The sequence below is a fragment of the Urocitellus parryii genome, chromosome 5 (assembly GCF_045843805.1).
Source record: "Urocitellus parryii isolate mUroPar1 chromosome 5, mUroPar1.hap1, whole genome shotgun sequence".
Taxonomy (NCBI): domain Eukaryota; kingdom Metazoa; phylum Chordata; class Mammalia; order Rodentia; family Sciuridae; genus Urocitellus; species Urocitellus parryii.
The window spans coordinates 9,521,523-9,592,106 of NC_135535.1; the positions used below are offsets into that span (position 1 = coordinate 9,521,523).

Genomic DNA, 70,584 nt, shown 5'->3' on the forward strand with positions numbered 1-70,584 from the left:
TTGAGAAAACGGACTCTTTCCCACTAAGACTGGGAACAAGGTAAGGATATCCCCCTTCATCCTCTTTCCCAACATCGTGTTGGAAGTCATAACTTATGCAATAAGACAAGAAAAGAAAGGATTGGGAAGGAAGAAATAAAAGTGTTTCATTTGCAGATAAACAATTGCTGTCTTAGTCCATTTAGGCTGCTATAGCAAATATCCTACATTGGGTAATCTATAAACAAGAGCAGTTTATTTCTCACAGTTCTGGAGGATAGGAAGTCCAAGATCAAGAGGCTGGAACTTCAGTGTCTGGTAAGTGCCCGTTTCTCATGGATGGCACTCCCTGTTTATTCCCACCTAGCGGAGGGATGATCAAGCTCCCCGAAATTTCTTTTATAAAGATGGAGCTCTGAGGACCTGATCACCTTCCATCTCCACTATGTACTATTGCACAGGGGGGTTAGTTTTCAACATAAGAATTTAGAGAGGTCACAAACATCCAGAACATGATGTTCACCAACAGACATTCTGACAGAATTGACCCAGGCATGAAAGGACTTCTGGAACTAGCAAATGATTATAACAAAGTTGCAGGATACAAGGTTAATAAACAAAGACCAATAGTTTTCCCACATATCCACAGTGAAAAAATGGAATTTGATATTTAAAACATGATGCCATTTACATTAACACTTAAAAGAATGAAATACTCTGGTATAAACATCACAAAATATATACCAGATCTCCATGAGGAAAACTACAAAACTCTGATGAAAGAACTCAAAGAGCTAATAAGCAGAGAGGTAGTCCATGTTCATGGATAAGAATGTTGCCAATGTTGTCAAGAGGTCTCTGCTTCCCAAATTAATCTACGGAGTCAAGAAATCCCAGCAAGTTATTTTGTGGGTATCAGCAAACTTTTTTGAAGATTATATGGAGAGTCTAAAGACACAGACTAGCAACACACTATTGAAGAACAAGAAAGTTGGAGGGCTGACAGTGCCGACTTTAATGCCCACTATAAAGCTGCAGTAATCTAGACAGTGTGGTATTGGTGGAATCATAGACAAAAAGGTCAAAAGAGAGAACAGAGAGCCCAGAAATAGATTCACACAGTCAACTGATCTATGAAAACTGGGCAAAGAATACAATGTAACAAAGATAATCTTTTCAACAAATAGTGCAGAAACAAAAGGACATTCATTAAAAAAAAAAAAAAAAACCTAGATACAACCTTACATCTTTCACAAAAATTGACTCAAATGGATCATAGACTTAAATGTAAAAGGGAAAACCATCAAAATCTAAAAGAGGGCTGGGGTTGTGGCTCAGAGGTAAAGCCCTCTCCTAGCATGTGTGAGGCACTGGGTTCGATCCTCAGCACCATATAAAGTAAAATAAAGACATTGTGTCCACCTATAACTAAAAGATTTTTTAAAAACCTTAGAAGATAAAATAGGAGAAAACCCAGATGACTTTGAGTAAGGCAATGACTTTTTAGATAGAACACCAAGGTCATGATCCCCGAAAGAAATGGTTGATAAGCTGGACTTCATTAAAATTAAAAACTCCTGGGGCTGGGGATGTGGCTCAAGCGGTAGCGCGCTCGCCTGGAATGCGTGTGGCCCGGTTCGATCCTCAGCACCACATACCAACAAAGATGTTGTGTCCGCTGAGAACTAAAAAATAAATATTAAAAAAAAAAGATGTGTGCCTATCTTGTTAAAAAAAAAAATTAAAAACTCCTATCTGGATGCAGTGGTGCATGCCTGTGATCCCAGAGACTTGGGAGACTGAGGCCAGAGAATTCCAAGTTTGAGGCCAGCCTCTGCAAAGTAGTGAGACCCTGTCTCAAAATAAAAAAATAAAAAGGTGTGTGGATACAGCTCAGTAGTTGCATGTCTCTGGGTTCAATCCCCAGTTCCAAGAACAGAATCAAATTCAAACTCCTTCTCTGCAAAAGACTTTGTCAAAGGGATAAAAAGACAAGCATTGGAGTGGAGGAAAATATTGGCCAAAGGCACATCTGATAAAGAAATTTTATCCAAAAGTAAATAAAGAACTCTTAAAACTTAATAATAATAACAAAACAAAAAAATGAACCAAAGATTTTTTAAAAATATTTTTTAGCTATGGATGAACACACTATCTATATTTTATTTATTTATTTTATGTGGTGCTGAGAATTGAATCCAATGCCTCACACATACTAGGCAAGTGCTCTACCACTGAGCCCCAGCCCCACCTCCAGAACTAATGATCTAAACAGATGCATCACCAAAAAAGATACCTGATGGTGAGGAAGCATGTGAAAACATGTTCCACACCATACATCATTAGGTAAAATTAAATTAAATTTAAGTTAAAATGAAATACCACTACACACCCATTAGAATGCCCAAAATTTGGAATACTGACAATACCTAATGCTGGTTGGGACAGCAGAAGCTGTAGTCAATTGCTGGTAGGAATTAACACTCTGGAAGACAGTTGAGCAGTTTCATACAAAATTTAAAATATTCTTTCTATTTACAATCTAGCAATTGCACTCTATGGTTATTTACCCAAAGGAGTTGAAAACGTGCCCACACATAAACCCCACACAATTGCATATAGCAGCCTTAGTCATAATTGTCAACACTTGGAAGAAGCAGTGCTCCATGGTATACACTTGACTACTCAGGAGGCTAAGGCAGGAGGATTGTAAGTTTGAGGCCAGACTCAACGAAACCCTGTCTTAAAATGAAAAACAAAAAGGCATGGGAATGTGGTAGAGCATCTTTGAGTTCAGTCTCCAGCAGGGAAAAAAACCAAACTGGGAAACAATTAAGTAGATGAATGGATAATTAAACCTAAATTAAGTTTAGATACATCCTAAAATGAAATATTATTCAGCACTAAAAAGAAATGAGCTCTCATATCATAAAAAAAGTAAAGGAGGAAACTAAAATGCATATTACTAAGAGAAAGAAGATGATCTGAAAAGGCTTCATACTGCATGATCTCAACTGTAGGATATTTTGGAAAAGGCAAAACTAGGGAGACAGTGGTTGCCAGGGGTTGGGAGGGATTGAACACAGAGGATTTTAGGACAAGGACAAACAATGGTGACTATGTTTCACTATACATGTGGCCCTTCACGGAGACTGCGGACTCTGGGTACCGAAGGTGCAGTAATTAGGTTCATCAGTGACAACAAATGTACCAGGGCTGTGAGATTCGGGCCGTGGGGGAGGATGCGTGTGGGGGGTGGGGACTCGCTGTACTTTCCTTTCAATCTTTCTGTGAGCCTAAAACGACTCTTAAAAAAAAAAAAAAAAAATGAGGCAAATGAGTTGACAAGTTCCCGAAAAGGGCCAATGAAACCATTTGGAAAATAGTTACAGGAAAATACAAAACTGTCTCAAATCTGAAATTCAAGAATTAAACCTGTGATCTATGAAGCCCGTTTGGAAGAGATGCAAAATTTCTCCATTTTCACCGCTTTGGAGTTGTCGCATCGGTTCATGCGGTGAAGGGGGAAATGCGGCAGGAGTCACCGTATCTGACTTCTAGAATCAACTTCTACAAAATAAAACCACAGACTGATGTCGCGTGGGCAAAGATGTGAATAATGTGGGGGGGGGGGAGAATGTCAACCAAAAAGTACTCGCGGAGGAGGGGCGCAGCTAAAATCGACACGTGACCTCCACTTTTTTTTTTTTTTTAAGGATTTCAAAGTATCTGGAAAATATGCGAATCGATATGCACGGCGAATCCTCGGGCCCACGGCCACCTGGGCCCCCTCCGGCGGGGCGCGCGCGGAGCTGCTTCCTCTCCTGGCCGGGGTCGGGCGCTGCGCGGCCGGGGAGAGAACCGGGCCCCGTTTTCCGGGCCCCGCGGACGTGCAGGTTTCTGTCCCCGGAGAGCTCTGCGTCTTGTACGTGGAGTCGCTCCATCTCCCGCCCTCGGTCGCCGAATCTTCCCGGTCCAGTGAGTTCGGTGATGGTGGAGATGCAGCAGATGCGCCCGCGCGTTCGGTCCCGGTTCTGCCGCCCTCGGCCCCGGGGCCCCCTAAGTTCCCTGGGCTCCGGCCGCTTCGTAAGCCCCCTCCCCCAGCACTCAGACCCCCCCTCGGCGCCTCGCTCCTCCCTCCGCTGGGCAATCGCGGGCCTGGGCGCTGGTGGCACGTCCCTCGGCTCCATCACGGGATTCGGCGCCGAGCCTGGCTCCTGCTGCAGCTGCAGCTCTGGCGGCGGCCCGAGGGGGGCGCCCCTGCCAGCGCGACCTCCGCCCGCACCCCTCCCCACACCCGCCTCCAGGTACAGCGACTGACGCCACGCGCCACTGTTGCGTGACTTGGAGCAGCGCCGTGCACCACAAATCTCCGAATAGTAAATAGATCTTTGTATTTTAATGACCACTGTGGACCTTAGACTCAATGCTAATCTTTAGTTTTGAAAGAATGCAATTAAGAGTTTTTTTTGCTTGTGAAACGTCCCTACCAATACTGAAAATATTCCCAATTTGGGGTGTGCTGTTGGCAAAGGGAAAACGAAAGACTGGCAGTTAGCTTAACAAGAGCTTGAAGATACAGCCGATGATGGCTATGAGAGAGGGTCTTGGGGAGTGGAGAGCAGCCTCCAATGTGGGATGCTGCTTGGGACCAGGGGGTGCAGGCTTTCAGGAAGGGAACCTGGCAGACGGGTCAGTGCCCCTTTATGAGTTGCGTGCCCATCCGTTTGGATCAGAGGAGGTTAGTGATGGGGCAGGAACCAACGAATCCCAAGACCTCAGTGGCTTTACCCATTATGCCCCATCAACCTTTATAGAAAACATCTATAAAAACCTATTAAAATTTATAGGACACCTATAAAGCTGCTCAATTTGGGTAGGTGTCATATATATAGGCAGATGGGACACAATGGTTAAATCAATGCAGCCCGTGTGTGTGTGTGTGTGTGTGTGTGTGGTGTGCCGGGGATTGAACCCTGGGCCTTGTGCATGCAAGGCAAGCACTTTACCAACTGAGTTACATCTCCAACTGAGTTATGTAGCCTTTTTCTTGATTGTAAACATCCATGGGGGTGGCAAAAAGATTCTCTCTTCCCTTCACTGAGGGCCGCAGCCTGGCCTCACACTTGGAGCATGACTTAGCAACAGCAGGGAGAAGACAGGTACTCTGGCTCTGGAAGCTTCTACAAGGAAGTGAGGTCACCTTTCCTCAATTTCATTGGCCAAAGCAAATCACATGTTCACATCTCATCTCAAGGATGTAAGAAAAATGTGACTCTGCCATGTGTCCAAAGAGGAAGAATAGGAATGATGTCAAGTGGCCCTGAGGGACAGCACATCATCCTGTCACCATGCTGGACTTTATGAAGGTCTGAGCTAAGTTAAAGGTAAAGGTAAAGAGGGGAGGGAAGAGGTCTGCGACCTTGCCACTATTTCTAGGTCTCTTTTCTATCTCCACTTAAGCAGAACACAGCCTGTTAGGAGTTTGTGTCAGGGTCACAGCACTGCATGACCAGTTGCCAAGTGTCCTCATCTACCAGTCACTTCCTGGTCAATGAAAAAGCAAAAAGCTTCTAGAGAGACTTCAGAACTGGGGGAATGAGACTTAAGGCAAAGTGTTCAGGGTCTTGAGATATTTTGAGATCCCTGAGATGTTTTTCCAAAGACTTGCTGCTGTATACTTCTACCCCTCCTTCCCCCAACAGACACCCCTAGAACTACACTGGGAAACCTTAGAACACTGGAAGTAAAAATAAAATCTTAGAACCTACCAGTTAGAAGAGTTACAATGCCCAGAAAAGAACAGAAATCAGATTGACACTCCCAAGTTAGTGCTTATGTTTTATGTTTTTTTTTTTGTGTGTGTGTGTGTGTGTTGATCACTATTATATTGCATTAGAGATCTAATTCACAAAAATGGATCAATGACTCCAAAGATGTTCTTCAAAATGTAAAATAATGAGAATGGTAGCATAAATCCTCGGAAGAGCAATGTAAACATAATGAATAAATAGTTCTCCAGTGGGACTATGGAAGCAAAGCTGCATTTTCTTTTTTTTAAATTTTTATTGTTGGCTGTTCAAAACATTACAAAGCTCTTGACATATCATATTTCACACTTTGATTCAAGCGGGTTATGAACTCCCATTTTTACCCCGTATACAGATTGCAGAATCACATCGGTTACACATCCACTGTTTTACATATTGCCATACTAGTGTCTGTTGTCTTCTGCTGCCTTTCCTATCCTCTACTATCCCCCCCTCCCTTCCCAAAGCTGCATTTTCTAAGACATACAAATCCCTATATATTGACTTTACATGTAACAGCCATAAATTCAAATGGTGAGTGGAAGTACAAAGAGGAATACTGGAAAGTTTCATTATTTGAACAGCAATGCATTTGTCCCTAGTCTTTAATATGTTACTGTCAAAATTAAAACTTTGATAAATAGTAATCTGAGGCCATAAAAATGTTCTATTCTTTGTAAAGAAAAAAAAAAAAGCAACCAATCCAGTTTTTCCAGAACAAGCACAAAATAATGCTTTCTAATGTAACACTGAATATTCCTGTTACTAAAGGTGCGGAGGTGGCTAAAGCTACAGAACCATGAGGGTCAGTTACTGTCCCCCTTCACAAATGCACATAAAAGTGCTTCTTATCGTTGCCAAGATGCTCCTAGACCAGCTGTAAAGATAAAGATAAAGCCTATGCTTGGGAAGAGAGCCAAGAGGATATTGACAAAGCTCTTTTATCAGATAGCACTGTTGGACATTGCACAATATTAAGGGCACACAGTGTAGAAAAGCAATTATTAGTGCGTACACATGCGAGCTAATACTTTGCTTTTGAGCCAAAATTGCTCTTGTGCAGAGCATAAAGCAGCCCTTGGCACATTTGGGGTCCAAACATGAAGGAAAAATGCTGCCTGGCTTGTCATCTTGTTTTTCCTGCCAAAGTATGATAAGAGGCTTTTCACTTATAGATTATTTGCTTTGTGAGTCATGGGCCAGAAATGGCGCCTTGGGATCCGCGCCAGGTTGAAGCAGCGATGGCTGCGAGAGGAAGGGCCCCGCTCTGCGAATGCAAGCGGGGGTTCCTCCTGGGGCTTTAATCACCGCAGAGTTCATGGTCAACAAAATGCACCTGGACCTTGATTTGGGGCTAAAGGAAGTAATAATCTGAAAACTGGACGTGGGCTCACCGCAGCCCGGGTCCACGCACACCTTTACAGCACGCGGTGAGAAAAACCGGGGACGCGCGGCTCGGTGCGTGGACCACCGAGCCCAGCTCCCTCTGGACTGAACGATAAATGGAACTAATTAGGGCATTTGTGATGTCAGGGCTCTGGCTCCGGCTCGCTGCAGGTGCCTTGGCTCGGTCCTCCTCCTCGCGTTGGCTTCTTTTCAGACCAGCTTCTCCGGGGGCGGAAGAAAACGGCCCCCGCCGCGCCGAGCCGGATCGCACGCCCCTCCCGGCCGCCCAGACCAAGGAGAGGCGCGTCCCAGAATTCCCCGAAGTCCGAGCTTCACGCCGATTGGATCCGCACAGTCACGTGTCCGATTCTGAACGAATCACGGTGCGGCTAAGTGTGATGGCCCCGCCCCTGCCTTAGGGCGCGAGGGAGGGCTGAAGGAAGGTCTTCTCGCTGACTCAAAACGGTTATTCATGTTTTAAATGACGTTTCCAGCTACAAGGGAGGCTGAGGCAGGAGGATCGTATTTTCGTGGCCACCCTGGGCAATTTTAATCACCGGAGAGTTCATGGAAAAAAAGAAGAAAATGATGTTTCATCGTTCAAGGTAAACTTATTTGCTGGAACTCTACAGTTTAAAAAACCATACATTGATGATTTGTGGCCGTGCCGGACATCCTTGAAGTGGTCTGTGGTGCGAACCTATTGAGAAACTGTGCCTTAAGAGGATGGGTTCAGATCCCATGCCTGACCTCTACCCTTTGCATATCCATGTTCTCCTAAGAAGCAAACATTTAAACAATTATTACAAAATAACACCCCCTAATAAAACTCTCCTTGGTCCGTTCCCCTCGTGGAGAATGGTGTCGGCGCTTGGCTGACGGTCCAATGCAGTCTTTCCTGGGGTCGGCCGTCCCATCATCCTGACCCGGCTGACCGCACCAGTCAGATGCTATGGGACTGCAAGGCGGTCAGCACCAGCCCCACGTGGTGTAGGAGGGATGATGAAGTAAACGGACATGTCTACAAATCCTCTGGGAGACACAGTCTAAATGCACTCTGCGAAGACGGGTCATAAGGACACATGGAGGAGGCCAACCATGGAGCGGAGCAGCACCCAGGCAGATCAAGTGGGATTAGGGGAGGCACCGGCCGACTAGGAAACAGCCTCCACCTAGGGAAATGTGAGGAGAGAGCTGGCCTGCATGGACCCAGAGCTGGCTGCACCTCTGGATCCCGTTGGAAGTCTGGGTGGCCGCCAAGATGATTCATCCAGGAGCCGGAGAAAACCACCTTCCTATGGCCTCCAAGCACAGCACGCGAGCCGTTTCTTGTTCCCCTGCCAGATCTATGGCATCATTATTGGCTCTCCCAATGACTTCTCCTGTTGTCGCAAGTCATTTATTACTTTTGCCGGTCCGAAACTTGACCATGAGGGAGGCACTGAAACAAGGAGGAACGCTGAGTCCTGATGGGGTTTCAACCCCCCACTCCCCCAAGCCCTAGACTGAGCCCCTGGCTCCACACCCTGATCAGCACAAAGTCCATGTCTAACCTTTAAACATGACCTCCAGATGCTAACCAAGGTCTGTCGGCATGGCAAGCTGCTTCACCTTTAAGGAGTCTGCTTCTCTCTCTTCTTGCACATAGAGGAAGTGTCCAGTGGGATACAGTAGATGATGAGGAAAACACCACCTTTGGGATCAGCATGACTGGGTTTGAGCTTCAGGCTCACCTTGCCTCTCCCTAGGGGGCCTGGCGCTGTAAGCCCGGTTCTTGCTTGGGAAAGGTGCGACAAATCTCCCATGGGGATGATGTTAAAGAACCTAAGAACAAATGACTGACACATTGTTGGAACTCGCTCATTAGCCTTCCCAGTCAGGAATGAAGTTACACCCAACATCCCATCAGTTCGACCAACATCATCGAACGCCTACCATATACGCTGACAGTGATAAGGAATCCAACATGGACCCTGAAGTTCAAGAATGGGCAGTTCTGGGGGCTGAGGCTGTAGCTCAGTGGTAAAGCGCTTGCCTCGCATGTGTGAGGCACTGGGTTCAATCCCCACACCACATAAAAATGAATAAAGATACTGCGTGTTCATCTACAACTAAATAAATATTTTTAAAAAAGTGCAGTCCTGGGTCTTCATGCCCCTCACTTTTTTTTGGTACCAGGGATTGAACTCAGGGACACTCAACCACTGAGCCCCATCCCCAGTCCTATTTTGTATTTTATTTAGAGACGGGGTCTCACTGAATTGCTTAGTGCCTCACTGTTGCTGAGGCTGGCTTTGAACTCATGATCCTCTTGCCTCAGCCTCCTGAGACGCTAGGATTACAGGTATATGCCACCACACCCAGCCTTGATCCCTTTCTATAAACTTGTAGAAATGGTGTGGTGGGGGTGATGTGATTCCCAACTTCTCAGAGGTCTTGGCAACTGTAAAATTTGGTAAATGGCGGCCAAAATAAAAGTCCCATTTTCTCTCCCTGGAAGTGCCTCAGCAGCAGTATTCTCTGAAGAACTCTGCTTCCTGGTCTCCTAGGCACTCCTCACACCCTTGCTTACTTGATCTCGAGTCCTTGGGAGGGGCAGGATGGAGTCCCCCTCAGTGGGAAGTGTAATGACAGTGCCCCGAAACCAGCAGCGGCAGTTCAGGACCACGAACAGCACCAGGAAGGTCCCTTGTGGTTCCAGGTGGTGGGTCCTGTTAGCCCAGGGTCTTGTTGCCCCTGTACCAGAGCCAATCTGAGGGCAGAGACCCCTGCCTCGCGCAGGCTGGGCTCCAGCTGCCGGAGTGGCTGGATCTTCACCGGAGCTGGAGCTGTGGACTGTTACAACTCCAGCCCCCAACCTGGACTGGAGACGAGTCTGAGAACCCAAGTACCCAGGCACACATTCCCTTCTGCCCCACAAGTGGAGAAAGGGAGCGCCAGCTGCGGTTCTGGAGACAGCAGACACAAAGGGGTTGGGGTGTGAAGAGCTGCCGAAGCAGTTCCTAAACCCAGCCGTACAGTACAGTCAGTGACGTTCAGGCACAGGCGTGGACAGGAGGGGTGCCCTAACAGGGGAAGCCCAGAGCCCTTCTCTGCCGGACTGTCCTCAACACCAGGGACAGTTGGTCCTCCCTCCTCCAGACCCTGCTTTTATAGTGATCACAGCCATTCTCCGTGCCAAAGCAAAACTCTTCAACTTTCCCATCCCAGATTCCTACTCAAGAACATGATCTCTAAGGAGAGAACTTTCCAGACAGCAGGAAGTGAAAGGAGGAGGTCTTCCAGCACCGGATGTGGTGGGTGCTCTGGATCTGCCACCCATGTGTGTTGCTTTCCCTCCCATCAATCAAGGGAGAGACAACGGACTGCTCCTCCCACCATGGCGCCCAGAAACCTCATTGCAGAATTTTTACTTCTCATCCCCACTATGCTGAGCTCAGCAGGTTTGGAGGTGGAGTTTCCAAAACAAGAGGGCGCAGCTTCAGCCTTTTTAGCCCCCTTGAGTCTAAGGCATGAAGACCCCAAGGGCTGACAGCAGCCCCAAATCTGATCCGATGGGGGACTGGTCTTGATTACAAGGAGAAATTGAGTCACTACCACTCGGCAGAGGCTGTATGTCTGGCATAGCTAGAAGGGGCCATGTATGAACCACAGAGTGGGCTCTCCCAAGACACAGAGTCTGAGCCCTGATCTTGGGCTTCCCAGCCTCCAGAACAGAAAGAAAGAAATTTCTGCAGTTTTTAAGCTATCCAGTTTATGGTATTTTGTCATAGCAGCTCAAAGAAACTGAAAAAATAATAAAGTAGAAATTAAAGAAAGAAAAAAATGAACATATCGTAGAGAAGATCTTTGTAGATATCTTTAAAGATATTAAGGACTTGGTAAACTTCCCCCTGAGATTGCTCAAGAGACAGAGGGTGGTACAAATATGGAATGACACCAAGAATGAAAAAGCAGTGGCTCAGCGGTAGAGCACTCGCCTAGCACATGCAAGGGCCTGGGTTCGATCCTCAGCACCACATAAAAATAAATAAAATAAACTACAGCTGAAAAAGCAGAGTGACACACTGCAGGTGTTGCAGGTATCAATAAGATAACGAGGCACTATGACACATTTACATCAATATGGGTTTTTTTTTGTACTAGGGATTGAACCCAGGGGCACTTAACCACTGAGCTACACTCACAGCCCTTTTTTATATTTTATTTAGAGACAAGAGTCTTGCTGATTTGTTTAGGACCTTAATAAATTGCTGAGGCTGGCTTTGAACCCACAATCCTCCTGCCTCAGCCTCCCAAGCCCTGGAATTATGGGTCACTTGCCAATTTTAAAAGGGTACTAAGCCCATTTGTGAGGACTCAACCTCTATGACCTACTCACTTTCTGAAGGCTCCACCTGGTAACACCATCACCATCTGAATTTGGACAGGGACACAAACATTCAGACCGTAGCGATTACTTGCCCTCTCTTTCTTTGAGTTTGTTTTGCTATAGTTTTTTTTTTTAATTTTTTTTTTTTTAACAGGGAAGTGAACCCAAGGGTACTTAACCGCTGAGCCACAACCTCAGCCCTATTTTTTTTTTTTTTTTTTTTTTTAGGAGAGAGAGTTTAGTTTTAGTTTTCTTTTAGTTTTTGGCGGTCACAATGTCTTTGTTTGTATGTGGTGCTGAGGGTCGAACCCGGGCTGCACACGTGCCAGGCGAGCGCGCTACCGCTTGAGCCACATCCCCAGCCCCTGTTTTGCTATAGTTGTTGTTGTTCTTCGTCTTTGTCTTCATCTTCTCCCTCTCCCTCTCTCTGTTCACTTCTTGAGATGGTTGGTTCATTATTTTTAGTCTTACTTTCCACTTTTGCTGAGGCTGGCTTTGAACTCGAGATCCTCCTGCCTCAGCCTCCCAAGCTGCTGGGATTACAGGCATTCACCACCATGCCTGGCTTGTTTTTCAATATTTTATCTTTATTTATAATATTTTACTCATTTTAAAGAACTAACTTTCAGTTTTGTTGATCTTTCTCAATTGTCTGTTTTCTATTTCTATAACTCCATTCTTCTCTTGATGATTTTCTTCATTCTACATGTCTTGGGTTTGATTTGCTCTTCTTCTATATAATTAAAATGGAAGCTTAGAGCATTGGTAGTCAACCTTTTCCCTTTTCTAATAACAACATTTTTAAGCCAAAGAATTTTCTCTAAGTATTGCTTTAACTGCATCCCACAAATGTTGACAAAACTAAAAGGAAAATTTAAAAAAATGTACACTTAGAATTGGAGATTTGAGGGGCTGGGGCTGTGGCTTGCCTAGCACCTGCAGGGCGCTGGGTTCGATCCTCAGCACCAGAAAAATAAGTAAATAAAATAAAGGTATCGTGTCCAACTACAACTAAAACAAAAATAAAAAGAGAGAAGAATTCGAACAATTTACTTTCAGTAATTGTTATAACCGTAAGACAAAAAAAAATCTGTAAGAACATAGTAGATTTGAACAACAAAAATATGAATTAACTCAATTTGATTGACATTTATATAATATTACACCTAAGGGGCTGAGCTTGTAGTCAGTGGTAGAGTGCTTGCTCAGCACGTGTGAGGCCCTGGGTTCGATCCTCAGCACCACATAAAAATAAATAAAATAAAGGTATTGTGTCCAACTACACCTAAAAAATAAATATTAAAAAAATTTTAAGGGGCTGGGGATGTGGCTCAGTGGTAGCGCGCTCACCTAGCATGCGTGAGGCACTGGGTTCGATTCTCAGCACCACATAAAAATAAAATGAAGATATTGTGTCCACCGAAAACTAAAAAGTAAATATTTTTTAAAATTTTAAAAAAGAATATTACACCTAAAAACTCTAAGTATACTTTTTTCAAGGTCACATGAAACATTGCCAAGGTAAACACGTATTGGAGCGTAAGGCACGTCAATAAATTTAAAATAATTAAGATCAGATGGCGTGTGTCCTCTTATTCAAATGGCATTAAACTAGAAATCAATGAGAAAAGGACACCTGGAAAATATCTAAATTTGGAAATTAAACAACACACTTCTATACTTCTCAGGTCAAAGCAGTCACACACAAAAAAAATTAGAAAATATTTTGAACTGAGTGTTCCCCAGAGCCCAGCTTCATGGATCCCTGATCAGTGGAAGACCCGCCCACGTTCCCATGTTAGAGGAGGCGGTGGCTCTGGGGCGGGGCTGTGGCAGCTCTGGCCGCAGGTGAAGGACTCCCTCTCTGGGATCTCTTCATCTGGCTTCCTTGACCCCATTGCGCTTTGCTAGGCCTGTTTTTTAATATGTGTTTTTTATTCTGTTCAGGGTTTCTTTGGCTGTTTTTTTAATACTAGAATAAAAGTCTTTCTTATTTTTGCTCTCCTACATCTTAACCTGATAGCCTCTGAGTTGCTGAGGCTGGCTTTGAATTTGCCATCCTCCTGCCTCAGCCTCCCTAGCCGCTGGGATTACAGGCGTGGGCCATGGCGCGCGGGCTCAGCTCTTTTTCTTCAGTTCTGAAAAATGTACTGCTCTTAACTCCTCCAGTGCTTCTTCTCCTTGGCACCCTCTGGTCTTTTTAGATGCAGAAAGCCCTTTCTGTTGCCTCCACATCTCTTAAATTTTCTTCCACATTATGGACACCTTTGTTTTTCTGTGCTTTATTGTGGGGAAACTTCTTCAGATGCTACTCTCAATTCACCAATTCTCTCTTTAGTTATTTCTAATCTACTGCTTAATCCATTCTGTTCCACTGGTATGTTTTTATCTTTTAAAGTCTCATTTGCTATTTTGTTCAAACCCACCTGCTTGTTGCTGCTAGTCTCTTGATGCACATCCATGGTTTTGGTGTTGATGTCTTTTATTTCCTCAAGCCCTTTACAACACAGTTTCATCTAGAACCCTAAACTGAGATCACCCATCAGTTCCCTTACCTACAGTCCCTGGGGTCCACACGTTCTTGTTCTTGCCGTTCTCTCCAGCTCTTACTCAGGCTAGCTTGGCTTCTTGTGTGCTTGGAAATGTCTGATGGTAAGTTCTCTGCTTGGCCTTAATTCAGAAATCCTGTAGACCAACCTCAGCTTTCACTCTGGGCCACACTATTGTTCTTTATGTCTCACCTGTGCCCATGACAGTCTCCAGACAGCAACAAAGACAAGGGACATGTTTAAATGCAACTTAGAAACAGGTCACCCACAAGAGAATAGGGATGGCTGGTTCTCAGCAGCAGACCAGAAGCTATAAGACACCTGCAAAATGATAAAAAGAGAAAAATACATCAACCTGGACTTTAATACCCAGTGACACTATCTTTCAAGATGGAGGCAAAATGAGGACACTTCCACACAAAAATTAATTCTCATTATAGAACTTCTTCAAAATGCTTATTATAATATCTGTGATCAGCTGGGTGCTGTGGCGCACACCTGTAATCCCAGAGGCTCAGGAGGCTGAGGCAGGAGGATCGTGAATTCAAAGCCAGCCTCAGCAACTTAGCAAGGCACTTAGCAACTCAGCAAGAACTTATCTCTAAATAAAAATTTAAAAAGGAAAAAAGTGGGGGTGCTGGCGATGTGGCTCAGTGGTTAAGCACCCCTGAGTTCAATCTGCAGTACCAAAAAAAAAATCTGTGATCACTTTAAAATATTTCATCATGGAAATATGTCTGTCATGGACTATGGGGGTGGTTGGGATCATATTAGAAGGCAGATCCAAAGGCAGGAACCACCTGGGCTGTCCATACCTAGACCACACTGCAGGCTTGCTAATTGGTAAATTGAATGTCAAAAAATGAAATTAACATTAATTGGCATGATGACTCTTAGTAAAAGGCTCTAATGGTTACATCAAAGGCGTGTCAATTTACTTGAGCAACACTCCCTACCCTCGTATAAACAGGGTAGAGAAATCTAGCAAGTCCTGTAGGCTGCACACTTAGCGATATGGCCGGATGCCCAAGCCCTGAAAGGTCTCCTGTCTAAACCATGGATTGGACAGTTGCTATTTGCCTAATGCCAGTCTCAGGAGCACTCGCCTGGTCTGGGGTGGTGTCACATCCATCTTCTCCAACCCTCTCTATAAGATGATGGCTGGAGCACCTAACAGGACAAAGACCTGGGCTCCACTGCATACAGAACCGTCTGGTACCTACTTGCCCACAACTGTTTGGTTCTTTGTGGGGGAGGTGTCAGGGATAGAACTCAGCTTAACCACTGAGTCACATCCCCAGCCCTTTATTTTTTTATTTAGAGACAGGGATTTGCTAAGTTGCATAGGGCCTCACTAAGTTGCTGAGGCCGACCTTGAACTCAAGATCCTCCTGCCTCAGCCTCCCCAGCCGCTGGGATTACAGGCGAGCACCCCCTTGCCGGCAACAGTTTGCCTCTTAAGTGTCTAGTCACGTGGCAAAAGTTGTGAGTGAAGGAAACAAGTAGCACATCTTTACCCATTTTGAACTTTTAACTGTTACCTGCTGAGCTAAGAGCTGGCTTGGCCTGTTGAGGGGGAGAGACCAAGTGAGATAACAGAACTAGCAGAGAATGAAAATAGTTCACTTGAAATGATCTTGCAAAGAGCAGGCTGAAGCAGGCTACTCCAGGCCCACCCTGCAGCCTGGGGGACAGAGGCTGGAAGGACGTTCATCTCAGAGATACAGGGGAGGGGAGGGGGGTGCGGTACGTGCCCTGCCGGGCCAGGCCATTAGAACAGTGGAGAAGGAAGCTACTATGATGCCGCAGTCCGGCTGGGCCAAATAACCAGGAGGTGACAAGCAACTTGAAGGTTGAAGCGGGAACTGCTTTATTGCGGGGAACTCATCGGGAACTGAGCAGGGGCTCAAGGTAGCGGGAGCCGCTTTATTGTGGACCAGCAGAGGTCTATATACCTAACTGGTTACACACAGCTTGACGCAATTAGCATCATCCAGATACAGCAGTCAGCCAATAAGGAACCCCCACCATCTTAATGGCTCAGTGGCATTGCCTCACAAACCACTCCTCCTGGCAAACTGCCAGGCGCCATCTTGACTTGATTTGTGATCCCCAACATCTTCCCCCCTTTTTTTTTAAACAACAAGTATGTGGTTTAGGGACCATGCTTGTTTTAGGTTGTCCGATACTACAAATGGTCCTTACCCGTCATTGGATGGTCTGACCTCAAATCGTCAGCCTCCTGGCTTAGGTTGGTACCATTGTAATTGGATCTTACCTGTCTTTGACTACCAGCCCAATATATTTAGCCACAGTGGTTTACCATAAACAACCTGCCACAAGCAGAAGGAGGAGGATACAAAATGCCATGATACCAAGCCATTGACGGCTCTAAGTAAGAAGCCCTTGGAAAAATTGTAACACCAATGACACCGTCAGCAAAGATACCTTGGTACTATTAAGAGTTACAATTTGTTGTCTCAATAGATTAGTTAAATTTTGGAAGTTTACATTCCATGTGCCATTAAGCATGGCTCCTGATTGTCTGGAAAAATCTGCTGCTCGAGAAATATTATCGTAATGCATAGAAGTGATACACAGTCCAGGTAAGTTCTGTAAGCAGCTTAAAGCAGAGGAATCCATTAATATGTCTATTTCTTCTTGAAGTAAATCAAGTCTTTGGTTGAGCATCAGAATTCCATTTCTAGGATAATCATCAATAATGTTTTGCATTTGTAAAGCTTGTGCTACTTGCCTAGTTACATTATTCATTGATGCAGCAGTTTGTACAGTTTGTTGTGATAGCTATCGCAGAAGCTGTAGTAGCAGCAGCAGAAACAGCAACAGCTGTGATGATGGTAGCTGTAATTCCAAAGTCTTGTTTGGTTTTCAGTAATACTGGAAATTCTTCTATTTTTGTCTTCACTGGCACTGGGATGAAGGTAGGAATTCTAGCAATGATGGCTAAAGAAAAATGTGTAGCATTCCAGCAGGCACTAAGAAAACAATCTTCTGAATAATTTAGTACATTATCCTGAATAGAATTATTAGATATAATGAAAAGGAAAGGTGAAAGTAAACAAACAGGAGTAGGTTAAAACATTCTGTTAGGCTTTTATGTCGAACATCTTACTCGGTTGCAGTAAGCCAAATTACTTTGCTAAATTCCTAATCATATGCTATTTCTTAACACAGTGCCTGGTGTAACTTCTACCAATTAATTGAAGTAAGCTTAACAGGTTCTGTTTTTTACATTTGAAATAGGCCTCAATGGTGCTCATTATTCATTAGCCTCCAGGTGTGGGAGAACCATTGTCGCAGATGTAAGGATAGCTAAACTGGAGTTCTGGATATCAGCAGTTACGGATTTGAGATATTGCTAACCCTGCATTTATAAAGCTCAGAAGGCTTGAGAATGGCGGGTTGTTTCAGCTATTATGGATTTGAGATAAAATAGCATTCTGAATATTTGTATCCACATTAATATCGAGGATTCCATGGCAGCACCTGCAGCAAATAGGGAAAAACTGATGACTCATTAGTTATTGGCATTGGAAAGGCCAAACTTCAGGGATGCCAGGCATGTCCTCCACAGCCAGCCACAGCGTCCTATCTATTTCTAGGGTCGAGCAGCTTACCTTGTCACTTACCCCCGGAGTTCCCTGGACGGGCCACCATTTGCCGCAGTCTGGCTGGGCCAAATAACCTGGAGGTGACAAGCAACTTGAAGGTTGAAGCGGGAACTGCTTTATTGCTGGGGAACTCATCGGGAACTGATCGGGGGCTCAAGGTAGCGGGAGCCGCTTTATTGTGGACCAGCAGAGGTCTATATAGCTAACTGATTGCACATAACTTGACTCAATTAGCATCATCCAGATACAGCAGTCAGCCAATATGGAACCCCCACCATCTTAATGGCTCGGTGGCGTTGCTTCACAAACCACTCCTCCTGGCAAATTGCCAGGCGCCATTTGACTTGATTTGCGGTCCCCAACACTACGACAAACTTACAGATAAACTTTAAAGACAAAAGTAGTTTTGTGAGCTGAGTTTGTAAATGGGATTAAATGTGAAGCAAATCCCTAGTAAGAGTTTGTTAATATTTGTTCCACTTAGAATGACAGTGTAGGGCTGGGGATGTGGCTCAAGTGGTAGCGCGCTCGCCTGGCATGCGTGCAGCCCGGGGCTCGATCCTCAGCACCACATACAAACAAAGATGTTGTGTCTGCCGAGAACTAAAAAATAAATATTAAAAAAATTTAAAAAAAGAATGACAGTGTACACTGAACCTGACATTTAAGAAATAATTAGCATGGTGCACGCCTGTAATCCTAGCCACTTGGGAAGCTGAGGCAGGATAGAAAGTTCAAGGCCAGCACTCAGCAAGGCCCTTAGCCACTCAGTGAGGCTCTATCTTTAAATAAAATGTAAAAAAAAAAAAAAGGTCTGGGGATGCTGCTCAGTGGTTAAGCACTCTGGGTTCAATCCCCTGTAACAGAGAGAGAGAGAGAGAGAGAGAGAGAGAGAGAGAGAGAGAATATTAGCATTTAATAAATATGATACAAAAAAAATAAAAAGAAACCAAGTCTTCCAGTCAGAAATAGACGCATTTTTTTTTAAGTGGAACATCTGAAAAATCAAAAAATAAATCAAAATGAGTATTTCTCTCCTTAAACTCAGAATATTATAGCCAAAATTAGAGAAAAGCTTACCAAATTTCCAATAAAGAATCCTAGTCTATCAAGAGACATGAATATACACTAAAGTTTAACTTGGATTTGTACACTGAAAACTATTAAATATTGCTAAAAGAAATTGAAGAAAAACTGAAGAAATGGAAAATCCATGTTCATGGGTTGGAATATTTAATATTATTAAGTGGCAATATGACTCACGGTGACCTATGGACTCAATGCTATCCTTATCAAAATTCCAAGGCTCTTCTCTGCAAATGCAGAGAAACTTATTATGAAATTCTAAGAAGCCCCACTTAGCTAAAACATAACCAAAGAGCAAATTTGAAGGACTCACATTTCCTGACTTTGAAACTTATTACAAGCGGGCACGGTGGCACATGCCTGAAATCCCAATTGCTCAGAAGCCTGAAGCAGGAGAATTGTGGGTTCAAAGCCATCCTCAGCAAAAGCGAGGTGCTGAGCAACTCAGTGAGACCCTGTTTCTAAATAAAATACAAACTAGGGCTGGGGACATGGTTCAATGACTGAGTGCCCCTTTTCAATCCCCGGTACCAAAACAACAACAAACTTATTACAAAGCTAATAATCAAAATAATTGGTAGTGGCTTAACTATAGGTATAGACCAACAAAATAGACTTGAGAGTAATACCCATCTATGTACAGTCAATTAATATAGAATTGAGAGTAATAAACCCATATATGTAGAGTCAATTAATTTTTCAAAAAAGATGTCATGACCAGTCAACGGAGGAAATATTAGACTCTTTAACAAATGGTGCTGGACCAACTGGATATCCACATGCAAAGAAATGAAATCAACTTCCCAACACCATGTACAAAAATTAACTGAATATTGATCAACAACCTAGATAGAAGTTACAACCATAAAATTTTTAGAAGAAAACAGGAGTAAATCTTGGACCTTGAATTGGGCAAGGGATTTCTATTTACAAAAACAACAAGAAAGTAACAGAATTAAGTCAGGTGTAGTGGCCCTCGCCTATGATCCCAACAGTTTGGGAGGCTGAGGCAGGAGGATCACAAGTTCAAAGCCAACCTCAATGACTTAGAGACTCTGTCTCAAAATGAAAAAAGGACTGAAGATGTAGCTCAGTGGCAAAGTGCCCGGGTTCAAAACCCAGTGCCCCGCTACACACACCAAGGTTAATCTTACGTAATGCAAATTTCACATCAGTAAAAAGAAAGAGGTTTGACAAGGTTTGATATAAAAACTAAACTTAAGTTTGAAAGTAAATGGAGATACACAGACACACACTGGGAAAATCAGAAGGAGCTACAAATAAAAGCAGACAAAGGCGCTGACAGGGTCCTTTCAACCCTCTGCTCCATCTAGTCCTTCACTCAACAACTATTTCCTGAGGGCCTACTGTGCGCCAGGCCCCACTCTCCGCAGTTTCTCCATAGGAGACAGTAATCACTTTATCTGTAAATAATGACAGTTTTGTTTCTTCTGGTCTGAGAGTACACTGATTATTTTTCCTGGCCCTACTAGACTTTAATGTTGAAATGAGAGGATGGAAGCAGCCATCCTGGCCTTGTCTCTGATGGAAACATTTCAGGGTTTCCTAAGGTTTTCACTCTAGGTCCTGAATGAGGTTAAGATTTTCCTTTTTTTTTTTTTTTTTGGTACTGAGCATTGAACTCAAGGATGCTTCACCACATCCCCAGCACTTTTTTATTTTTTTATTTTGAGACAAGGTCTCACTAACAGCCTCCCTAAGTTACTGAGGCTGGCTTTGAACTTGTGGTCCTCCTGCCTCAGCCTCTGGAGCTGCTGGGATTACAGGCAGCTTAAGAGGTTTTCTTTATATCTTAGTTTGCTTAGCTTTCTTTTTCTTTTTGGAAACAGGATCTTGTTATGCTGCCAAGGCTGGTCTTGAACTTAAACAATCCTCCTGCCTAGGCCTCCCAAGCAGCTGGGATGACAGGTGCACACCACTGCACCTGGCTTGGAAACTTGAAACTTTGACTCTTGTCCAATACTGTTTCTGTATCTATTGAGATGATCATATGATTTTCTCTTCTTATCTATTAATGTAGTTGATAACATTACTCGATTTTCTAATGTATTTTAAAATCTCCTATACAACTGGGTCATACGGTGTTATCTTTTCTATTGTTGGATTCTATTTACTGACAGCTTGCTTATGGAAAAGATAACACCACATTTTCCTTCCTTGAGCAGTTTTTGGTTTAGATATCAAGATTTCCCAGCTTCATAAAAACAATGAAGGAGCACTGATATTTTTTTCTACTCTCTGGAAAAATTTGTGTTCAATTGAGTGAATCATCCCTAAATGTTTGGTAAAACTCTCCTGATTAAGGGGGGAAAAAATCTTATCCAGGATTTTCTTGCATATGATTTTTTTTTTTTTTTGGTATCATGGATTGAATCCAGGGGCTCTTGATCACTGAGCCACATCCCAGACCTTTTTATTTTCTTATTTAGAGACAGCATCTCACTAAGTTTCTTAGGGCCCTGCTAAGTTGCTGAGGCTGGCCTTGAACTTGGGATCCTCCTGCCTCAGCCTCCCGAGTTGCTAAGATAACAGGTGTGCACCACCACACCCTGTGGATATAAAGATTTTTGATCACCAATTTAATTTTTTAAATGGCTAAAACATCGTTCACATTTTAAAATTTCTTCTGGGGCCAAATTTCATTATTTTTAAATGTAAAATTTGTGTGTTTGATTTAAATTTTTAAAGTTATCAGAATAAAATTGGTCATAATACCCTATTATATTTTTGTCATATTCATTGTCCAAGGGCATGTTGCCTCTTGATTCCTGTGGTAGCCTCTGGCTTCCTTCTGTTCCTTCAATAATCTTGCCAGAGGTTTGCCAGTATTATTAGATATATATATTTTTTTAAAGCAGAATTTGGCTTGCTATGCTACTTTCTATTTCACTTATTTTTGCTCTTTAACATTTCCTTTCTCCTACATCTCAAGAGTTTATCCAGCTGTTTTTTTACATTTACTCATTTTTATGTGGTGCTGAGGATCAAACCTAGTACCTCACACGTGCTAGGCAAGTGCTCTGCCACTGAGCCCCAGCCCAGCCCTGTCCTGCTGACTTCTTGTATTAAATGTTGTATTTATTTTCAATCCTTTTCTCCCGTGAAAGTGGCTGATATGTTCTGACAGGTGGAGTTTTCATCCTGATTTACTTCTAAACACATCTTAAAGCCCATCTCACTTTCTTTTTTGGCTCATTAACGAAAGAGTTTTTAATTTTTTCTATACTTTTTTGTTATTGATTTCATCCCTGGTGGTCATAAAATGTGTTTTGTTCAAGTCAACCTTTTGACTTGACAGAAGATAGCTTTTTGAAGCAGGCATGGCTACATGCTGGTAATCCCAGCTACTTGAGAGGCTGAGGCAGGAGGATTGCAAGTTTGAGGTCAGCCTCAGCCACTTAGCAAGACCCTGACTCAAAATAAAAAAGACTAGGAATGTAGCTTAGTGGTAGAGTACCCCTGGGTTTCACCTCCAATGTACCACACAGGCGCGTGCACGCGCGCGCACACACACACACACACACACATACAAACACATTGCTTTTTTGGGGGGGAGTATCAGGAATTGAACTCAGGGACCACTGGACCACTGAGCCACATCCCCAGCCCTATTTTGTATTTGACCAGACAGGGTCTCACTGACTTGCTTAGTGCCTCGCCATTGAGGAGGCTGGCTTTGAACTCGTGATCCTCCTGTCTCAGCCCCAGAGCCATTGGGATATCAGGCATGCGCCACCGCGCCCAGCTCAGATTAGCTTTTTTTTATTATTTATTTTTTAGTTTTCGGCGGACACAACATCTTTATTTCATTTTTATGTGGTGTTGAGGATCGAACCCAGTGCCCCGCGCATGCCAGGCGAGCGCGCTACTGCTTGAGCCACATCCCCAGCCCTTAGATTACTTTTTCATGAGAAAAATAGTCAATTTTTTTTAACATCTATTTTTTAGTTGTGGTGGACACAATACCCTTATTTTATTTTTATGTGGTGCTGAGGATCGAACCCAGTGGCTCCTGCATGCCAGGAGAGAGCTCTACCGCTGTAACGCTCCAGGTGTACGTGAAAAGAATGTCACGTCTGCGATTCTCGGCAAAATGTTGCAGAAATCCCCATGAAGTGCAGGTTGTGATTGCGTAATTCCCATCTCCTCTGCCCTCGCTGTTTGCTTTGGGCTGTTTTCTCCTTTGGTGTGACAGGTGCCGACTATTAGACACAGGAGAGGCAGGTGACAACAGGACCTGCTAAAACTCACGGTAGAGAACCAGTCCGTAAGCCAGGAGGCAGAACGGGCTCCAGGACAGTAGCTTAGTCCCTTAAATCCACGCTATGAAATAGGGAGAGCTGTCAATGAAAAGCAGATGGGGGTCCTGCATCCTGACTCGGAGAAACCACACATAAAGGACAGTTTAGGGAAAACTGATTTGGGGCTCTCGAGAGCATAGGATCCCCCTTGCCTGGGTCCAGGGGGGCATCCTGGTGCCTTCCCTTTCCCAACAGCCCATGCTTTGGTCCTGCCAGAGGAAGGTGACATCACCGTCAACCTAGCCCGGTGCTAATAAAAGCTCCACTTCCTCCAATAACAAATGTCAATTCCACCACCCAAGAAGTGTCTGGCGCATGGAGACCTTGAAAATCCTATTGCAAGTGACTTAACCGTGGACTTGAAAAACAGCCTATGGGGCTGGTCTTGCTGGAAAGACATTGCCGAAGTCTGTGGTGCTAAAGTGGCCTCCCCCTGTGCCCAACGCTGCCTTCATGGCCCCACAGGGGTTCTTGACCTCTGAGCCGTGTCTCCAGCCCTATTTTGTGTTTTATTGAAAGACAGGGTCTCACCGAGTTGCTTAGCGCCTTGCTTTTGCAGAGACTGGCTTTGAACTCTCCATCCTCCTGCCTCAGCCTCCCGAGCTGCTGGGATGACAGGTGCAGGTTGTGATTGCGTAATTCCCATTTCCTCTGCCCTTACCCCGTGCCCGGGTGAGTGCCTGGTTTTGGTCTACTTTTCCTACTATCATGAGGCAGCACCTCAGATCAGAGCCTGCATCTCATTCCTCTGGGCCTCCCCAGGAGAGAGCCTGGCTTGGTGGGTAAACCTAAGAAGTCACAGAACACCAAGCCCCACCTCTGTGTTGACACAGCCTCCGTGGGTTCTGTTTGCAGAATTCTGGGCCGAGGCCCATGACCTCCCCGACCCTTTTCAGAAGGGAATACTCAAGCCTGTCTCGGGAGAAAGATGCGCCCACGCCTGGCCCAGACCCACAGGAGGGAAGCAGACGCGGAGGTTGCTTTCTCTCTTTTTCTCTTTGGCAGGGAATCAGCCTCGGGTCTCGTGCCTGCCAACCAAGTGCTGCACCACAGAACATCCCAGCTCTCAGGTGCAGAAATTCTTGTGGCCAAATTATCTGCAATGTGCAAAGAGGGCAATTTCAGGATTTAGAAAGTTCCGTAGCCGAGGAGAGGCCCCGGCCAGTCACCCCAGCAGCAGCCAGCGAGGGTGGCTTCCTCTCAGGCGTGAGGCCACACTGTGCTGTGTGAGGACCCAGCAGAACGAGACGCTGTCCAGAGGAGCCGGAAGCCCCTGGGTTTGTAAAGAGCCATGACAGGGCAGCAGTGTCCCCTCCCCCTGAAGTTTGTGATGTTTTTTGACCTCTGACCACTAGATGGATTCCAAGGAGAGAACTGAGACAGGCACTTCAAGATTGTCATCCTAGCCCAGGTGTGACGTCGAAGCATGGTGGCCTAGCAGCTTAGGACTGTATAAGTGAACAACGGCGCATCAGCCAGTGGGTCCCCCGCAGCCACTAACGGGGTGACTTATTGACGTGGAGATGGGGGATGGGCAGATAGGTCAAGATAGAGGCATAGTTGATGGGGTACTGGAACCCCAGCTCTGCTGTCTAGGCTTCCCCGTCCACCACGTGTTCTCCCTTATACACTGTGGTACCACAGCCTGAGCAGCAGGGCCAAGGCCATGGGCTGGGACCTCGGAAACTGCAAGCCAAAACAAACCTTTTTTCTTATAAGTTATTTATCTCAGGTGTTTTGTCACAGCAATGGAGAGCTAACACAGAGAGACAGATAGACACACATACATGCAGGCACAGTCATGGATGTTTGTGTGTATCTTTGCAAGAAGAGGTATCTAGAAGGTCATTTACCAAACAGTACCACTGGGTAATGGAAATTAGCATGAGTTTTACCCTCTACTTTGGATTTTGTGAAGTGTTTAAATTCTCTCTCTCTCTCTCTCTCTCTCTCTCTCTCTCTCTCTATATATATATATATATATATATATATATAGCTTTTATAATCAGGAAAAATAAATTAAATTAAATTAAATTAAATTAATTTAAATTAATTTAAATTAAATTAAATTAATTTAAATTAATTTAATTTAAATTAAATTAAATTCTCTCTCTCTCTCTCTCTCTCTCTCTATATATATATATATATATATATTGCTTTTATAATCAGATTTTGGGATAATAACATTTTGTGTTGCAAAATGTCTTAAATTATTCAATGTGGATATGATTCTCTATTCTAAAAATAATACAATTTTAGCACATTTTCCCCGCTTTTCTCCCGCCCCCCTTCACATAAGTTTCATTAAAATCATCTTGAGAGCTGGAGAAATAGCTTGGTTGGTAGAGAGCTTGCCTTGCATGCACAAAGCCCTGGGTTCAATCCTCAGCACCATCAAAAAAGAAAATCACCTTGAACTTACATCTGGGGTTATTATTATTTTAATTTTACACTTCCATTTTGGGAACCCTTTGTTAACTATTGTGTGTGGGGTCTCTCGTCCATGAGGAGGTCTATGGAACAGGGTGGAGGAGAGTGTGGCTGCGGAGTCGCTAATCAAGACCTGAGGAGAACAAGCAGGAAGCAGGTCTGATTTTATTGCGCGTCACCATGTGTATATACTCAGGCAGCAGCTAGGCAGATTACAGGCAGCCACCAATGCAGTGTCTGCTAACTGTCCTTGCAGCCACCAATTGAGGAGTGGGCCGTGGAGCAAGCTTAGGGACTGCCACACGTGGCCCCACGCCCAGGGCTGTGCCTACAGGGTAAGTGACCTGCCGCTTACATGCCCAGCACAGGAGAGTGGCCTGCCACTCAGACGCCCTTAACGTATGCCATGTAGGCAGTTCTCCATGAGCTTGTCCCCACCCAATTGCATTTCACTGTAGAGGTTAAAAGCCAGGTTTTAGAGACAGACAATCCACTGGCTCCATGACTCTGGGTAGGTCCTTTACCTGCCCTTTGAGTCACACTTAGACCCAAGGACAATTGGATGACCAAGGACAAGAACGCCCTGTAGATATCAAAACCCCTGGGTACCCCAGCCTCTCATGTAACACGGCGTAGTATCTCTATATGCCTACACACACCCTCCCTGGCCCTTGAAATCATTTCTAGGTTATTTGCAATACTTAATACCATGTGAATGATGTTAATAGTGGCTATACTTATTGTTTAGGGAACAATAACAAGAGACAGACCTGTACATATTCAGTACTGTTATGGTCTGGATGTGAGGTGTCCCCAAAAGCTCCGGTGTGAGACAATGCAAGAAGATCAGAGGAGAAATGGTTGGGTGGTGACAGCCTTAACCCAATCAGTGGATTAATCCCCTGATGGGATTAAGGGAAGGCAGGTGGGTGTGGCTGGAGGAGGTGTGTCTTGGGGGCGTGGCTACAGGGGATGTATTTTGTATCTGGTGAGTGTGCACCGTTCTCTCTCTCTCTCTCTCTCTCTCTCTCATCACCATTGAGCTGCTTCCCTCTGCCACACTCTTCTGCCATGATGTCCTGTCTCACCTTGATCCCCAAGGTATGGAGCCTGCCGTATATGGATTGAGACCTCTGAAACTCTGAGCCCCTAAATAAGTCTTTCCTGCTCTACAATTGTGCTGGTTGGGTCTTTGAGTGGCAGCAGTGTAAAAGCTGACTATAACAATTTCCCCCCAGTTTTCAACCTACTGTTGGTTAAATCCACAGATTCGGAACCCAGGGATATGGAGGGCGGTGTATATTTTATTATACATCGATTCTATCTCAATAAACTGCTTTGTAGAAAGAATAAGTGGTGGCTGTTGAAGCCACCGAGTTTTGGGGTGGTTTGTTACACTGCAAAAGCTTACTGATGTGTCCCCATTGTTAATGGTTGACCGAAACTTTTGACTAAGATGCAAGGCCATTTCCAGAGCATAGAGGTCAGCTCCCGAAGGCTAACTCAGAGTGGATACCTACCCGGCACTCTGAAGAGCAGACCTCAGGGCAGGTGACATGTGCAAAGTCACAATGGACAGGTCAGACTGAGCCCCGAGAGAGCCAGGGTTGTCTTAACAGCGACGAGAGTTAAGTGGTTCCATCAATGTTTAAAAATCGATGGGGATGGGGTTGTGGCTGAGTGGTAGAGCACTTGCCTCTCACGCATGAGGCACTGGGTTCCATCCTCAGCACCACATAAAAATAAATAAATAAAATGAAGATATTGTGTCCATCTACAACTAAAAAATAAAATAAATCGAGGTCCCAGGTAAGAGTAGGGGCTCTGGCCATGTGACCTTGGACAAGTCACCAAATTCTGTGCTTCCCTTCTTCTTTAATCTGCAAAATGGGGGAAGTGGTAGGACCTACCTTAAGTTGATGGAATTGACTGAATGAACGAATGAAGAACTCTGGGAACTCTGCCTGGAACACAGTTGGCCTTAAATAAACACTAGCTGTCACTGTCATGGAGTTCAAAGGTCTTTAGACATTTTTATACCTTAAGAGGCAAAGAAATACAAAATCCAAGCACTGGGCTGGGGTTGTAGCTCAGTAGGACAGTGCTTGCTTTGCACGTTGTGAGGCCCGGGTTTGATCCTCACACCACATCAAAATAAAATATAGGTATTGGGTCCATGTCCAACTAAAAAAAATTTTTTTAAATAATCCAAGCACTGATGGAGAAACTAAGGTAGAAGTTAACAGGTTCCCATGAACATAAGGAAGAGTTAGGCCACGCTCGGAAAGAAACCTGGGGTTGAAGACGAAGCTGTCCCCAGGACCCTGAGTGACGCTGAGAAAGTCCTCTGAGAGGAGCATTTATAAATGGCCTCTGACGGGGCCTTCGGGGTCTCTCACAAGAATCCCCACCGACAGCTCCCAAGCCATTCTGCAGCATCAGCAGCTCAGAAATTGTGTGAAGTGACACAGTTTTCAGAAACTACTTTTTACCCCTAGGGAGATTTGCCGTAAGTACAGACATGCAAAAACCTAAAACGAAAGTGTCACTGTGTCTGTGAGAAGGAGTCTTTCTGTTTTGAACCCTCACAACTTTGAGAGAACTTGGCTGATGAGAAGAGATTGTTTCACGACTCCAATTTTAAAATATGCCATTGAGTAATGATAGCTCTGAGCTTGGGACTGAGCACAGAGCCTGCAGCCGCTGATCCAGCTGCAGGGTCGCCATATTTATAACCTAACACAGTGGGTTTGTGAGAATCACTTGAGTGTTTCAGGCTTGTGAGCCAATTACACTTAACAACTTAAGCAGATATAGATCACGCCGTATAAAATGTTTGATGGAGTTGAAGTTCATTAACGAGGCCATAATTCATCAAAACCTCCTTAATGATTGCTGAAATTTTCCAGACCCATAATTAAACTAATAAGTTATTTAAGGATGAACTAGGCATCTTATGTATAAGTCAATCAGCTTAATATTAACTTTAAGACGATATTATTTAACTATTAAAATAATAAATTGAAGACTAATCTTTAAAACATAAGCAAAACCCTGAATTACCTTTTCTGTACACAAAAACCACCTTTAAAAGCATCAGTAAAATTTCACCTTACTGTGTATGTGGCGGGGCGGGTGAGCGGATTTGAGACAATCCTGTCACCTTATATTCCTGTTCATCTGGGGCCAAGATGGGCAAATTCTCAGCAGGCTCCTGGAACCTGGGCTCGGGCCACAATTCCTTCTCTCTTCACACTGACTGCACAGGACCCGGAGGACAGATGTTCCCACTCATATCGGGCTGCAGTTGTGGGCCACACTGTCCCCTGGCGGGACGTCCGATCTCTATGGGAGAGACACTGCGTGGCTCGGAGCTGCCCCCGAGTCTGAGGATGGGGCACCCCAGGGCTCCCCAAGGCCCTAAGTGTGACTGTGGCGAGCAGTTCCCTCTGGCAAAGTCCCCTGGGCAGCTCAGGGTGAAGTCTGTACTGGTGAGTCCCCGGAGGTGGAGGCAAGGATGTCCCCAGTCAGTGGAGACACAGGACAAGAGTGACGCTACCCCCAGTGGCAAGTCCTCCTCCTCCAGCCAGGATGGCCTGCCTCAGGAGACACTTGTCCCTGCTGTAAGCAGGATCAGGGCCCCAGAGCCAGATGCTGGGGTCAGCAGGTGCTGGGGACCGCAGGTGCAGCCAGCCTTCTGCAGCCCTCACACTGGTCACTGCAGGGTCCCGCTGCTTGGCGGAGCTGCAGAGGGAACCCGGGCGCTGGCCTCCCGGCGCCCACGCGAGGCTGCCCCAGCATCTCCCTGAAGTGAAGAAGAACCCCGAGAAGCCAGCACCCCCCCGCCCCCCGAAGGTGGCTGGAAAAACGTCTCCCAGCAAAGCGGGAAGAGCAGGGACCAGTGCACACAGAACTGCAAGGCCAAGGCCACAGAGGAGACCTGCGCTCTGCGCAGTATTGGGGTGTCTCGGTGTGAAGCTTCACTTTTGCCCTAAGTAACCGGCACCTTCCCAGACCACCTCTGTGACAGGGCGCCCCAGCCTGGAGTCTTGGGGACAGCTCTTTCCGCTGTTAGGCACAGGCTTCTGCCTCCTGCTGTGCGTGGGGCAGCCCTGGCTGCGTACTCAGAGCCTTGCTGGCAGCCGGGGCTCCCTCTGCCTGAGCCGTGCCCGCCTGCCCCTCTCTCTCTCTCTCTCTCTCACAGCGACTTCTCTTCCAGAGCCTCCTGACTGCACTTGGAACAAGACCCAAGCTCCCCTCCAGCCGACAAGGCTCTGCTCCTGGGACTCCTGCCTCCTCTGCCGCCCGTCTCCCGTCCACTCTGCTCCAGGCCCCAGGCTCCCTTTGGTCCCTCGGAGATACCAAATGTGTCCTGGCCCCAGGGCTTTTGCATCACCGCTCCTTCTGCTTGGGAAGCTCTTCCCCAAGTCCCTGCAGCCTCTTCCTTTTCCTCTGGGGGGTCTCATCTAAGATGTGGCTCCTCAGAAGGCCGTCCTCGACCCCCAGCTGAGGATCCACACGTGCACTGTGTTCCACCACGACACATCCAACCAAGGCCCCCCCCCCCGCCCTGTGTGTCACTGTCTGTTGCTAAGAATCGAAGCCTCTCGAGGGCTGGGACTCATCTTGCTCTAGGCCATGTCCCCGGAACCTGGGGCACATGGTGGCAGTTGCCTGGCTGCCCACCGTCCCGGGTCCCTGCCTCAGGAGTTCATGCTTCACAGGAGAGAATGACGACGAGCACGTGGAACGCTGCCCTGTCCCTGCAGCACCGAGAACATCCAAATGGGCAAGAGACGCCTGGCCAGCTCAGTCCAGGGAACCTGGAGCTGTAGGCAGAAGCAGGGCCCCAGAGCCAGACGCTGGGAACAGCAGGTGCTGGGGACAGCAGGTGGAGCAGCGCGGGCAGCCAGCCTTCTGCAGCTCCCACGCTGGTCACTGCTCCAGGGCAGGGTCCTCGCTGCTTGACAGAGCTGCAGAGGGAACCCGGGGCACCCTGGCCTTCCAGCGCCCCTCGTGAGGCTGCTCCAACCTTTCCTTAAAGTGAAAAAGAACTCAGAGAAACTAGCACCCACTTCCCACCAGACCACTGAGTAGTTTTGAAAGACGCTCCTCTTGGGTGACCAGGGCAAGCCTTTGAGGACCTCACCTGAAATGAGATCCTGTGAGAAGAAAGAGGCAGCTGCAGAGACCTGGGTTTGGCAGGTGTGTTTTCTAAGCACGGGCCGTCAGTGCAAAGGTCCTGAGGCAGGGACCACTCAGTAAACAGGTGTCTCAGTGATACCCAAGGAAGGATGTGCAGGACAGGACGGGAAGAGAGGAGCCTTCCTCCAGAGGCAGGAGGAGCTACCGTGGTTATCTTGGCTGCTTTGGTGTTAAGAGTCTTAAACAGAAGAACAACTGGATCAGAGCCCTCCAGCAAAACTGGCATTTCCCGTGTGCCTTGCCCAATTATGACCATATTCAGGAATATTTCCAAACAATTCCTCTGCCTTCTTGCTATAAATAGTGAGACTTTCTTTAGAAGCACATAATTTCACAAAGCGGTATTTCAGAAGTCGCTACACATTTCTACTGTTTGTGACTCGCCTCTGTTACCCAAACTCATGTCTTCAGCTTTTTGTCCACAGTTTCATGGGTCAAATCACTACATGTGGCAGGAGATGAAGGGCTCCAGGTGACCACAGCATTTACGTTTCGGTTTTTGTTGTTTGTGTTTGTTTGTTGAAGGTGCGGGGGGGGGAACCCCGGGGTCCTTAACCACTGAGCCATGTCCCCAGCCCTTTCATATTTTATTTAGAGACAGGGTCTTGCTAAGTTGCTGAGGCTGGCTTTGAACTGTGATCCTCCTGCCTCAGCCTCCTGAGCTGCTGGGATGACAGGCCACCGTGCCCCGCCCACCTCAGCCCATTTAATTTTTAATTTGAGCCAGGCTCTGCGATGCTGGCGATCCTCCTGCCTCAGTCTGAGAATCTACTACTGTTCTCCTCTGCGCCTTCCACCCTGGGGTGAGCACAAACCCTGTGTCCTCAACAGTGAGATGGAGTCTCAACAGCTCCCTGCAGGACGGATTCAAGGACTGAATTAGTTAATGTCACCTGCAAACCACACATAGGAATCCTTGGAATGTCACAGTGCTACGCAAAGCTTTAGCCTTTGATGTTTTTCAATTTAATTTAATTTCAATTTCCAGAACTGATCTGAGAACTGACTTTCAGTGGAAGAAAATGTGGGTCAGGAATGTCCATCTCTCTGGAGATGCAGAGGGCCTGGGGGGTATGCATGCACCCCTCCACCCCATGGACCTACTGTGTCCCCGACAGTTCCGGGTGCCTTTAATGCTATCGTATGGTATGTTATTATCCTCACAATTCTGGAAGACAGGAAGGACTCCAGTTTACACATGAAGAAAGTCAGGGCTCAGAGAGGTGGACAACAAAAAGTTGCCCAGCTCTGATGAGCTGTTTGCACCCTCAATTCCCATGAACCCCGGTGCTCAGGGCAGGAATCTCATCTCTCCTTCTCCTTCTCCTTCTCCTCCTCCTCTTCCTCCTACATCCTCCTTCGTACTGAGGATTGAACTCAGGGGCACTTGACCACTGAGCCACATCCCTAGCCCTATTTTGTATTTTATTTATTTTTTTTTATTTTTAAAATATATTTTACTTGTAGATGAACATAATACCTTTATTTTATTTGTTTATTTTTTTTAAGAGAGAGTGAGAGAGGAGAGAGAGAGAGAGAGAGAGAGAGAGAGAGAGAGAGAGAGAGAGAATTTTTAATATTTATTTTTTAGTTCTCGGCGGACACAACATCTTTGTTGGTATGTGGTGCTGAGGATCGAACCCGGGTGGCACGCATGCCAGGCGAGCGCGCTACCGCTTGAGCCACATCCCCAGCCCCCTTATTTGTTTATTTTTATGTGGTGCCAGGGATGGAACCCAGTGCCTCACGCATGCTAGGCAAGCACTCTAGCACTGAGCCACACCCCCAGCCCTATTTTGTATTTTATTTAGAGTCAGAGTCTCACCGACTGGCTTAGTGCTTCCCCATTGCTGAGGCTAACTTTGAACTCATGATCCTCCTGCCTCAGCCTCCCAAGCTGCTGGGATTATAGGGGTGTGCCACTGTGGAAGGAGTATCTGGCCTCCAAATCGGGGACCCACTTGTGATATCGTATAATAGTCCTCAGCCCCCTTTGCCATGTGACCTTGTCAATCCTCTATCTAGGGCTGGAGTCTACTCCCATCCCTGAATCTGGGCCGTTATTGATGAGTTTTTAAGAGCGTGATGCTGAGTCCCCACCACTCAGTGGCTCAGGGCAACACCCATGTATTCCCACAGTGTCCATCATCAGGGGCAGCTTATCTGGAGACTGCTTGGGCTCCCAGGCTGTGGCCAAGGTGTCATCCAGGGGAGGTACTCACCTGAAAGCTCAGGGTCCTTCTGCGAGCTCAAAGGTGGTGACAGAAATCAGATCCTTGTGATGGCAGGACTGAGGTCCTCAGCTCTGAGAAGCAGCTCACGGCTCCCGCCACAGGACCCGCTTCACAGTGTGGCAGTTTGCCTCTTCAAGGACAAAAAAGGAGAGCAATTCTGCTGCCCCAAATCACTGCCCTCAGGGAAGGTCTGGCCCCTCTTTCCCAGAGCCCCCCTCCCCCACTGGGTCACAGCAGGACAAACTCCCTTTGGGGCAATTCAGAGTCAACTGATTAGGACCTTAATTGCATCCGCAAGAATCGCTTTACATTTTCCATACAACCTAATCATGGCGGGAAAATCCCAGTCTATTCCCTATAGACTGAAGGGGGAGATCACACAGGACCCGTACACCGGGCAGGACTAGAGCAGGGACCTTGGGAACCTTGAACTAGGCTCCCCACACCTGTGACTTGGGGGAGCACAGCTGTGTAACTTCAAGGCCAGGCCTTCAGAGACTGTGGCTTTCCACCTTGGATGTGGCGTCTGCAGCTGTCACCTGAGTCCTAGGCTAAAGGCCTGACCCCAGGGTCCACCGAGTCAGGTCCAGGTGCCGCCGCCAAGCCCACAGGTCCTGCTGAAAACCATGAAAGGAACCTTAGTCAGAGCAGCTGCACCAGGAAGACCAGGGGATCCTGTCCTCGGCCCTGCCTTCCAGAGGCTGACAATGACTCTGAGGGTTTACAGAAAGGGGAACCAGCGCAAGGGTTGGAGGGAGAATCGCTTCTTGGTGTTTTGTGCTGTGGGTCTGCTCCGTGGCGCGTGCTGACTGAAATGCCCTTTCTGGGCAGCAACTCAGCAGGGGATGGGATCCATCTCTTCCCCTGTGGCCGTGGACCAATCATCAGAACCACACACAGAGGTGAGGGGACTTCTGCTCGTAGAATAGAGAAGATCTCCATGGCTTCACAGCATAGGGCGTGCTTAGGGGTGGGCACAGATCTCTCAAAAACGGAGTAGCTGGGACAGAACAATTCTCAAAAAAGTCACAGGCCAAACATGTTGGGAGCCACTAGAACTGGCCACTCCGCCTGCCATGCTGCAGTTGAAACACGAAGGCCCAGAGAGGGAAAAGGATCAGGAATCTGAACATCCTCAGCACCCCCCCACCACCACCTCATCTGAACACTCAGCTGAAGAGTCCCTGGTGGCTGCACTGCCGGTGACAAAGTCCAAGCTCAAGCAGCACCCAAGGTCCTTCCCCATGAAGCCACCCATCCTCCCAGTGTCATTCCTTGCCGCATCCCCCTGGCCCAAGCCACAGCAGGCTGCGTGTTGGGTCCCCAAAGCAGACATCTTCAGGCCTCGAGGTACGTGCCCTGGATGACACCTCTACCTGGGATGCCCTTCCCGTTTGTCACTAACAGGCAGATTCCATGCCAGCCCTCCCGGCCCCTCCTCCAGGCCTCCCCCAAGGCGCCCTGTACTTACCTTCTGTGGTAGGCTGAATAATCCCACCACCCAGGACGCCCACATCCTGATCCCCAGAACCCATGAATATGATTCCTAACTCATCATATAAAGGGACTCTGCTGGCATAATTGAGTCAAGGATGCTGAAAGGGAGAGATTGTCCTCAATTATTTGGGTGGACGCAAGGTGACCACAGGGTGCTTATGAGATGGAGGCAGGAAGTCAGCCAGCAGAAGGCAGAAACAGATTTGAATGATGAAGCCATCCATGCACCAAGGAACGCCAACAGGTTCTAGAAGCTGGACAAGGCAAAGAACAGATTCTCTACTGCAGCCTTCAAAAGCAAACAGGCAGGAGGATACCTTGACTCGAGATCAGTGACACTGATTCATTACTTCTGACTCCCAGAACCCTAGTATAATAAATTTATGTCATCCAAGCCGCTAAGTTTGCTGTATTTTGTTTCAGCAGCAACAGGAAACTAATACACCCTTCTTGCAGCACTAGTCACATTGCATGGTAGGTGCCTTTCAACATGACTTAGCATACTGAGCCCGAGGCATCTTTGTTTCCTGATGGTTTAATATAAAACCTGATCCTTAACAAGGGCTCACAAATGCTGCTGAATGAATTGACCAGTGGATTGATAACTACCTGCTTCATTTGCTGCCTTCTTCTCAGCCTACATGTGTGGGCGCGTACACACACACACACACACACACACACTCACAGAACTCACACTCCCCGCACCCTAGCTGCCCCCGCACCCTGGCTGCCCCCGCCCCCAGAGTACAGCGCTGTTTTAACCTGGATGCTCACTTGGGGCTTGCCAGTGAATAGCTGTTGCTCTGGCGCATTAGGATTTATGGGGGAGGGGTTCTCTCAAGGTAGTACTTGAACACATTTGCAGGGATACAGGGATGAAATGCTAGTTTTTTGATGTGGTTGATTTGAAACAGCAAGTGATGGTGATGCAGCACAGAAATGTAAAAATCTTTCCTGATGATCAAGTCGTGCAAACAAGAGACAATTCTGACCACCCCCAACCCATCTCAGTCCCCCCCCCACTAAAATGATGGCGATATCAGTATTTAAGGTCTAATTGATGTCAGTAAGGGAGAAAAGGCAGATTTCAGAACAGTGTAAACAGTACTATCCTATTTTGTTAAAAATTATACATGCGTACATATGCACATATATACCCGCAATGAATATCCATGTGATGTATATATAGTATGCATGTGCTTACATAAGCAGTGAACAGAGGCTGGAAGATTTTTGAAGATGTTAACGGTTTTATGGAGGTTACAGGGTTTTCCCCCCTTGTCTGAATGTTTTTTAAATATTTGTTTTGCAAAGAACAAGACTATTGTAACAACAACAAAAAAAAACCCTTAAATAACTACAAAACAAAAGGTTTTTGTGTGGCTAGGGCTACTTTCTGTCTATTTGGGGACCGTTCCAGATCCCGCAGCCCCTCCCCAAATGGGAAGTTGGGGTCTGGTGTCCCCGAGAGCAATGGCGGAACCATGAGAGGAACTGCGGGCAGGCCAGTGACGTGGCAAAGCGGCCTGGGATGAGAAAACACTGATATGACCCCTGGGGAGGATTCTGACAAGTGACCCAAGGATGACCCGCTCTGGACCTAATCTGAGGTGCGGGACCTTCTCGCCCCGCAGCTTCTCCCTCCTCCTGCCACAGCCACATGGTCCTCTCCTCGTCTTCAGGGCCCCCTGGGTGAAGGAAGGCAGGTGCTGCCCAAGACCGCAGCTCGAGAACGGATGCCCAGGATCACCTCGGCCTCCTCGACCTGCCTCGGCAGATCCACCGCACCCCCTTTCCTGCGGTGGCGTTTTTGTTTTAACTCATCTGAACTGGTTACAAAACCACACACCCACGAATACATAAATAATGGATAACGGAGCGGGTGGGGTGTGGAGTAGAGAAATTCCCGCAAGGCCTGGCAAGGCAACAGCAAATGCATTTCTGCTGTATCATATTTAACTGTTTGCAAACTTCTACAGGAGGATGCGCCGCGGCTGCAGACGCCAAGGCTCACTGGCACTTACAGGTCTGCGGCCTGGCAAGACGTGCCAGGGGGGTTGAATGGAGGGGAGAAGGTGATAGCGACCGAGGCCTGGAAGATGAAGTGGAGGGGAGTGGAAGACTGCACTGCGCCTCACGGGGCTTGTCACAAGCCAAACATCCACTGGTCTCCCGCCCGGGTTCCCGCCGCCAGGCGAGGCCCCTTTAAGAGCCAACGCGAGCCCCCGCCCCGCGAGCGCAAACTTTCCCTAGCAACCGCCCCGGGGAGGGGGAGGTCCTGGCAACGGCGCGCTAGCCGGGCGGGTCACGTGACGGCCCGCAGCTGGAACGCGAGCGCGCACCCCGCCGCGCGCCCGCCCGCCGGGGCCTGTGCGCTGCGGCGCGTGCGCGAGCGGTGCAGCACCGGCCGCGGGAGCAGGGAGTATTATGGGCTGTGGGTGCTGCTGAGCAAGATGGAGCTGTCTGCAGTGGGCGAGCGGGTCTTCGCGGCCGAGTCTATCATCAAACGGCGGATCCGAAAGGTGAGCCTTCGCCCGCCGCCGGCCTCCGCTCCCCGGGGCCGGAGCCCTCTGGGCGAAGCGATCCCGCTAACCCGGCTCCCTCGGCCACCCCCGCGTCGCCGCCTCCCTGCGTCCCCGCATCCTCCCCACCCCCACACCCCTCCTTTTTCCTTTCTGTTTTCCAGGGACGCATCGAGTACCTGGTGAAATGGAAGGGGTGGGCGATCAAGTGAGTGCGGCGGGCCCGGGGCGTGGGGGAGGGGCGGCAGCGGGCACCCGGCCTTGGGAGGAGGGTGTCGCGAGCGCCTCGCGGCGTGCCCTGCCTCTGTGGTTTCATTTGGATTTTGTGCGTGCGTGACTCGGCAGGTACAGCACTTGGGAGCCCGAGGAGAACATCCTGGACTCGCGGCTCATTGCCGCCTTCGAGCAGAAGTGAGTTGGGAAGCTGGCAGGGGCGGCGGGGCCGAGGCTCGTGGGGCGCCGCGCGGGGAGGCGCGAGAGCCGGGCGGGCCGCGGAGGGGGCCCGCCAAGGGGCTCTTTTTAACATTTGGCGTTTCTCGACGCAGGGAGAGGGAGCGCGAGCTGTACGGACCCAAGAAGAGGGGACCCAAACCTAAAACTTTCCTCCTGAAGGTAACCTGGCCCAGCCCCAGCAGCCCCCGCTCGGGCCCCCAGCCCCGGCACAGCGCGGGGCCGGGAGGGGAGGGACCGATCTGCGACCGCCCAGGCGGGCGGGCCTTTCCTGAGGGGCCCCAGCTGGGCAGGGGGTAGTTGCGAACCCCAGACAAGCCCCTGGCAGCAGGCCGGGGTCAGTTCCAGCCAGGGGCCTGGGAGTAGGGATAATCCCCGATGACGAAGCCAGGGTCTGGGGGGCCTGCGGGGCTCCTGGAAGGAACTGGATGTGGCAGGTGGCAGGAGGGGGTGGCAGGGAGGCTATTTTGCCAGGAGATCCCTCACCTCCGCCAGCCTTGGGAGCTTGGGGGAGGTAGAGCCCAGGGGGAGAGTGAGCAGGGGCCACATTCTGGCGGGGCACCTGGAGGGGCACTGTGGAAGCCACCTGCCCACCTCCCCCTCCCCACCTTTCAGGATTTACTTTGCCTCTCTCCCTTCCTCACTTTTGGGCTGGATTTGAACTTGACCTTAAATCACTTGGCTTGAATGTTATCAAGCTGGACCACTGACTGGGGTGGGCGAGGTGCTGAACCTCCGATGCCCCCAACCTGTTTATTCAGGTTCTTAGAGGATGGGGTGGGGCGGGGCGTAGTGAAGCCTAGCCCGCTGGCCCTGGCAGGGAAGGGATGAACTTCCAGAGGAAGCCTTCCTGGGGATGGGGCTTTTGTATTATTTGGTGAGGAAGAAGAGTCTGGGAGAAGGAGGGTAAGGCGACCTGAGGTGGCCAGGTGGCCGGCAGAGCTGCAGGCGGAACTCACTGGGGCACTGCAGTCTCCCTGTGGGGCTGAGGATATCTCAGGGCCTCTTCCCACCTCGGAGCCAGTTATTTTGTGACGTTTGGCACCAAAAGGATAGGGAGGGCTTTTTTTCAGAAAAGGGGCTGCAGAATCTCAAGAGTCTCCAGTTTGTCCAAAAGGCTCAAAGCCCAGGGAGGGTGGGATGGTCTTGTCCAGCCCACTCCTCCCCCCACGTACGCCCAGCCAAAGGACGGCGTGTGTAAGGGTTTGTTTTGAACTGAAAGCAGAAGTGGAAAAAATGTGGGTTTCCAAAATTCCATATTTCTGTAACCCCCGCCCCCCGCTGCAGCGTATCTTAGGGGATCCCTGGAGCAGCCTTAACCCTGGTGCTTCTCGGTGGGAGGGATGGGGCGGAGCAGCTGGAAGGCTGGTGGGCTGACAGCACCCTCTAGCGGCGAAGCGAGTCATGGCCCTGAGCATATGGGTTCACCAAGTGCCTTTTACTTCAGGTTCTTTTTCCCTGAGCTGCCTATGGGCCTAACAGTGCTGAACCCTGTGCATGAATTGTTTTAATTCTTTCAACAACCTTGTGAAGTGAGGAGTATTTTTATCCGCATTTGAAAAAGTCAAGGCCCAGAGAAGGGGAACAACCCACCTGAGATCCTAGTAGTCATGGCTGACCTCATCCTTTTTCTTCCTTGAGTACATGTCAGATTAAAGGGAGCAGGCGGACTCACACTGGGTGCAGAGGCAGACAGTAGCACTTTGATCTAGATCTTACAAAACAGGTAGCACAAGAGTGATAAAGATACCTGTGAGGGGCTGTGGAGGCAGCTGGAACTGGGCCCACTGCTGGGATGTGCTGAGAGCCTTGACAGTCATCAGATTACACCCAAATAGCACTTTCTGCCAGGAACCACTCTGTAGGGAGCAGGAGCCTGCAATAGGTTCCATTGTCCCCATTTCATACCTGAGAAGACAGACCAAAGAGGTTTAAGTTAAATAACACATTAGAGAGTTTCTAACCCCTCAGCCAGGGCTGCCACCCCCCACCCCCCGGAGCCAGAAGCATGTTGGCAGTGGTCACTTTTAACTCACCAGGCAGATAGACTTGTATTCAGTATTTCATAAAGATATTTAAAAATTATAAAGTAAGAAATGTTTCTGGTAGAAAATTTGGAAAGCATGCCTTAGAAGGAGATGCTTGCTCACTGACTCAACACCCATGGACAAATGAATTGAGTGCTTGCTGCATCCAGACCTGTGCCGAGCAGGTGCTGTACACCATGAGGTACCCCAGGAGTGCCCCTGGGGTGGGGCCTGTCATGATTGTACAGACAGGAAAAATGAGACTGGGGGTTCCTCCTGCATCTGCAGTTTACCCATGCTCTGCCGCTCCCCTGCATCACTGCTGGACTCCGGTCTGGGATCGGGCAGAACACAGAGGGAGAAGCACCAGTCCCCTGAGGGTGCGAAAGAGCGGAGACCCCCTAAGCTCCATGGGGATGTTCTCGCAGCTAAGACCCTGTTTTCCAGCAGAAAGCTTCTCTCTGCCTTTGTCTGGGAAGGGGTGTGAGTGGTCGGATCCCTGGGGAGCTCAGCTGGCTGGGAGCAGTGGGAGCTGGTGGCATTGGCCTTGTGTGCTGCCACCTGGTGGCCAGAGGAATTGTTGAGCAGGAGGCCCCAAATTGGGTGGGGAGACCAGATAGAGCCCCGGGGTGTGAGGGTCATGTTCTGAGCCACCCTTGGTCAGCTGGAAGGTCATGGTTAGTCTAGTCCTGTCAGGACACACGGGTTACCTCCCTGGGAGGCTGAGCCTCCAGCGCTGTGGGGAGTGGGAGGTGGCAAGACCCTGGAACACAGCCCCACCTTAGGGTCACCCTGATTGTGAGGATGTGACCTATCTCTCTGCTCCCACCCGGATCCAGGCAGTCATTGCCTAAGTTCTCTGTCCCCATCCATGGCTGCCAGCCCTGGTACACTCTGGATTCTGTCACTCCCTGGAGTGGGCCCACAGCCTCTCTGCCTCTACCCTGTGTCCCTGTCTTCTCGGGGCCACCCTCACTGTGGAACTGCTTGGGCACCCTGGGTACTCAGTAAGGACCATGGTGCTCTCCTCTTAGGCTTCAGGGCCCGGCTTGATGATACCTCCTTCACCTGGGGGGGTTGTCTTCTCACCTGCCCTCCCACTGCCCTGCGCTGCCCCGCCCCCTGCCCTCTGCTGCTGTGCGCCATGCCCTCATTGAGAGGATGTTGCCCCGTTTTTGTCACTGCAGACTTGAGCAGCTGGCCTTGACTCTTTTTTAAAAAAAAAAATATTTTTTCAGTTGTTAATGACCTTTATTTTATTCATTTATTTATATGCAGTGTTGAGAACCGAACCCAGTGTCTCACACATGCTAGGCAAATGCTCTACCACTGAGCCACGACCCCAGTCCCTGGCCTTGACTCTTTAGTATCTTTCTTAGCAAAGGAAGGACAGGCCACCAGGGACAGCTTATATGGCTCTGGGAGTCCCTTGCTCACTCTCCATTTGGTGTCCTCTGACAGTAGATGGGTTGGACTAAGAGCTGGGTTTCTCAAGGGTCCTATTGGACCTCCCTTGAGGTGGCAGATGAGCCACTGCAGAGCCCTGGGGCTTTTGAGAGATTCCATACCTGGAAGGACAGCTGGGTCCAGGAGCCTGGGAGTTCTCCTGGCTGCCCACAGTCCTCTGCTGCACTCCAGCTCATTCTAAGCCAGGCCTGGGGGGGGATGGGGCTGGAGTTGGCCAAAGGCAAGAGAATGGGAACCTGGGGACAGTACAAATGCATCAGCAGGACTGAGGTGCCAGGGGAGCAGGGAGGACCTGCCCCTCCTTCATGTCACTGAGAATTGTAAGAACTGCCCCCCAGTGAAGGGTCCTAATTGTTGACAGGGTGGCCGTCAGCTGAGCCATGAAGGCGGGGCCAGCAAGACTGCAGGTCACCTTAGGCAAGTGGAGTCCCCTCCTGGACTTGTCTCCTGTTCTGAGTAAGGGTCATAAGTACCGGTGTTCTCTTGCCTGCTCTCAGCTGGTTTCCTGAGACCGTGCTCAGGGCTGGCTGTGCAGGGTGTGGGAGGTCAGCGGGCCCTGAGGTCCCATCCACGCCCCTCTGCCCGCAGGCCCGGGCGCAGGCAGAGGCTCTCCGCATCAGTGATGTGCATTTCTCTGTCAAGCCGAGCGCCAGCGCCTCCTCGCCCAAGCTGCACTCCAGCGCAGCTGTGCACCGGCTCAAGAAGGACATCCGCCGCTGCCACCGCATGTCCCGCCGCCCCCTGCCCCGCCCAGACCCCCAAGGAGGCAGCCCTGGCCTGCGCCCACCCATCTCACCCTTCTCCGAAACCGTGCGGATCATCAATCGCAAGGTGAAGCCCCGCGAGCCCAAACGGAATCGCATCATCCTCAATCTGAAGGTGATCGACAAAGGCCCTGGCGCAGGGGCTGCCGCGCAGGGCGCGGGGGCACTTGCCCGTCCCAAAGTCCCATCGAGGAACCGCGTCATAGGCAAGAGTAAGAAGTTCAGCGAGAGCGTCCTGCGCACCCAGATCCGCCACATGAAGTTCGGCACCTTCTCACTGTACAAGCCCCCGCCTGCCCCTCTGTCCCCCCCTCCTGCCGGCAAAGCCGAAGGCCCCGCCGCCCCCGGCCAGGGGCTGCTCCTGGCCAACCCTGCTGCCCCCTACGATGCCCACAGCTCCAGCTCCTCGGGCTGCCCCTCGCCCACACTGCAGTCCTCTGACCCTGATGATACGCCCCCCAAGCTGCTCCCTGAGACCATGAGCTCCCCCGCCCCCACCTGGCCCGAGCCAGAGGTGCTCGACCTGTCCATTCCCCCGGAGTCGGCGGCCACCAGCAAGCGGGCACCTCCTGATGTCACTGCTGCCGCCACCCAGGCACTTCCAGTGGCCCCAGAGCCTTCCAGTGCTGCCTCTGAGCCTGAGGCTGGGGATTGGCGTCCTGAGATGTCACCCTGCTCCAATGTGGTTGTCACCGATGTCACCAGCAACCTCCTGACAGTCACTATCAAGGAATTCTGCAACCCTGAGGATTTCGAGAAGGTGGCTGCTGGGGTAGCAGGCGCTGTGGCCGGAGGTGGCAGCAGTGTGGTGAGCAAGTGAAGGGCCCCCCAAGGAGGAGGGCAGGGGGGCCTCCTGCCTGAAGTCACACCTGTGCTCCTGCCCTACCCCTGCCCTCAGATCCGTCTGCCTGTGCTTTGCTTGTCTCAAATGGCTCCATGCTGACCCAGGGATGGGGTTGGGCAGTTGGCCTCCCAGAGGCCAGTGGGCGGGGCAGTCTGGGTTAGGTCAAGTCTGGGACAGGGCACGCGCTTGTCTCTTGGTACTGCCCCTACCTGTGTGCAGTGGGCCTGTTGGGCTTCTAGGGAGCCCCAGGCCTGGCCACCTGCCCTATCTACATCCCGCTCCATCTCCCCTCTGCTTGCTTCTTGCTCGTGTACAGCGTCTGACCTCGGTGCTAACCCAGCAGCTGCAGGTCCCTCGGAGACCCCCACCCAGGGTGGGCATGGTCCCTTTTCTTCCTGCAGATGCCTAGCAGGAGGGGGCAGGGATGGCTCCCTGCCCATTTGGCAAAGCCCCAGACAGTGAAGGAGGATACCAGATGGGCCCCTCCCGCTCCACTAGTGAGGGCACAGCAGCTGGGCCAGAGGCCGAGCCTCACTGCCTGCTTCTGGACCAGGCCCAAGCAGGCCCCTTGTGCCCCACTGTGTCCGCTTCCGATCCCCATCTTGAAGGCGGGAGGAGCTGGTAGAGTGCACCCTGCCACAGCCTCCTGGCATCTAAAGGCCCTTCAGTTCTTGACCAAAGGTGCTATAAGAACCTGCTGTGGAAGGTTCGGTTGAGTGTGCATCTGCCCATTGGCGTGTGTGTACGAGGGTCCATGTGGGCATCGGGTGCTGGGCCATGGGCCCTCCCTGCGGCACCCTTTGCAGCTCCTCAGAACAGGGTCCCTGAAGGCCTGGCCCTTCCCTTTCTTCAGGCCTGGAACAGTCGTGTCTGGGCAGTTTATTGTGCCCTTGCCCGGCTTCTCCCTGCCCAGTGTGCTAAGGTCACCGAGCCCCAGACCCTTCTCTTTGGGGTGGTCAGCCCAGCCAGCCGGGCCTTCACTGCAGACCTGGCATGGTGGGAACTGTGGGCGAGCATGGGGAGCCCCACTTCAGCCTCACCCTCCTCCAGGGTGTTGGGGGTGGGGGGGCCTGGAGAGCTCCGAGGGCCTCCCGCTCCTCCCCGCCCTCTCATCTGCTTCTGACGCTGAGGCTTTCTCTCAGCCCAGCCTGCTCAGAGCAGCGGGAGGCCTCGGGGCTCCTAGGCAGCGTCTGTTGCCCCTGCTGCCAGGGAGCCGAGGCACCTATGCCAGTGGCAGAGACCAAAGCCCCAGCTTTAGGCCAGGCACTGGGAGAGTGGGCTGCAGGGACCGGAGACTGCAGAGGAGCCTGTGTTCCGGAGGACAAGGGTATTGTCCCCTGGGGTGAGTCTGGGGCCCCTGGCAGCCCACTCTTGGCCACTGCCAGGGACGCAGGTGGATGTGGATGGCAATTTCTGCATGTGGCTAAACTGGGTCCCTATATGTGCCGCCCTTGGTACCTTGCTCGGAAGCAAGATGGCAAGAGGCAGGAGGGGAGCCCGTCAGATACTGAGCAAGCACCTTGGTCCCTTGGGAGGACACTCTTCCGAATCTCCCTGCTGGGGGCTGCAGCATGGCCCCCCCAGCGCACCCTTGGGGTGCAGAACAGGGGCTCCCACAGGGTCTGAGGTGGCAGCACTCCAAGTCCCTCCCCACCCCGCCCTTTGGGCTCTGCGACCGTCCAAGTGCCAATTGGCTTTTCCCCAAAATAAGGGCTGGTATTTCTCCTCTGCCTTCAGAGGTGACTCCCCCAGCCCTTCCCCAGGTGAGCCACCACCTGGGCCAATTACAGGTGTTTCCAGAGACCATGGAAATGTGTTTTCCTGAGAATCTGTGTAATTCGTGACCTTTTTTGTAAAGAAGTTGTGTTTTCAGAGGTGATTTTATGACAGGAAAGTGAAAGAATTAGTTTTTCAAAAAATGAAGAAAAAAGAAAAAAAAGAGAAAAAAAGAAATAGAAAAAACTATCATGGGGTTCCTAAGGGAGTGGGGTGGGGGGAGAAAGATATTTAAAGAGAACGTAGTGATGCGGCATTGCACAGACGAGGTGGCCATGAGAAGCTGGTGGTCCCTGGGGCTGGCCATCCTCCTCCACCCCAGGAGGTTGAGCCTTTCCGCTGAGCTGGCCCACTTCCACACCCGTCCTTAGTAAAGGGAAGGAAGACAGCTGCCCCCAGGGAGCGAGCCAGAAGCCGGGGCCCAGGCTGCTGCCCGGCTGATGGAGATCAAGGCTGCTGAGGTTTTGGAGAGATGGGGTCCTGGTGCTCTGTGGCTGTGGCTCGTTAGCAGTTTTCTCCTGGAAGGTGTGGCTTCTCCTCTCCATTCCTTTGCTAGCTTATAGGGCCAAGCAGTTCCTAGTACCACCCTGTGGGGACCTTCTTATCACCCCTGAGACGGGAACTTCCTGAGCTCCCCTGGCCAGGAAGAGTCTCTTCCCTGCGAGATGTAGGCAGTGACTATGACAGGGGTAACTGGGGAGATGGGACATCTCTTTCCACGGGCAGGCTGTTGCCCCAGCTCCAAGCCACGCAGCTTGTCCCCACCTCGGGCATGCCCACACACTGCCTCTGGGAGGGTGCCCTCCAGGGCCTGAGGGGGCATGGGGTCTGAGGCTTCCTTCCCTCTCCCAGGAGGCCCAGTCAGCCTGCCCACTCCTGACCGCACACTTGGACGGATCGGCCTCCTGTGGGCCCCTCCTCCACCCCTTGCTGCTTTTCCATTTGCCTAATTACCTAGCAAAAGTTGCAATCTGGTTTGCTTTATTTTTGTATGTGAAGTAACTCCCAGAGCCCACTGTCCTCTATGTTCACTAGAGGGTGGCCATTGGTCATCTCCCCTTGAATGCACCCCTTCCCTCCTACGCGTCATAGGAAACAGATGAGATCCGGTGTCTGGTTTGAGTTGGACAGTGGGCACGTGCCCCTGTCTCACTTCCGCTCTGACCCTCAGCATGCCCATGTGTGAAAGGCACCTGGGCGTAAGGCACTGGTGGTGTGTAAGGACGTGAGGTGCTCGTGGCTGCTGGCCCTGGGACCTCCAGCCACCCACAGTCCCATTTATTCTCACTCTGCAAAGGGGTCAAGGTCAAAATGAGCTTCCTTCCTGTGATCCAGGAGGAGGTGATGACCAAGTTCCCAGCTGCAGGAGAGGTGGCAGGGTGGGCGGAATCTCCCCATTCCAAAGGAGGCCAAGCTGCTTCTTTGGGGTGAGGAACCCACTCCAGGACAAGGTCAGCGGCTGATCCCAGAGCTGAGTGGTCCTGGGATTACCAGGCCAGTGGACTGCCCAGAGCTGGAGGATCAGCCTTCGGGAAAAACAGCTAGGGGGTCTGGGCTGCTGCCAGCCTTTGTGGCCCCTTCTGAGAGGATGCACCCCCTTCCCCCACTTTTCTGTTTTGGGAGGGTTTTTTGCTTGGTTGGTTTTTTTTTTTTTTTTTTTTTTTTGCACTTCGTCCGTGCTGGACAGTGGAGCCCCACCTGGTCAGCCGGTCAGTTCCACTCCTGGGCTCCCACGCACTAGCCCAAGGTGGCCTCTTTGGGGCTTATATGGTTTGAGGAATCACTTTTTTAAAAGAAAAAAGGAAGAAGTTTAAGCGTTTTAGTTTTTTCTGTCTGCATCTCCTCCCAATTTAGCCCAGCTAAGGACTCAAACTGCAGGAGAGGGGCTCCCTGGCCCCCCCTTGTGGACAGTCCCCAAGATGCAGAAGCAGGGAGACTGTTGGGTGAGGGCCGGGGACCCTTCCTCTCAACCTGCCCGCCCTCTCAAAGCCTCAAAGGAGTCAGTGCTCCAGCAGTGAGTGCCTACTGTATGCAGAGCATCAGTTAGGCGAACGGGAGGGTGGGGGGCCTCCCCCAGAGGCCAGGTGAGAGGAGCGAGGTGCCCCCGCCTGCCCTTGCTGGGCACAGAGAGATGCAAATTGCTTTTCGTTGGTTTTAATTTAAAAACACAAAGGCCTAAATAAATATGTATCTTATAATTTTTTTAATTTTTGAAAAGCTCATTTAATGAATCGTGCACGAAGGAATTCTATATATATAAAGTATACGTATATAGCTCTATATTTGGGGAGGGGCACTGTCTCTTTTTCTCGCGCTCATTTTTAAAATGAAGTGGTGTTGCCTTGTCTGTGGTCCAACCATCCAGCTCCCAGCTGGCTAAACGTCGCCTCCAGCGGTCAAGACGGGAACGTAGTAGGACTGGCAGGAGCCGGAAGTCGGGCGGCCCCTGCCCCCTCCTCCCCGCCAGGACTTCCGGCGGGGAAGGGCTGGTTTTCGGTGTGGGTTGGTCTTGTCGTTCCGGTTCCGTGGATTCCGGGCGGGGGAGGGTGGGTTCGGCGGGTGACTGTCGTGTGTGTTTGTTCTGCTGCTCTTCAGTATTGTATCGATGCCAGGAAATGGGAGTGAAAAGCCTCTTTTACCCCCAAATAAATTGTCACATTCCGAAGCCGAGGCCCAGCCCCGGTGGGTGCGTCTGTCTCTTTCTTTGAAGCAGCGTCCGGCGGTGGGCAGCCCCGCGGGCCGGGCATCCCGAGTCCCCCGCGCACCCCTGTCCTGCCTGGGCACGCGGCAGGCCGGTGCCCTCCCTCCCACCATGGCCCCAGACTCCGAAGGCCACAGCCGCCTGCCCTTCTTGCAGCCTTGGGGATAGTAGGCGGCACGTGGGAGGGTGGGGTCCTTCACTGTCCCCCCAGGTGCAGTCACAGCACCCAGGGGAGGAAGGGGCCTGCAGAGTGGTAGCCCAGAGCTCAGAGAGGGCATGTCGCCCTTGCCAGTGGTCTGCACGGTACGTCCCTGTTTGGTATCGAGGAGCTGCCCCACGGCTCAGGGAATGGGGGTCCTTTGCACTTGCTCTGGGTGCTGTGTGACCCGCCGATGACACAGCTCTCTCCTCTGTGGGCTCACAGCAGCAGCCCCAGGCACCCCACCTGCAAACTCCTGAGGTGCAGGCCCTCCACCCTCCTCCTGCTCCCAGGTGGTGAAATCCCATGTCTGGCCTCTCCAGGTCTCCTACCCTGCATCCGCGCAGTCCAGAACCTCCCCTTTGGCAGTGCACCCTGCCAGTCTCCAGTCTTGCCTGCACCTTGCCACGACTTCCACACCAGGCCCCAGAGGCCTAAAGGCCCCCTTCAAACAGGGAGCCCACAGCTCTCAGGATCCGGTGCAAAGTCCTCAGCCTGCAGGGGTCTCCACTCCACCCCCCACACCCACACCCACACGTGCTCTCTAAGACTGCTCCCATGCCAGATGCCCTCCCCAGGCTCTACCCTGGCTCCTTCCTTGTGATCTGGCCCAGCCCCTGCCCCTCCAAGGGCAGAACTGCCTTCGCCCCTCTGCTGTAGAAAGAGCTCAGCACCTGGCACAGAACCTGCCTTTGAGTCATCTCTGTCACTAAACTGGGAGCAGCTGAGAGATAGGTGGGGGACTCTAGCAGCCTGTCCAGCTATCTTGACATGCCAGTGGCCCTGTCCCCAGGCCAACAAGCCAAATGGAAGCATGTCCCTCCAGAGATTGCTCCCAGATACATCACAGAGGCAGGGCAGACAGGTGGCAAGGGACTCAGAGGGGTGGTGCTGACAGGGCAGGAGAGAGGAGCAGAGTCCAGCCGTGGTCAGAGCTGGTCCTCCAAGGCACCTGCTCCTCCTCGCCACCATACCTCCTCATCCAAGCATCTGCTCCCAGGAAGCCCTCGGTGGGGACTTCACCAAACACCCTCACACCTCACACCTTGCAGGTACTGTGAGCCCCTCACTGTCTTAGCACACATTCCTCCCCAGTGCCCAGCCAGCCCATGCGTCATGAACAGGTCACAGCCGGAGGAGGGCAGAGAGGCGAAGTGATCAGTTAGTTCCTTTGCCCCAAATGGCCCACCTCTTCACAGTGGGAAAGCCTTGCTCTCTCCATGCTGGTCTGTTTGCCCTGAGCCCCAAGCTCTGGAGATTGAGGACATAGGACTGTCCCCAGAGGCTGGTACAGCCCAACGTGAGTCACTACTGTGCTATCACAGGTCTTGCCTTGGTTGAGAGTTAATGAGTGTGTCCATGGCAACTTCTCAGAGGAGCCGGAAGCTGTGATGAGGACCAGCGCCCACTGAGGAGAGCAAGGGGGGAGGTGTAGAGAGCTGGACGCAGCACCCGGGATGAGGCAGGTGGGCTGTGCACGGGGTGCGCTTGCCAGGCTGTGCCCACCCTGGCCCCACGCTCGATGTGTCCTCTTCCTGGCCTTGTGCTGGGGTGAGGGTCTGTGATGGGTGGAGCTTAGGTTTGGGGCAAGGTGAAGAGTGGGACCTGGATGAAATGAAGATGACTAGTTTTGCAAAATCTACTTTGTCATCCTCTAAAAGCTGAAGCATACTGGGTTTTCAGTCCTGATCCAGCTCCTCCTGGAGTGAAGAGGGGTTCAGAGAGGCTGGGACAAAACTCTCCCCTTCTGAGCCACATCATGAACCGATTCTGCACCCTCTTTGTTCCAACTGCTGGCCTCTGAGCAGAGACACTTCAAAAGGCCTTGTAGCACACACAGGCCAGGCACAAGGACATCTGAGCCACAGCAGTTTGCAAAGACAGCCACAAGGGAGAAGCGTGGACCTGGCCTCCTGACTCCAGCTCTGTGCATCTGTAAGCTGTGAGCTTGGGAGAGGCCTAGGGGGAGACAAAGGCTGCTCAGGGCTGAGGTTTGAAATGATCCTAATGAGGGAAATGAGGCCCAGACACTGACAGAGGCAGTGGGGACAACAGGGAATCGCCAGAGTCAAGGGACGTTGGAAAATTTTAGGATTTGGTGATCAATTACCTTTAGAGTTCTCCAGTTTTCAAACAGCTGGGTATCAGGTTAGGCAAGGAAGCAGGTGTTGGCACTAATGGATGGGTTCACCTCAGCTGTGAGATGACAGGTCCCCAGCCAGCCAAGAAGGGCCACCAAGGACGTAGACATTTAGCTCTCAAGGCCACTGGGAAACTCTAGGAGCGGATATCCAGCCCCCCCCCTGCCCAAGTCATGCTCTTCATCACACTGAACGGAGGGTAAACTGAGGCAGGGCTAGAGGACAGTTACCCACATCAGACAAGTGAGGACACAGGGTCTGGGGGATGGGGGATGGAGGCTCAGCCAGGACTACAGCGTGAGGGAGGAACCTTCTGTCATGCCGTGCTATATTAAAGACACCGGATAAAATCAAATGAACTGAGTTTCCAAGACCATTAAAAAGTACTCCCCAGGGACCACCAACCGACAAGTCAAACCTCAGAGTGACAAACAGGTGCTGATTCTTTGGGTACCCTGGCGGGTCAGTGGGGAGCACTGGGTGGGGGCCAGAGTAGAGGGAGGGTTTTGGCTTCTGCTGATGTTGGTAAGCAAGGAGCTTGAATGTGACCCCTCTGTGGAGATGGGGACACGGCCAAGGGTCCTCATCAACAGGTTCAGAACCAGGATACCTGGATACAACTGGACCCACCCCTGGTGAGAATGCAAAAGGTGGGCAGGGAATGACCCTTTAGCAAAAGGTGATGTCACATAAACTGCCTGTCTCACCTCTGGCTCTGTTGGAAGCATAAAAAAGAATTTTCTTTTGAGGAATTGTAACTCTAGACCTTCCCTGACAAATTTGAAGTGTAGATTTTTATTTTTCAGGTGGTCCCAGAACAACTTAATCTAGAAATGGATATAAAACCAACCTGGAATGGGCTACACTGTACAATTTCAAGGGCCCTACCTCCCAGCCTGCACGCCCACCCACAGCAGGCTACATGGGACTCTCACGGATAAAACCCTAGTAAACATAAGCTCACAATCCAAAATCACAAAGCACCCAAAAAACAAGCCACCAAGACAAACTCAGAAAAACAAACCACGTATATAGGGCTCAGCACCAACACATTATTTCCAAGCATGCATCTAATACTTCCAAAAATTATCATGAATATCATGTAGTAGTACATAAAACAAATCTCAAATGTCAAGAAATTGGCATCCCAGATCATGTGTAATTGGATTAAAAAATTCAGTAGCAATACATTGCTGGTGGGACTACAAATTGGTGCAACCATTCTGAAAGCATTGTGAAGATTCTTCAGGAAACATGAAACGGAACAACCATTTGACCCAGTTATCCCACTCCTCCGCATATACCCAAAGGACTTACAATTAGCCTAGCATAGTGACACAGCCACATTAATGTTTACAACACCTCGATTAAGAATAGCCAAGCTGTGGAACTAACATAGGTGCCTTCAACAGATGAATGGATAAAGAAAGTGAGGTACATATACACAATGAGATATTATTCAGCCATAGAGAAAAATGAAATTATAGCATTTGCCAGCAAACGGATGGAATTGGAGAGTGTCATGCTAAGTGAAATAAGCCAAACCCTGAAAACCAAAGGCTGAATGTTCTCTCTGATATGCGGATGCTAATTCACAATAAGTGGTAGGAGTAGGAGAGGGAAGAATAGAAGTTCAGTGGATTAGACAAAGGGGAATGAAGGGAAGAGAGGGGGTATGGGAATAGGAAAGACAGTAGAATGAGCTGGACATAACTTTCCTATCTTCTTATATGGATACACGACCAGTGTAACTCCACCGCATGTGCAACCAAACCAGCGGGAAGTTACTGCAGGTATGTGTGGTATGTCAAAACACATCCTATGTCATGAAGGACTAAAAAGAACAAATAAAAAATCTAAAAAATCAATAGCAAGCAATAATCAAAACAATGTTGCTCTGACATAAAGACAGACATCTGGACCAATGGACTTGGACAGGGTCCGGAATGTAACCTTCCCGCATGTCGAGTGACTGGGGGCAAGGAAGAGTTGCAGGACTATTTGAAGGCAGAAGGACAGTCCACCCATACTGCTGGGAAAAGGATTTCCATGAGGAAAAGAATGAAGCTGGGTCCTCCTCACCTAGCAGTGGCCCCTTGGGATCCAGGGGGTGGGCTCCAGCCCACCCCCAACATTTCACAGCCTCCCGGTGCTCAATTTTTTAAAATGACATCGTATTTGCATATAACCTGTACTCATACTTTCATGGTTTGTCACCTCTAGATTATTTATAATACCAAAGGCAATGTAAATGCCGTGTAATACTATCATACTGGGTTGTCTAGGGGATAACAACAAGGGAAACGTCAGCATGGATGCAGGGTTCATTTTGTGTGTGTGTGTGTGTGTGTGTGTGTGTGTGTGGTTTGTTTTGTTGGTTTGTTTGGTTTTTGCAGTTCTGTGGATGGACCCCGGGGCCTCTACCATAGGCCACAACCCCCCAGCCCTGTTTTTAGTATTTTTTTTAAAAGTATTTTCTTTTTAGTTGTAGATGGACACAATACCTTTATTTATTTATACGTGGTGCTGAGGATTGAACCCAGGGCCTCACACATGCCAGGCAAGCACCCTACCACTGAGCCACAACCCCAGCCCCTGTTTTTAATATTTTTGATCAGTAATTGGATGAATCCGGGGTCACGGAACTCACAGACACTGAAGGCCAACTGGGTCAGAATGAACTCAGAATGGATCAAAGATCCAAATGTAAGACCTAGAACTAAAGACTTGAAACAGTGCAAAAGCTTCATGACATCAGATTTGGCAATGATTTCTCGGTGTGATATCGAAGGTAGAGGCCCCCGAAGAACTAAACAGGAAAAGTTGGGCCTGGTGTGGTGGCGCACGCCTGTAATCCCAGCAGCTCAAGAGGCTGAGGCAGGAGGATCAAGAGTTCAAAGCCCGCCTCAGCAACTTAGTGAGAACTTAAGCAACTTAGTGAGACCCTGTCTCTAAATAAAATACCAAAAAAGGGCTGGGATGTGGCTCAGGGGTTGAGTGCTCCTGGGTTCAATCCCCAATCCAAAAAAAAAAAAAAAAAAAAACAAAAGGCATATTGGGCTGCATGAAAATTTAAAAATTTCCTGCATCCAAGAACATTACCAACCAACCGTAACCGGGCAGAACAGGAAAAAATACTTGCGAGTCATATATCTGATAAGAGGTTAATATCCAGGGTACGTAGAGAACTCCAAAAGCTCAACAACAACAACAACAAAAGACTCAAAAATAGGGAAAGGACTCGATTAGACATTTGTCCAGAGGATACCCAAATGGTGGATAAGCAGAGCAACAGCAGGGGACTGCCGATGGTGGGGACAGGCAGCAAGGGGCGGTGGTGCTTAACTGGTGCAGAGTCTGAGTTCTACAGGATGAGCGTTCTGGAGATGGGGGAGGTGGTGTGGGCAGCAGTGCGCCAATAATGTACATTGAAAAATGGTGAGGCTGGGGCTGAGGCTGGGGGCTGGGCTGGGGCTGGGGCTGGGGCTCAGCGGTTCAATCCTCAGCATCACATAAAAGTAAATAAATAACGGTGTGTGTCCAACTACAACTAAAAATAGATATTTTTAAAAAATGGTTAGGGTGGTGAAGTTTCTGTTGCATGCTTTAGTATAATAAAAAATTGTGGGGGGGGACAAAACAGAATCAAGAGTAAAAAGATAGCTAGAAAACAAACTGTCACCCCACTCCCTCTCCCCAGCCACCCCCTGCATCGTGTTCCCTCCCCAAACTTCTGAAAACTCTAGAAGAGTGAGATCCAAGGACGGATGTGAAAATGTGAAACCGTGAGAGGACAGACCCCTGCGGGGCACACCGCCAATCAGAGTTGAGGTGGATAGAGACAGGTCCCCCTCTGGGCCCCGAGACGGGATGTGGTCTTCATTAGAGCAACTTGGTACCAAAGTCTTCCCTGCTGTTTCCAAAGTGGAGTGAGCCCAGAGCGAGACAGAGACCTCGTTCCTTTTAAACCACAGCCATCAGCCTTTGTGAGTAAGCGGGTCTGGGGCTGGAGCAGGCAGAGCCAGGAGGAGCCCAGGGAAGCCAAACAAAGCCGGGCTGGGGGGGGGGGGGCCTTCTGCAGAGCAGACAAGCCCCCGCCGCTGTGTCCCACTTTATGTCTCTGTGGTCTGCAGTCCCACGGGATCAGCAGGCTCTGGGCTGGGTTTGGCGGCCCTGGAGCCCAAGGCCCAGAGACACCCAGCGTGCAAGGAGACGGACACACTTTGGAAAAGAGAAGTTGGACCCTGGTCCCCCAAGGGGGCTCGTGAACGTGCTCCCCTGGCGATCCCCGCTGGCATCCAGGCCTGGACGCTGGGCAGTGGCCACCCAGCGCTGTCTCGCTGCCTCGAGCTCTCAGAGGTCCTCCCAGAGCTCCTCCTGCCGCCCACCCTGGTCCAGGACTCGGGAGGCCTGGTTTGTAGGCCAGGCTTTGGTGCGCCTGTCCCATGGAGGAGGACTGGATGCTCCTTACCTAGCAGTGTCATTTGGAAGGAGTGAAGGAGCTGAAGGGAGGAAGAGGTGCCCGCCACAGCTGGGTGCGGCCTGACCACTGCTCTGGCCTCCTGTCGGGTGGTCATCTGCTACCACTCAGTCTTTTTTTCCCCCTGTACTGGGAGTTGGACTCGGGGCACTCTGCCACTGAGCTATGTCCCTAGCCCTTTTTGTTTGTTTTTTTTTTTATTTTGAGACAGGATCTCACTGAGTTGCCTAATGCTGACCTCAAACTTGTGATCCTCCTGCCTCAGCCTCCCAAGTACTTGGGACCTACAGTGTGTGCCAGCAGGCCTGGCTCTCTTGCTAACTCTTTCCTTCCTTCCTCCCTCCCTCCCTCTCTCCCTCCCTGCCTTCCTCTCTCTCTCTCTTTCTTTTTTCTTTTGTACCAGGGATTGGACCCAGGGGTGTTGAACCACTGAGCCACATCCCCAGCCCTTTTTATTTTGTATTTTGAGACAGGGTCTACACAAGGTTGCTCATAGCCTTGCTAAGTGGCTGAGGCTGGTTTTGACCTTGGGATCCTCCTGCCTCAGCCTCCCAAGCTGCTGAGGTTACAGCGTGCACCACCACTCCCAGCTAGATCCTGGGGTTGACCCCTCGCTGTCATGACTGACCACTGCCCTGACATGTTATGTTCATAGCAGTGGGTAAGGGAACAGCGGTAGAAGTGGGTCCTGGGCGAATCCCTTACCTGCTCCGTGCTTGGCTTTGCCATCTGTACCAGGGTACAGCAGGGAGCTTTGCAGGCTGGTCCATGAGCCGGGCCCTGAGCTGCCTGTTTGAGCTCCACTTCTCTTGATCCTGCCAGGGTGCAGTCAGGGAAACTCAGGGGGAGGCTGAGTCACTCACTCCGGGTGACATTGTTAGCCCGGCCTGCAGCTGGGACAGAAACCCACAGGCTCCAACTTCAAGGTCCACCCCTTGGACCACTCTGCCCTACCTCACGGGACACCTCGCAGCTCCACATCCGAAGCACACCTCCTGACTGAAAACCACGCCGGCCGCCTGACTCCCTCTCCAGCTCGTGGGAGCCTGTGCCTTGTCCCTGAGTCATTCCTTTCCAGCCAGCCTCCAGCGGTGGTGACTAACTGACCCCTGAATGGAAACGCCACTAGATCTATCCCTCCCAGTCCAGCCCTGCAGGTCCCCTCCAGTCCAAAGCTGAGAACAATGGTCCCCATGTCCCCACTTGTCTGGCCCACGGCCCAGCTGTGCCCGGGCAGCAGGAAAGATGGCTGAGAGGCCAAAGAAGACACCGGAAGGTGGTGTGCAAGAGGGGGGCTACTGAAAAAGGCTCCCGGGAAGGCCCAGGAGCTCCTCGGTGCACAAGGTGCTCACCAGGTCATGACCGCTGTCCCCCTCAGTGCTTCGTCCCTTCAGTCACCCCGGGTTCTGACATCCTGGGTTCTGCCCCAGTGGTCACAGGGAGAGGGGTTGATTGATACGTTAGGACACAGAAGCAGTGACGTCATTTGTTGGCGCAGTTTGCTTAGTCCCTCCTGCGACCCGCATCCCAGGGAGCGGCTGTCCTGCTATGTGCAAGGCACCTGCTCCCCCAGAGGACTCCAGCCCCCCCTCTGCAGTGGGTGAGAGATTCAGGCCCTCCGGGGTGTGTGTCCCTGGCACTCTGGTCTGGCCTCTTCTTACCATTTTCCTACCTTGGCTAGATTCTTGGGGATGCCAAGGGGCATACTGGGGTGCTTAAACCCAGGGGTGCTCTACCACTGAGCTACATCGCCAGCCCCTTTCTATTTTTAATTTTGAGGCAGGGTCTAAGTTGCCCAGGCCGGCCTAGAGTTTGCCAGTCTCCTGCCCCAGCCCCCAGAGTCCCTGGGATCACAGGCCTCCATCTGGAGAGAGGGTCCCAGAGGCCACGGGCTTAAAGGTCTGGGTTTGAATCCCAGCATCTCGACTTCGTCACTGAGTGACCTCAAGCAATTGGCTTCACCTCTCCGTTTCAGCATCACTGCCAGCCACCTGGGCATGGTGACCATGGCACTCTCCCCGAGAGAGGACTTCCTGAGGGTTAAGTGTGCTGTCACATGTCCAGCGGTGCCTGGGAAGCCAGCGCCTCCTCAGCAGAAGGGCTCCCCATTCTCACGAGCCTCCCCCTCGCTGCACACTCTCGGCCCCCCCACTTCTCACTTTCTATATCTGAAAAATAAATTGTGTGTGGGTACAACCCTCTAGTTACTGCCACTGTTGCTGGCGGCAGGCAGACAAGAGACGAGAGACCCAAGCCTGGGCCCATCCCGAGGTGCCCCTGAGGGCTGGCCAGCTCGGGGCCTGGGAGCAAGGAGGGTCCAGCCCGTGGGTCATCCCCCACGTGCATTGTCCCCTCGCCCAGCCTGAGGGTCCCCCCAGCCTGCTCCCCACTCCTAGGACTCACGCTGGGTACTCTGAGCTAGATCAGGAAACAGATGGCATTGGAGGAGTTCTGCCAGGGACACATGAATAGCCACCCAGGCAAGGTCCCAGCGGGCTCTTGCCATCGGTGGCTCGGGGTTGTGCACACCCATTTGACAGACTAGAAAAGGGCTTTTCCCAGAACCCAAAAACTCTAAATGCAGTGTCTTAAGAATCCTGGGGACATCGGAAAACTGCCATTTTTTGGAGATGTGGCCGTCAGCCCCGGGATTCCATTGTGCATGAAGCGGATACACCCTGGACGCTCCCAGGTGCCAGTGGCCCTCGAGTGAGGAGGCAAGGTGGCAGGACTTGGGCAGTCTGTGGACTCGTTGGGGAAATGCGAGCTGCAGACCATGGGGCGGGAGCAGGAAGGGGCAGTGGCCAGTGGGGACCAGGGACGGACAGGCAGGAGGGGCCCTTCCCGGGACACCCGGGTGCCTCCTTTCCGGGTGGGGCCTGGTCACCTCTCTGAGGCCTGTGAAGTCTGATAAGTTCTGCCTTCAAAGGCCAGTGTGTCCTCCCTGGCCGTGGGACCCCGGGCTGAGGCTGGGCCTCTCTGAACTTCCATTTTCTTATCTGTGAAACGGAGACCACTGCAGTATGGAGCTGCCATGCTCCACAGGGGAGACCCAGCACAGGACAGGACCAGCCGCCAGGGCTGTCACATGCCCTGGGACAGGCAGTCCCCATGCAGCACAGAAAGAGGAGGCGGCCATACTTGCTGGCCACTCTTTCTGGCCTTTCTTCTCTGGGCCTGGACTCGGGCAGGCGCTTCCCAGCCAACCCCCAGGCCCCCCACGGGGAGGACACATGTTTCCTCCAGTTCCAGTCCCTCCTGCGCCTGTGTGGGAGCAGATGTCCTCCTTCCTGCCCAGGCCTGGGAGCCGGGTTGGCTTCCAGGAGGCAGAACTCTGGATGGCTCTCTCTGGGCTTCCCCGAGAGGGAAGCTCCCTGGCCTGGCTCCCACCTCCTCCCTGGTGTGGGCTCCTTGTTCCAGCTCAGGCCAGGAGGGCAAAGGCTTCTGAGCCTCTCTCTCGGGAGGCCCCAGCCGGGGTGTACGGACTGGAAACGTGAATGGGCCTCAGTCTGAACGATCCCCTGACTCTGCTTAGGAAGGGGACCGGAGGGGACCCAAGAAGAGGCTTGTCGGAGAAGGCGTTGTCGGCGCTGGGAGTTCCAAGCAAAGAAGTAAAAAGGGGAATTAATATTTACAAGAACCGGGAGTAAATAAGGAGGGGCAGCATGTACTGGACGCCTACTAAGTGCCAGGGGTAGTGTTGTGCCCCCGGGAGAGTCCGCACACCGCCTCTCACCTGGCCTTCTTTACATCCACCCCACAGATGAGGAGACCAAGGCAGCTCAGGGCCCGAGACCAGATCCCGAGGAGACCAGACCCAGACCTTGGGGTTGGAAATGTCCAGGATGGTGGCTCTATGTGTCCCCAACCCCTGTTCCCCACATCCTAGGGGGGCGGTACCGACCCATGGTGCACCAGCACTGAGGGATGCAGCTGAAGGGCGGGGCATTCTGAGACTGCCATGGTGGCCCACTGTCACAGTTTGTCACAGTTTTTCAGGGACTGAGGTTTCTGAGGATGCAGGACTCTCAATGATGAAACTGGCCCAAGTTGGTCACCTTGAGCGCCATGTTCAAATTCTAGCTCTACCCTTGCTTGTGGCAGAGGTGACCAGTTATCTAACCAGAAGCTGGTGACCGCCGAGGTGTCACCCAACCTCCATCTTTTAGAAATCACCTGGTGATATTTCCCTGCCCAGTCCTGCTTTCCCCACACCCCACCTTGTTACGACTAATCTCAGTTTAGTGAGCACTTACTAAGCAGATGCCTTCCCACGGATGTGATTGGACCCAGGGAATGTTGGTCAGTGGAGGCCATGGCAGAGGGCAAGACCAGATGGCGGCTGGGGGAGGCAGCAGGCAGGGAGCACTGCTCATGCCAGAGGCCAGGGGCAGCAGCGGGAGCTCCCTTCACCCCACTTCCAAGTCCCCTCAAGAGCAGGGGCCCCCTGGGACCATGAGGAAATGCTCCCTTCTTCCGCATGGAGAAGCGGGTCTTGAGAGTGCAGGGGTGGCCCTGCAGGGGGCGCACTCCGCACTCCCTTCAAGAACAAACTTGCTGCTCAGTTGCCTGCGGTGTGATGAGCAGACACCTCCAACTTCATGATGCACCCCACATTTTGAGCTAAAGCCACGCCCTTCTGGGGCAGTTCACAGCCAATGACTGACTTTGTCCAGGAGCTCACTACTGGGTTGGCCAAGACTTTGCCAGATTTGCATTGAGGTCTGAGTCTCTTCCTGCCTCCTTCTGCCTCTTCCCCTTTTATCCTTCACATAACACCATTGCTATAAGGAAATGCCTGAGGATCTCAGCTTATAAAGAAAAAAAAAAAAGGTGTACTTAGCTAATAGTTTGGGAGGTTTCCGAGATCACATTGTGGGAAGGGACATTGGTTTGGCTTCTGGAGAAGGCAGTGGATGGCGGCAAATCCTGGGAGTATGGGTAGGACCAAATGGTCACAACTCAGAACAGAGCAGAGAGAGACCAGAGCCCCACAATCCCCTCGAGGGCATGCCCCCCAGGACAACACTGAAAACTTGATAACACTTAGCACTGGGGACCCACCCCGTGCCTGCTTCTGGAAGACCCAACCGACCAAGGTTATCGCTAAATAAATCTACAGTCCATCCTGATCTTCAGCATTGGGGCTTCAGGGGCCCCAGGGCTCCCAACCAATCTCCCTGTTCCCCTCCCATCCCTTTGTGACCCAGTCTCCACACAAGGATCAAAGGAATTCTTAAAAAAACACAGACCTTGTGAATATCACTTCCACACTTGAGTCCCTCCAGTTGGACTTGGAATCAAACCCATTCCCCGCCCCCAGGTGGGAAAGCCCTGGCTCTACCTCCTTCCCCAGCCTCTGCCCTCAGGTGGTGCTCACTCTGCCCAGCCCCACTGGCCTTCCTTCTGTTCTAGGAACCCAGCTCATTTCTGCCCCAGGGCCTTTGCACTAGTTGCTCCCTCTGCCTAGAACACTCCATCTTTCCCCAGATTTCTGCACGGCTGGTTTCTTAGGTCATTCAGGTCTCGGCGCAAATGCAGGCCTTCTCTGAAAACTATGAATGACGTCCATCTCCCAGCTCCCCAAGTCCCAGGTGGCCTATAACTATCACATCACTTTAAAATCTCTCTTTGTAGTTCTCACCACTATTGCAAATTGACTTGCTTATTTAATTATTCATTTGTTTACTGTCCGCCTCCCACTAGAATATGAACTCTGAGATTTCTGATCCCACCCCACTGCCGGGCAGATGCGTCACAAGGACGATGGAAAACTTTTTTATTTTTTAAATGAATGACTATATTTGTAATTTACAAAAGAATTCTCTCGCCCTAAGATCAGAATGAAAATAACGAAACCTAAAACTCAGGAGACGGGAGTTAAGCAGGAAAGTGTGGGAATGATCCCAGCTTGATGGAGGGCTCCCTGAGAATTCCGACCAGGCTTTGAAGAATTCTAGGTTAGGATTGAGGAAGGTCCAACAAAAAGCCCCAGAGAAACAGGCTCCCAGACCTCAGTGTCCTCACTCCCCACGTGTCCCCAGCAGCAGCACTGCCTGCGGGGAGCCAGTCCAGCCAGAATTCACCTAGAGGAACCTGGGAGGCTCCAACTGGGGCTGGAGAAGAATCCAGGAGGTGTGAAATTCCAGGCTGGGGGGTCACAGGAGCCAAGGCAGGGGGAGCAGTCTGGTGGCCTGGGGGCATGGACACAGGTGGCATTGCTGCAGGCAGAGGGACTGGAGATGGGCTGGAAGAGGAGGGTGTTCTGATTACCAACCATCTTGCTATCCCAGAAGCTAACACCATAAAATATATATATATTTTTTTTTAATATTTACTTTTTAGTATTTGGCAGACACAACATCTTTGTCTGTATGTGATACTGAGGATGGAACCCGGGCCGCACGCATGCCAGGCGAGCATGCTACCGCTTGAGCCACATCCCCAGCCCCCCCATAAGATATTTACCAAGGCTGCCCTTGGACTCCCATGATTCCCATCTTAGAGATCAAAACACTGAGGCACAGAGAGTGTGTCAAGAACTGGGAAAGGCCTGAGATCTGATCTTACCTGCAAGTTACCGTGGCTGCTGATGCTGGCAGAAGACTGGAGACAACCCTGGGTCAGAGACAAAAGACTCTGTTACTCAGGCAGCATGAATATCCCCAGGGGACACGGGCCACCTTAGGTAGGTGCTGCTCACATCACCAGTCTGAGTCACAGCCAAGCAACCATGGGTTTAGGCATCTCCAATCTTCTACGAGAGGCTGGGAGCTCTCCTGCCCTACTTTTAGCCCAGAGACATGAACTTTATTATTCTGATCAGCGAACATGGTACCTGCTCTCGAGTCCAGGGGGAGACACTTCCTCGGTCTTCCACGGCTGCTCGTCAGCCTTGCAATGACGATCCAGAACAAGGATGGAAGCCACTCACAGGTTTTTAAGCAGCAGAGTGACCTGTTCCTATCACAAGTTTAAAACCCATGCTAAGGGGTGAACACAATGGTTGAAATAAGATTCACCTCCAGCCCTGAGTCCCACTTATCCAATGGCCCCAAACTCTCAGGGCAGCTTACGTAAAGGTGGTACCATTTGATGCCCAAGTCACCGTGGCTCTGCTGTTCCTGCAGCGGCTCCCTGTCATGGCCTCCCCTGTCCTTCCCTCAAACTCCCACGACAGTTTCTCCTGGGGATGTTGTCTGTATGTGTCTGTCTTCACAGGACACGTGAAGATGCACCCAGGTTCCGAATGCTTCATAAGTCTCCAGGGCTTTAGGGGGCCCTGCCACCTGCCCTTGCCTCCACAGAGCCCAGTCACCTCTGTCTGGAGATGCTACCTCCAAGCTGCACTGCTGGGCTCGCTTTCCAGGTCACTGCTTCAGTGAGCACCGGCTCACACCCATACACACTCGGCTCTGGTACTGGCTGGAGCTAGAGCTTGCACGCGCCTTGCCCCCAGGTGAAGACTCAGATCTGGACAAAAGTCTGTGACTCCCAGAGATGGGGTGGGCAAGGAGGACATCATCCCCATGGCGGGGAGGAACTAGATGGAGCACATGCCCAAGGACTCCTGGACAGGACCCCAGTGGCCAGACAGAGTCCTGCAGGACTGCTGCCTCCTCAGAGATGTTCTGGTGACCCCTCGCCCCCAGCACTATGCAGACACCACCCAAGACTACAATGCAGCCAGCCCTGGTGACCCCACGACCCTGGCGTGGGCTTCCCTTCAAGTCGGGAATGCAGGCCTGGAAGGAGTCGGGCCTGGGGCGGGTGAGTGAGCCACAGGCTGCCCTGGAGACTTCCACGTCCTTCCTGTGCCTGCAACCCCGAGAATCCGCACTGGTCAGGGGAGGATTTGTGCAAAAATGCAGCTGGAGCTGGAGTGTGAAGGATGGTAGGATTTTTTTTTTTAAGTTTTTAATTGCAAAGTTAATTTTCTCCAGCATATATTTAGACATTTTTGACAGGATGAAGTAATATGCTTTCCCAGCTCACCTCCCCACACACTGGCTAATCCCATTGCTGCTCGTTCCTTCCCTGCCCGGTTCTCCTGCCCAAGGGTCTTCCTTCTGCCATCCGCCTGTGATGGGTGGGGGCACAGGCAGGATTCGGAGGAGGGGGTTTCTGCTATCCCCTGAGATCACAGAAATACTTATTAATGGGGGTGGAGGGAAGTGAACTCCTTTAGGAGATTAGAGGTGGCAGGCCACGGGTAAGTGGCCATGGTACAAACGGTGGTTCGGTCAACACCCCCACCCCACCCAACACTGGCCTCTCTCATCCTCTCCATCTCCCACCCCATATTATCCGGTAGTCTGGTCCAGTCGGAGGAAACGAGGCACAAATGCTGCTCCGACTCATACTGGCTGTGCGACCTTGGCCAGCGCCTTGACCACAGAGGGCCTCAGTTTCCTCATTTGTATTGTGCGCCTGTCCCCAGCGAGACTTAATTGAGACCCGGCTTGTAGGGCGCTCAGCACAGAGCTGCACAGGAGGAAAGCTCGCTGCAAGGTGGCTGTCCGCATTACCGGTACCCGGGTGAGGCCAGAGGACGCGAGGGGAGGGCTGGGGGTCGCCCAGGATCCCGCCGCGCGACCACGGGGTCTCCGCCCTCTGCGCCGCGCCGGCGGTGACATTAAAGTCCTGGGCGCGGCCCCGGCCCGCGCGGCATCCTCTGGCGACCGCACCTGGGAGCGCGGCACAGAACGGGTGCGGGGCTGGGCCAGGGCCGCCGGGGGAGCGAGTGGGGCGGGGCCGCGGCGCCCGCTCCCTCCCCGCCGCCCGCCGCCTTCTCCGCCTCCCGCCGCTCGGGCTCATAGCGGCGGCAGCAGCGGCCGCGGCGACAGCTCCGGCTCCCGCTCCCGATCGGTCCTGCGCTCCCGGGCCCCGCGCCCCGACCCCGCCGCCGCGCCTGCCGGGGGCCTCGGGCGCCCCCGCCGCCCGCCTCACGCTGAAGTTCCTGGCCGTGCTGCTGGCCGCGGGCATGCTGGCGTTCCTCGGTGCCGTCATCTGCATCATCGCCAGCGTGCCCCTGGCGGCCAGCCCCGCGCGGGCGCTGCCCGGCGGCACCGACAACGCCTCGGCCGCCGCGGGCGCCGCCGCGTCCCCGGGCCCGCAGCGCAGCCTGAGCGCGCTGCACGGCGCGGGCGCCTCGGCCGGGCCCTCGGCGCTGCCCGGGGCGCCGGCGGCCAGCGCCTACCCGCTGCCACCCGGGCCGCTCTTCAGCCGCTTCCTGTGCACGCCGCTGGCGGCCGCCTGCCCGTCGGGGACCGAGCAAGGGGACGCGGCGGGCGCGGCGCCGGGCGAGCGCGAAGAGCTGCTGCTGCTGCAGAGCACGGCGGAGCAGCTGCGCCAGACGGCGCTGCAGCAGGAGGCGCGCATCCGCGCCGACCAGGACACCATCCGCGAGCTCACCGGCAAGCTGGGCCGCTGCGAGAGCGGCCTGCCGCGCGGCCTCCAGGACGCCGGGCCCCGCCGCGACACCATGGCCGACGGGGCCTGGGACTCGCCCGCGCTCATCCTGGAGCTGGAGGACGCCGTGCGCGCCCTCCGGGACCGCATAGACCGCATCGAGGTGAGCGCCGCGCGCCGTCGGGGAGCCGCCGGGGTGGGAGGGGCCGCCGCCCGCGTGCAAGGGCGCCAGGTGCCCGCGCCACACCCGCGGATCTCCTCGGGTCTCCTGTCTGTGTAACCTGGAGGATCTTTCCTTGCGGGCGAGGCGGGAGGGTTGCTGTCAGGAGCAAGCAGGTGTCTGGAACCTTGACAGCGGCACCTGGAGCGCGCCACAAAGACTCAGTCCATTTCTCTCCATGCACCTCCCTGAGTCTCAGTTTCCGCGACTGTAAAATGGGTATAACGGCGTCCCCTTGTAGTGGAAATTGAACGTGTGTGGAAATGCTTGGCACGTATGAAGATCTCATTAAATGTCCGTTTCCTTCCCCACGAACCCCCAGACAGCTCCAGTCCCACTCCTCGGTCAGGTGAGAAGAGGCACTGGCCAAGACTCAAAGTTCTCCTCGCATGCCAACGAGCCGAGAACACAGTGCCCATAAGACAAACCTGGGTGCCCCTCACCCTCCCTCACTCTTGAATGGGCTGGGGCTGTGGACCTGACGGAAGCAGCTCAGAGGCCAGGTCCAGCCTCAGATACTTGGAAGGCCACAGCTACTGGGTGGGGAATGGATGGCGATGGGGGACCCACCCTGCCTCCTAACAGTCACCTTTTCCAGATTTTCCCAGCTCAAGTTCTGGGCCAGGCATGGGTGGTCCGAGGCAGCAGCCTGCTTCTCTTGGGTGTGATCCTGGGCCAGTCACTTCTCCTGTGGAGTCCTGCAACCTCCTTCCTTCCTGTAAGAACAAATTTGTGGTCTCCAGAAGTGTAGGTCAGACAATCAAACTGGGCCGAACAAACAGCAGGAAGACCCTGGCCACCCCCAGGCATGGAGGTGGACCACAGGAAGGGGGTAGCCTTGTGGAAAAGGGGAAGAAAGTTATGGCGCCTCTGCTTTCCAATCTGAGTGCCACCAGGCGAGGCGAGGACAGAGAGGGGAAGGAAGTAAATGTGGGGCCCCCAAGCTCCTTCAGTGAAATGCCAGGGCAAGGAGCACAGGGGATGCCCACCAGAGGGTTGGCGATGCCCCTGACCAGCAGTCCTCTAGTCGGCTAAGGGCAGAACCCACCCCAGGGTGTCAGAGTCATGGCTCACAGCACTGCGGCCGCCCTCTGATCCCCTTACAGGTGGGAAAACCCAGCTCAAAAACCTCCTCAAGTGAGAAGAAGAGAGGGAGGAAAGCCAGTCCAGCACCCTCTCCCCTGACTCCACCTGGACAGTGCAAGGAAATGACCAGGGATAAGCTTAAACTCCAAAGCGAAAGGGAGCCTTGGTTTCTTCACCTGTGAAATGGGCATAACAGTAGCATGTGCCTCACCAGGTGGCGGAGGATTGAGTGAGTCTACCTGATGTGAAAGGACCCAGAACCGTCCCTGGCACAGAGGCACGCTCAGGCAATTTGAGTGATTGCTATTCTGATCATTGTGCTATAATATAATCAATTTTTTAAAAAAGCAACCAAAAATAAAAATGGAAACAAACTCTTCTTTTAGGAAAACAGATTTTATTCATGTTAAATAATTAATGTCCAGTCGACATCCTTTGGCCTCTCTTAGCCCCCACCCCCATGCCCAGATGGCACGGGCATCTCCTCCCATGTGTGGGCTGGCAGGCTGGGCTGGCCTGGATCTGTTCCCCAGCACCCGAAGCTCTTGGCAGGGTGGGCTCCCCTCGGGAGAACGCACTGAGGCCGGGGGATCCTGGCGGCTGGGATCTGGCGGCAGGTTGGCCTTCCAGGCAGGGGGCCCGGCTTCCCCACATTCACCTTCTCATTTGTTCTGTGTGGTGGACAGGAAGAAAGAAAGGCTGGGGCTGTCTTCTGAGCCTGGTGGGGGCCAGAGCCAGTCTCGGGGGGCCTTTGGCAGGGGCCGCAGTCTGGAGCCCATGGATATGGGGTCAGGCTCCGGCTCTCAGGTGGGACCATGAAGCCAGCGTCTAATTTCTCACTTCTCTTCCCATTCAGTATCTTCAGGAAGCCCCCCGATTTTTCAGGGTCTACCTCTTCTGCCACCAATGTCCTGAAAGTGCTCTTGCTAATGTCCCCGGAGTTGATAAGCCGCGTAGAGACTTTCCTTTCCTTGCTGGGCCTGACTTCTGCCTCTCCCCCCGCCCTCTGCCTGCTCTGCCCGGCTCCTGTCTCCTGGCAGGGGCCACCTCCCGCGTGGTGTGTGCCCCTGTCGGCTGGCCTGTCCCTTTCCCTGCGTGAACCCAGCCACATCTGGAAGCTTCCAGCACCCTTTCCACAGTGGGCCAAACCAAATCTCAGTTCTGGCCCCTGGGGTGTGGACACCACCTGAGCTCCTGCCCCTGGCCTCCCCCCCTCCTGACCGCCCCTGTTGTTCTCCCTGCTCGAGGGCCCCTCGCTCTGGACTCATCTCCTGTGCACCTTGCGGCAGCCTCTTTGCTGGTGTCCCACCTCCAGGTCCCCCCTCCTCCAGGCAGCCCCAGGGGTCCCCCTTATGTCGCTAGAGGGGCTCCCCTGGGGTGCAGACTCCAGGCTGCAGTTTGGGGCTCCGCTGTGCTTCCAGCCTTGCCTCCAGGTCTTCCTACCTCTGCCTGGGTCACCCCAGCACTTCCTGCTCCCCATCTAAGAGTCCGTCCTGAGGTCACCTCCTCCCAGAGGCCTCCCCGATCATGCTCTGCCCACCCCACACCATGCCGTCCCTGCCCACCATCACCCATGCCTCTTGGACTCCCCCTCCCCTCCCAGCCAAACGCGACTAGAACCTTCTCCCCATAGACCTCAATGGCAGCCGCATTCAAAAACTCAGGCGAAACCATCTTCTTGTGTGTTATGTACACATGTATTTATTTATTGTTGTTCATTGAAAAAAAGTCAAAGGTTTGGGGGGGTTTCATTTAATTCCATTTTCTCCCCTTCTGCAGCCCCCCTAAGTCCCAAACCTGCGCAGTGAGCTGCTGTGCAATTAGCATGTCAATGACTGACAGTTCCCTGGGACTCACCTTCCAGCGCTTTCTCTCCTCGGTCACTTGCCCGGCTCCTGTTGCTGGGCTGTTGCCATGGGCTGTGTCTACTTGTTTTTCTTCTAGATTCTCATTGTCAACCTGATGCCCAGTTGCTTCCTTTTTAAGTCTGTTGAATCATTTCTCTCACTGAATTCCCAGGAGTTGCATTACTGGGTCAGAAGATATTGACTTGGATCCTGGGGTTGGAACCCAGGACCTCACAGGCTAGGCAGGTGCTCACCACTGAGCTACATCCCCAGTCCCTTTCTTTTTTCTTTTTTTCCTTTGTGGGGCTGGGGATTGAACCCAGGGCCTTGTACATTCGAGGCAAGCACTCAACCAACTGACCTATATCCCCAGCCCTGGCGTCAAACTTTTGATCTCCTGCCTCAGCCTCCAAAGTAGCTTTCCAGCCTCCGATTATAGGTGTGTGATTTTTTTTTTTTTTTATGGCTCTGGCCAAGAACTACTTTCTAAGAGAGTTAGACCATTTATGTGGCAACTCACGGTGAATGCATGTCCCAGTATTTCATTTTTGTGCTAATTTATGTGCACAGTGAAACTTCAAGGCTGATTTAGCGTTTCTTTGACATAAGCCCCACCCTTAACCCAGCCTGGCAAGATGATTGCCTTCCCCCATCCTGAAGTAGGAGCCATAGCAAGGAATATCCTGCTGCTGATCACAGGAGACGTTGGATTCAGGGAAGCCACAATTTCTGCTGTATCAAAAATCAGTGCTAGTGCCAGGGGTGGTGGCGCACACCTGTAATCCCAGCAAGCTCAGGAGGCTGAGACAGGAGGATCATGAGTTCAAACCCAGCCTCAGCAAAATGAGGCACTAAGCAACTCAGTGAGACCCTGTCTCTACATAAAATACAAAATGGGGCTGGGGATGTGGCTCAGTGGGCGAGTGTCCCTGAGATCAATCCCTGGTACCTGCCAAAAAAAAAAAAAAATCACCGATAGCAATTATAAGTCACAGTTACTGAGCACTTACCCTGCATCAGGAACTATGCATTATCTCATTTAATCCTTATAAAATCTCTATGGGGAAGTTCTATTCTATCCTCCTTTTACAATGAAACAGCTGTTTAGAGAGGTTAAAAAATTTGCTCCAGGTCCCACAGCAGTGGAGCCTGGATTTGATCCATGCAGTGTCTGGCTCCAGAGCCCAAAATTCTTTATGATTAACGCCAGACTCATCTGCAGGGGTCAGATCTCATTCACCTGCAAGAAAGAAAGACAAGTGAGGGCATTGCCCATTGCTGGATACTGTGCTAGACCATGTTGGCCTTAGAACACTCAGAACAAGAGAGCGCCAGGCCAGAGCTCAAAGGCACGTCCTCCAGCCGTTGAAATAATCCGGGGCCTCCCTGTGCTGTTTATGATAATGGCAACTTAACGGGGCACTTGCAACATACCTATTGGCTTGTCCAGTCTTCAGTCCTATGAAATAGGCCACACGCAATCCCATCTTACACAGGGGGCCTGGAGGCTCCGAGTCTGAGGGGCATACCCACACCGGGGCCAGATGCTCCCTGACCCCCTTCCAGCTCCGGATAACTTCTGCTGTGGAAGGCTGCTGGGCAGGGCTGGGTCCTTGCTTGTGGCTCTCCTTTTCCGGGCCTCAGTGTCCTTGCCTGTAAGATGAGAGGAGGGGGCTAGGTGAGGCCCACACTGGAGTCCCTGAACCTCCCACTCCAGCTGATGGTGGCCCTTCGCTCTAGGGAGAAGCCTGATTCTAAATTTCTGCATTTGTTTTTTGTGGTGCTGGGGGTTTAACCCAGGGGAGCTCTACCACTGGGCCACATCCCTGGCCCTTATTTTTTCAAGATTGCATCTCACTCATTGTCCAGGCTGGCTTCGAATTTGCCGTCCTCCTGCCTCAGCCTCCTGAGCCACTGGGATTACAGGCCAGGGCACCTGCTGAAGCCTGGCTTCTTAAATCCCACCTCTCCCACCTGCTTCCTGTGACTCAGAAAACTCCTTCTCCTCTCTGACCCCCAGTCTCCCATTGTCAAATGGGAAGGGCCATCCTGTGTCCTTATAGTCCATCCCTGCCAGGCTCTCCTCTGGTAGGGGAAACCCTTCCCTGTGTTTCAAGCTGGCAGGAGCCACCTGGGCAGAAGGCAGAGTGTCCCCTGTGGATATCTTAGATCCAGAACATGGAAAAGCTTGCCTTTGGTGCTTACAAAGGACCAAATCCTATGTGGACAGCTCCTGGAGATGGTGCACGGGTACATCCCTGAAAGCACCCCCAGATCAAAGCTCAGACCTCCCCCAGCTCCCCAGAAGGCTCCCTCCTGCCCCTCAAAGTCAACACCCCCCACAGGCCCTTCCTAGTCCACCCTTTGTCCCTGGGGGTCCATCTTGCTTGTACTTGAATCCGGGCCTCCTTTGTGCCTGGGTTTTCCATTCTACCTCACACCTGAGACATCAGTCACCAGGCACGTGCTCCTGGGTGTTCCCTGACGGGTGGTGTCCCATAGCAAGGACGCACTTTAATTCACTCACCTCTTCTTCTGCCGGTGGGCATTCGGGTTGTTCCTGATGTCACAAATAAAGCTGCTTTGGACATGTGGGTGACATCTTTCGGTGGCTGTCAGCGTTGGTTCTCCTGCATTCATCTATCCCCAGAAGTGGGACGTCTGGGTGGCAGGAGCGGGTATATTTAGCGCCGGGGTTACTGCCAAATGTGTTCCCAAAGTGGCGGTGAGAGTTTACACGCCCACCTGCATTTGAGCCTCGCCAGCCTGGGCCTGGTCATTTTCAGACACCCCTGTGGTGGTGGGCGTGGGGTGGGCCCACGTGGTTCTAATCTGGGTCGTCCTGGTGACTCCTGCTGTCCAGCATCTCTGCTTAGCTGTGCCTTGCCTGCGGGAGGTGGGGTGAGGTCAGAGTGTGCTCCTCACCGAGGGAGGCATATGTTGGGGTCTCTCTGGCAGCCTTGGATGCACCAGCCCCGTGGAACTCCAGGGACCAGGAGTGAGGTGCTCAACCCAAAGTGGAAGCACTTAGGTGTCCCCACAGCCCTGGTTTACTCCAGGGGAAACTGAGGTTCCCAGAGGCACAGGGACTTGCCAGGGCCACCCAGTGTGGCAGAGGTTGAGCCAGGGCCACCCAGGATTTCTGACTAAAGAGTCTGGGTGTGGGGTTTGGTCTGGGTCCCAGAAGGTGTCTGGGCAGGCAGGACCATGGAGGAAGTTCTATCGCCTTCTGGAAGCAATAGCTTGATTTGGAGTCCTTAGAGGGGACAGGTGACAGAGGCTGGGGAGGCTGGGCCCTAACCACACTCTGGGGACTCTGGGCCCACAGGGGTGTCCAGGATACAGGCACCCCTTCTGCAGCTCCAGAGAGAGTCTTGTCCCCTTTCTTGTCCTCTTTGCCTGTTTGTCTTCTCAAGACAGCTCCAAGCTAGCATTGGGGACCAGGATGACAGAACCCAGTCTGGCTCCTGCCCCTGGCTTTCCTGGCTGGGCTGGGGGAGTCAGGAAGCTTCTGGGGTGTTCCTGAGGAGGAAGGTGGGACAGCAGGGCGGGGTGCATGCTCCCACTGGGCTCCTCGAGAGGCCTCCTGAGGCCCCACCCTGGTGCTCCGTGGTGCCGTCGCCCTGTGCTCTGGCCACTCGTGCAGCAGCTGCCTCTGTGCCACCTGAGCACCCTGGGGCAGGCCTGGGGTCTTCCTCTCCTTAGGGACACAGCAAGCAGCAGCAGGGATGAGATGCCCCTGTGCCCAAGCCTTCCAGCCACGACTGCCCTCCCTTTCACAGACAGTGACACAAAGGAGGCTCAGAGACATCTAGACGCTTGCCTACTTGTTCTGCTGGCCCTTTGATCCATTAACCCAGGTCCAGGACCCAGACTCCTGCCCCTCAATAATAGCAAAGAATAATAAGAATAGTCATGACCATTTGCCAGTCACTTATGTGCGGGGCTGTCCATCTGTTCTCTCATTTTATCATTACTTATGTTCCCAAAGGTAGGTATTGTGAGAACCCACATCTTACAGATGAGGAGACTGAGGGTCAGAGTGGTTGAGCAACTTGCCCAAGGTCACAGATCTAGTATCAAAGAGCCTAGAAATAATGCCGACCTGTGTGGTGTCCATAACAGGAACACAGTTGACAGATGGATG

The 70,584-nt window shown here is 51.3% G+C and overlaps 2 protein-coding genes across 3 annotated transcripts in view; both read left to right on the forward strand.

The window, feature by feature from the left end:
* Nucleotides 1-36,870: 36,870 nt before the first annotated feature.
* On the forward strand, nt 36,871-46,933 carry Cbx6 (chromobox 6). Of its 2 annotated transcripts, none has more exons than XM_026411477.2 (5): nt 36,871-37,024; nt 37,189-37,232; nt 37,370-37,435; nt 37,570-37,636; nt 41,557-46,933. In XM_026411477.2, exons 1-5 carry the CDS (start codon nt 36,956-36,958, stop codon nt 42,550-42,552), a joined length of 1,242 nt encoding a protein of 413 aa, XP_026267262.1. In that variant the 5' UTR covers nt 36,871-36,955; the 3' UTR covers nt 42,553-46,933. The 2 variants fall into 2 exon arrangements, with proteins under 2 accessions (XP_026267262.1, XP_026267263.1); XM_026411478.2 differs by having other exon boundaries at nt 41,611-46,933.
* Nucleotides 46,934-61,553: 14,620 nt separating this feature from the next.
* Nptxr (neuronal pentraxin receptor) overlaps nt 61,554-70,584 on the forward strand; it is an 18,332-nt gene continuing 9,301 nt past the window's right edge. The window contains exons 1-2 of the mRNA XM_026411495.2: nt 61,554-61,643; nt 62,422-63,447. Of these exons, the coding sequence (XP_026267280.2) occupies nt 61,554-61,643; nt 62,422-63,447 (1,116 nt within the window). The remainder of the gene's footprint in view (nt 61,644-62,421; nt 63,448-70,584) is intronic.

Coding starts and splice junctions, on each gene's coding strand:
- Cbx6 (XM_026411477.2), top strand. CDS start 36,956: ATGGAGCTGTCTGCAGTGGGCGAGCGGGTCTTCGCGGCCGAGTCTATC. Junction 37,025..37,188: donor TCAAACGGCGGATCCGAAAG/GTGAGCCTTCGC, acceptor TCTGTTTTCCAG/GGACGCATCGAGTACCTGGT. Junction 37,233..37,369: donor TGGAAGGGGTGGGCGATCAA/GTGAGTGCGGCG, acceptor GTGACTCGGCAG/GTACAGCACTTGGGAGCCCG.